General features: G+C 38.3%; 3 protein-coding genes and 1 long non-coding RNA gene across 4 annotated transcripts in view; all 4 read right to left on the bottom strand.

Moving 5' to 3' along the window:
• Positions 1-37,481: 37,481 nt before the first annotated feature.
• LOC104418361 lies at positions 37,482-39,232 on the bottom strand. The gene is made up of 3 exons (XR_720648.3): positions 39,165-39,232; positions 37,876-37,947; positions 37,482-37,709 (listed from the first exon to the last, which is right to left on the bottom strand). It is a non-coding gene; the product is annotated as an uncharacterized LOC104418361 (long non-coding RNA).
• A 283-nt stretch (positions 39,233-39,515) lies between these two features.
• On the bottom strand, positions 39,516-44,345 carry LOC120288194 (organellar oligopeptidase A, chloroplastic/mitochondrial-like). Its single transcript, XM_039301677.1, has 3 exons — positions 44,128-44,345; positions 42,775-42,920; positions 39,516-40,154 (listed from the first exon to the last, which is right to left on the bottom strand). Exons 1-3 carry the CDS (start codon positions 44,257-44,259, stop codon positions 40,022-40,024), a joined length of 411 nt encoding a protein of 136 aa, XP_039157611.1. The 5' UTR covers positions 44,260-44,345; the 3' UTR covers positions 39,516-40,021.
• A 13,467-nt stretch (positions 44,346-57,812) lies between these two features.
• LOC120288411 (organellar oligopeptidase A, chloroplastic/mitochondrial-like) lies at positions 57,813-59,176 on the bottom strand. Its single transcript, XM_039302374.1, has 4 exons — positions 59,036-59,176; positions 58,416-58,537; positions 57,945-58,052; positions 57,813-57,860 (listed from the first exon to the last, which is right to left on the bottom strand). The coding sequence occupies exons 1-4, from the start codon at positions 59,118-59,120 to the stop codon at positions 57,813-57,815; spliced, it is 363 nt and encodes a 120-aa protein (XP_039158308.1). The 5' UTR covers positions 59,121-59,176.
• Positions 59,177-68,083: 8,907 nt separating this feature from the next.
• The window catches only part of LOC120288193 (probable cytosolic oligopeptidase A), a 3,776-nt gene continuing 2,812 nt past the window's right edge, over positions 68,084-69,047 (bottom strand). The window contains exon 4 of the mRNA XM_039301676.1: positions 68,084-68,320. Coding sequence (XP_039157610.1) covers positions 68,226-68,320 — 95 coding nt within the window. The 3' untranslated portion in view covers positions 68,084-68,225. The remainder of the gene's footprint in view (positions 68,321-69,047) is intronic.

Raw genomic sequence — 69,047 nt, 5'->3', positions numbered from 1 at the left:
GAGTCTAGCGAAATGACTCAAGAAGAGATAACCAAGAGACAAGCTCTTGATGCAAAAGCAATTTATTCTTTATATTGTGCATTATCACATGCTGAATATAACATAATATCTTTTTATGTTACAGCTAAAGAAGTGTAGGATAGATTACACATCACTTATGAAGGAACTGATCGAGTGAAAGAAACCAGAATCAATATTCTGCTCGGTCAATACGAAGCTTTCAAAATGAAATCAGGAGAATCTATCATTGACATGTTTAGTCGTTTACGTAAATCGTGAATGGTCTTGAAAATCAAGGTCAATCAATTTCTGATCACATGAAAGTAAACAAGTTACTCATGTGGACTATCCAAGGATTGAAATCACATAAAGACCTCAATAAGGGAGACACAAAGAATTATGCCACTTTCTGTCAATGAATTGGTTGGGACTCTTCAGTCTTACGAAGTGGAACGAATCAATAAAGATGAAGATCCTAAAGGTAAGAAATCCATTGCATTAAAATCTAATGATGATTCTGATGTCACATTCTCAAGACGATATGGATGATGAGGAGCTTGCTCTCATGATAAGAAGATTCAAAGCTAAACGAAAGGGAAGAAAATTCAATCCAAAGAAACAAAACTTTTCAAAAGCAACAGAGTAAGTCCGTTGAGGATGATGAATCCAATAGAGATGTAGTCTATTTTGAATGTAAGAAAAAGGGGCACATCAAACCCAACTGTCCCCTTTTAAGAAAAAAGAAAGGAAAAGCTGAGAAATATCGAAAGGCACTCAAAGTAGAAACTTGGAGTGATACAGAATGTGAAGAAAGTGATGATGATTATGCCAATATTTGTCTCATGGCACAATTAGATTCAGATTCAAATTTCGAGACAGACTCAGATTCAGACAGTGAATTTGAGGTAAGTAATTTGAAAATCCCTACTAAAGTTTCTAAATACGTTGATGAATTGCGTCTTAGTCTCAAAACTTCTCTTAAAAGGATTTCCGAACTTAAAAGAGAAAATTTTGAACTAAAACAACAGGAAAATATTTTGAAAGAAAATGTCAAAAGTTTAGACAAAAGTGTTACTACCTTGAAAGAAAATGAAGACAATCTTTCAAAAGAAAATGCATTCTTGAAAAATGACATCTCAAATATTTCTAAAAGATTTTCTATAGGATCTGAGAAACTTAAAAAAATTCTTTTAGCACAAAGACTTTACTTCAACAAATCAGGTTTAGGAATGACTGCTGAAACCATTCATCTAATTGATTTTCCTAAAGTAAAGGAAAGAATTAAGCAAAAACCTATAAGAGATGCTTACAAAAATCATTTCCAAAAAGTTTTTGTAAAACCAGTAGGTCGCAGTGCTCAGATCATTTTGAGAAAGAATGTCCTATGGTTTGGAAACCTGTTAAGAAGGTATGGGCAAAGACCGTATATAATACTAACACCAATGGACCCAAGAAAATATAGGTACCAAAGAAATCTTGAGTCTCTTTTCTAAATGCAGGTCACTATCAAGAAAAAGGTTAAATGGTACTTGGATAGTGGATGCTCAAGGCATATGATATGAGATTCAAATTGCTTCATAGAGCTTGTTCAAGTTAATCGTGGAAAAGTTTCATTTGGAGGAAACATCAAAGGAATAATTGTGGGATTCGGAACTGTAAAGATTGGAAGCCTCACGATTAATAATGTTTCTTTAGTGGAAGGACTCAACTACAACTTGCTAAGTATTAGTCAGCTGTGCGACACCGTTTTCAAAATCAATTTTCAAGAGAGAATATATTCAAGAACCAGTAAAGACTCCTCTTAGTCTTTCACGGGTTGAAGACATGGAAATATCTACCTCTTGGATGTCAAACCAGATGAAACCCAATGTCTAATCTCAATTCAAGAAGAAGCAATCTTATAGCACAGAAAACTTGGGCACATCAACATGAAGCAAATAGCCAAAATTTCAGCAAAGAAGCTTGTTCGTGGTCTACCCAATCTGTCATACCAAAAGGCTGATCTATGCACACCATGCGTATTGGGAAAACAGGTAAGAAACTCATTCAAACCAATAAATCAAGTTTTCACTAATCGTGAACTGCAGCTTCTGCATATGGATCTCTTTGGTCCAACAAGAACTCAAAGCATTGGAGGTAAGAAATACTGTTTAGTGATTGTGGATGATTACTCATGATTCACTTGGGTATATTTCCTAGCAAGTAAGTCCGAAACTCTCTCTTATTTTACAAAGTTTGCTAAAAAGGTCCAAAATGAGAAAGGGTATGTTATTTCAAGAATACGGACATATCATGGAGGTGAGTTTTTTTAAGGCCTATTCTGGAGAAAACTCCCTATGAGTTATTCAAAGGAAAGAAGCCCATTGTTTCATATTTTCATGTGTTTGGATGTAAATGTTTTATATTGAAAAATGCAAATGATCGAGTTGGTAAGTTTGAAGGAAAATCAGATGAAGGTATTTTCCTTAGATATTCTATCACAAGCAAAGCTTACAAAGTATTCAACAAAAAGACTCAATCTGTGGAGGATGAATGTTAAATTTCAAGACTCCATGCAAAATGAATCGACTCAACTTGAAGAATCTGAACCTGCTCCGGTCTTGACAAAGTCTAAATCTCCGAAGCAGCTCAAACTTTAGAAGACCAAGAACAAATGATCGTCGAAGATTCAAATGAGGAAAAAGATCAACACGACAAATCAACCATCAACTGGAAGCATAAGTCCAGTCATCCCAAAGATCTCATTATTGGTGATATTAATGATGGAATTTACACAAGATCCAAAAGGCGCAAAGAGTCTAGTGCTTTGGCTCTTATTTCGAGATAGAACCCAACAAAGCATAGAAGAAGCTTTATTTGATGAAAGCTGTATTGAAGCTATGCAAGAAGAACTCAGGCAATTCAGCATTAATGATGTTTGGGAATTGACTCCTAAACCGAAAGGTAAATCTATCATTGGAGCTAAATGGGTTTTCAGGAACAAGATGAACGAGAAATGAAAAGTCGTAAGAAACAAAGCAAGACTCGTGGCCAATGGGTATACGCAAGAAGAAGGGATAGACTATGATGAAACTTACGCACCAAAAGAGTAGCAAGGTTAGAAGCAATTAGATTATAACTTGCTTTTGCTTGTCATAAGAATTTTAGGTTATTCCAAATGGACGTCAAAAATGCTTTCCTAAATGGATTTATCCAAGAGGAAGTCTATGTGGAACAACCACCTGGTTTTGAAGACCCAAGGAAACCAGACTCTGTATTCAGACTGAAAAAGGCTTTATATGGTTTAAAGCAAGCACCTCGAGCTTGGTACGACAGACTAAGTAAGTTTTTAATTTAAAATGGCTTTGTCAAAGGTAAAGTAGATACTACATTGTTTATCAAAAGAGAAATCAAAATTTTTCTACTTGTTCAAATTTATGTTGATGATATTATTTTTGGATCATTTAATGAAAGTATGTGCAAGAAATTCTCTAAGTCTATGCATGATGAATTTGAAATGAGCATGATGGGTGAACTAACCTTCTTTCTCGGGCTTCAAGTGAAACAACTAAAGGAAGGAATTTTTGTCCACCAAGAAAAATATGCCAACGATCTTATCAAAAAGTTTGGGCTGGAGAATTGCAAAAAGATCGATATACCAATGTCAAGCTCCTTGAAGCCGGACAAAGATGAAGGAGGAAAGAAAGTTGACCAGAAACTATATAGGAGTATTATTGGTTCCCTTCTTTATCTTACTGCTTCTAGACCTGATATTTTGTTTAGTGTTTGCATTTGTGTCAGATTTCAATCAGACTCTAAAGAATCTCATCTAAGTGCTGCAAAGCGTATTATCAAATACATTGCCTTAACTTCAAATTTGGGTCTCTGGTATCCTAAAGAAGGAGACTTTACTCTTCTTGGATACTTAGACGCAGACTTAGCTGGATGCAGAGTTGATAGAAAGAGCACCTCGGGCACCTGTCAACTACCTGGAAGCAGGACAATGTCTTGATTTTCAAGGAAGCAAAATACAGTAGCTCTTTCTATGGCAGAAGCAGAATATATAGCTCTTGGAAGTTGTTGTTCACAAATTCTGTGGATAAAACAACAGCTGAGAGACTTTGGAATTGAAGATTCATGCACTGAAATCAAATGTGACAACACCAGCGCAATCAATTTCACCAAGAATCCGATTCTTCATTCAAGAGCAAAACATATAGAGATTCGACATCATTTCATTAGAGATCATGTTCAAAATGGAGTAGTTTCGATTCAGTTTATCGACTCAAAGAATCAACTGGCGGATATATTTACAAAGCCTTTGGAGAAAAATCAATTTGAAGTTATTCATTCCATACTCAATATCTTAAGGTTTGAGGAAGTTCAGACTTAGCATTGAAAGTCTAAAGGCTCTCAGTCTCGAACAATCAAGATTCTCAACTGTAAGTTATTTCTATTTATTTCTCGGATCAAATCTCGAAAAGGTACAATCATCTATCCGTAATTGATTATTGCTATTTTTAATTTCCGTGATTATTGCAAATCTACCTTTTCGAAAAAGAAGTTATTTTTGAAATGACAGTTATCCAAAAGGCAATTATTTTTAAAAAAATGTATTTTTATATTTCTCTTTTTTTACGACGGTTCGTATGCCTCCTTTGACCGTCTTATATACCGTCGATTCCTCTTCATTTTACTCACAAAAACCCTAAGAGAGCACCGATCTTCCACTACTGTCTTCTTCTCTTGTTTAATCCTCGAAAAAGTTTTGATCTTTCTTGGGAAACAAGTTTGGAATCTCTCAAAGACTGTGAAAGATGTCGTTTCAAAGGAAGTCTTCGAGGATCGCGAACAGGGAACCGCAGCAAATGCGTGAGGGGCCTACGCACTTTGATCTCACCAAAGAAGAAGAATCTCCTAGACAACAGTAGGGCCCACAACATTCTCAGCAACGTCCATCTCCTCCATCTAAACCTCAGGATGTTGCATATCAAGAAGAGGAAGAAATCATCGAAGACGCAGAACCCGTAAGAACTCATAAGCCTTCTTTTACTTAAAAGCTTTACCGTGCTTTGAAGAGGAGCGGGTACGCCATTGAACTACATTGATGAGTTTCTTAAGGACAAAGGGTATAGAAATGGAACTTTCTTCTTACGTACCATGGAACGTTTGGGAATTGCCCCTGCGGGGTCGGCAGAAGAAGCCTTTGCTAATATCCCAAGTGATCCACGGGTTGGAGGATCTAATCAACCAGATGGAAATGATGATGACAAGTTGTACAGTCAGTTTAAACCTAGAATGGGCGTTGCAGTGAAAATCCGAAGCAAAAGGACGGATTTATTTCGATCGGAGGAACACAAGCAACGTACTCTAAGTTGCTGAAGCGTGGGGGTGATAAACCCTAGAAGTGTGGACTTTGATTTTCTGGACTCTGTGAATGTCAATCTACGGGAAAAATTCAGTCTTCTTCAACTCGAACAGTTTTGTTCTGAATCTACAGAAGCGTATGCTAAACTTACTGCTTATTTCTATTCGAATCTTAATTTTTTGGATGTAAATAGATTCTCTTTTAGTGTTCGAGATCAGGACTATGTGGTGGACACGAATATGTTGGCTGATGTGATTGGGGTTGAAAGAGGGAGATATCAACCTATCAATGTGTCTATTGCTCGTGCAACGTTGGAGCTTGTTCATGATAGAAGAACGGAAGGAAAGATTTCTTATGTGAGAATGAATGCGTCCAACATTTTGCTTCACAAGATAGTGATTAACTGTCTTAGACCAAAATCAACTTCAAAGACCGACGTTTCAAACTCGAAAGCAAAGTTGATGTACGCCATCAATGCTGGTAAGAAATTCTCTCTTCCACACGCTATTATGTTCCACATGTATAGGGCAGTGGTGAAGGACAAGGGTCAACTTCCTTATCAAGCTCTTGCAACCAAGTTGTTTAGACATTTGAACGTTCAGCCTCCCCGGATTTTTTGTATTCGAACGTGCTATCAAATGATGGTAGGACTGCGAATGGTCTCAAAAATGTGTCTGAAGGAACTTGCCAAGGCTATGGAACAGTTCAAGGAGAAAACCCCCGTCAAGACTCATTTAGTCTCTTCTGTGGCAAAGCGAAAAGGGAAGGAGCCCATGGTTGCTCCATCCAAGAAAAGAAGAGTACTCATCGTTGAGGATGAAGAGGATGAGGATGATATCACCATTTCTGCAATGGTATTGAAGAACCTGAGTCGTTTTGTTCCAGAATCAACGAAGAGACAAGAAAAAGACATGGATGAGACAGAACAGAGGACTGAAGATTTGGAAGCAGAGGAGAAAGAAGCAGAGGAGAGAGATGCTGAGGAGGAAAGAATTGAGGAAGAAGAAGAAGAGGAGAGAGGAGATCAAGTGGAAGCAGAGCATGAGGAACACTTTTCTCCACCTGTAGGCATGAAAACAGGGGGAGATCCTGAGAAAAGAGGAACGTTCTCATTTCCTGCCACTAGTGAAGGAGTAAGTCGTTCTCCAGCAGATCCAGAGGACATTTATGCAGCTCAATTTCTTGAAGAAGGACATGAAGTGTCATCACCCAATTTGCGTGATCGTGCTGAAATGCCATCATTTGCCAATACTCCATTTGATCGTGCAGAAGCAAGTACTCAGATCGACAATTCGGCAGCCTTTCGCAGAATTCTTGATGTTCTTTTGGAGATGAGAGGCTAGATTTATGCTCTGGGATGCGAAGTACAGAACTTGCAAAATGTAGGTCAAACCTCTTCAGTTTCTTTGCTTGATCAAATTCATGCCCTTGCTCTTCAAGTTCAAGCAAATGCCAAGGGTGAAGATGTGGCGCAGCTGAAGGAGGACTTGAAAAAGCTGGAAGGGATTGTCCAGTCAATGGGAGATTTCCAGCTTGTTCGTGTTCCCAAGCAATCTTAAAGTCATTCTCTTTTCATCTCTGCCTTTTTAATGATGATAAAGAGGAGGAGAGATGTGGTGTATATTTGATTTGAACTTTGAACTTTGAACTTTTGTGTTGATTGACTTGACTTTTGTGTTTGGTTGTTTGGATTTGGACTGGATTTGGATTTGATTGTTTGAACATTTGCTTATCTTAAGTACTATTGATATTTCATGGCTTTGTTCATTTACAAGACTAATCTACTTTCTATGGATGTAGATTCTAGTGTTATTACTAAGCCATTTATCTTTGTGAGATATCCATACTTGCTTGAGTAATGTTTTGCAGGTCAAAGTTATCCAAATCTGTAGGAAAGTTTTGTCACCATCAAAAAGGGGGAGATTGTTGGAGAAAACTTTCTTGAGTGTTTGAGTAATGTTTTGCAGGTCAAAGTTATCCAAATCTGCAGGAAAGTTTTGTCACCATCAAAAAGGGGGAGATTGTTAGAGAAAACTTTCTTAAGTGTTTTGAAGCTGACAAAACGTTTCCATCAGTCTAGTATGAAGATTTGAAGACTCTTTCATCAAAGTCTGAATACCTCCGGATTGCTAGACTCAAGACTCAAAGTCTATTATCATTGATAGTTTTCTAGACCGTCGAAGAATGCTTATCCAGAACTAGATGTTTTGGTAAGGATTTGACTTTATCGACTAGAGAAGATCTCCTGGCTGGATGTAGCATGTCGGAATCCATTATTAAAATCAAGATTGATTCAGGGATTTTGGATCCATTGATTGGTGAAGTATACTTGGAAGGTTCTATTTATGGAAACATAGATCCTGATTATATGGGCAAGCAGGATTGATGGGCTATCAACATGTTCCTTAAATAGCTCGAAGATCTTCCTAATTGATTATGTCCAACGGGTAGATTGGAAGAATTCCTTTGGTAAGTGCCAACGGGTATGATGGCATAAATGAGTATATAAGGAAGACGTTCCAGTTGTTCGAGTGTGTGCGCGATAGAAGAATTCCAAAGTCTGAAGTTCCTTGTTCTTAGTCAATTAAATTGTTGAGTAAAATCCTGTACACAAAAAAGAGTATATTTTTGAGAGACCTTGAGGAAGTGTAGTAGAGTCTCTACACTGTTGAATCAAGGAACAACTTCATCGTAACAACTCTTTTGTTCATAGTGGAATCCAGCCGGTGGGCTGTCAGTGTGGAAGAGTGAACGTAGGCTTGGATTAAGTCGAACCACTATAATCTTTGTGTTCATATTCTCTTCCCTACGCTCTTTTACTTTGATCGTAATTCATTTTGTTTACAAGAGACGAATTTCCTTTCTATTGTCAAATAGTGCTGCACGCTTATCTCAAGAAATTGTTTTTACACCTATTCACCCTCCTCTAGGTGCTCATACTAGCTTTCACATGGACAAAGTAAGAGAGGCAATAGATGGATAGCTCCTTGATCTTTTTCAAGCTCGTCTTGGGAAGTGGCATTGTTGACACTTTCTTCATAATCGGTAATATCACTAGCAATACCAGCATCTGTAGCTCATTCTTTCCTTACAATTTCTTTAGTTATCTGCAAAGCTGCCAACTTTCAAGCTCGTCCTGGGAAGTGGCATTGTTGACACTTTCTTCATAATCAGTATCATCACTAGCAATACCAACATCTGTAGCTCCTTCTTCCTTTACAATTTCTTTATTATCTATAAAGTTGCCGACTTAGTTGTCAAAAAGTTCATTGGCTTTTTGTGTGACATCCGGATTTTTGGGTTCTAATTTCGATTAGATAAATTGGCCATTTTTGTTCGCTTGAAGCCGGGATTAATTCTGGTTGTGAAATTGAGAAGGAAGAGGGATTCTTGGATGAGGAAAATAATCAATTTGATAAGTGAGACATCAATTGATTTTATGAGAGTCATTAGAGAGAAATTCAAGAGGGAAATTGGATGCAGAAATGCAAGTAGGAATCGAATACTCTAATATGAAATTCTTTTGGGAATCTATGAGCTTATTCAAAAGAAAATGAAATAAGAATTTTCTATTTAAGGAAATTCTTTTCTTTTTGAATTTATTCCCATTTCTTTTTCCCCATTTGGCCAAACACCTTTTTCCCACAAGCTCTCTTTTCTTTCTTTCTTTCTTTCTTTTTCTTTTTCTCTCTCTCCCCTCTCTTTTTCCCCCTCATGCGAAATGCCCCCTCCTTTCCACCGAATACACGACTGTCCTCCAACTTGGCTTCCTCCCCTTTTTGCTTTTGACTTTTCAAACCCACTCTCTCTCTCTCTTATCCTTATCTTGATCTCTCTCACTCTCTCGGTACCCTCCCCCATCTGCTCGACACTCTCTCTCTTCCTCTCCCTCTCGGCTTGTTCGAAGACAGCAGAAACAGAGATAGTAGCTTGCCGTTGCAACCAGTAGCCAAATCGGAGCTGCCATTGCCGTTGCAGCCACCATGGAGCCAAGGCCGTCGTTGCCAACTCACACCGCACATCGTCGCAGCTCCGCGGTCGCCCTCACGCCCTCTCTCGTCATCCCCTTTGTCTCGCTGTCCGAAGTCCCGATCTGGATGAACACTGAGCAGCCAGCGCCGCATGCAACACCGCCACCCTCCATTGTTCGTCGCCGCTCCACACGCCTTGGCCGCCCTCTCGCCTAGCTTGCTGTTCTAGAGCTGCTGTCCAGCTCCGTTTTGGCTAGCACATGCCATAGTGCGGCCACCTTCGGCCACCGTACGCTGCCACCTTGACCCACCGGAGTCCCTTCGCCCTCCGCCGGCCTTGCCTCACCGTCTCGGCCTCGAATCCGGCCCCAACCAGCAGTGAACCGAGAGGAAGAAAATGGGTATGGCAGCAACTTCGTGGCCCGTTTTGGCCGTCTTCCCGAGCCCAGATGCTCGGCCCGCTTTGAGGAAAGTCGATCCTCGCGTCGACCTCGTCGTTTTAAGTGAGTTTTACTCACTAATGCCTTCTTAGTTTGCTAATTATACTTAAAGGTTGATTAGTGTTAGTTAAGTGTAATTAGGTTGTTAGATTAGAATTGATTAGTGATTATTAGTTAATTGCATTGCATATTAGTTGTTTGGTTAGTGTACTTAGATAGAGAATTGCCTATAGTATTTATTGGATGCTTCGTGGGATTTTTCCCGACCCTTATCGAGTGTTAATTAGGCAATTCGGGCATAATTGAAATTTTAGGAATTAAATATTAATTTTCGAAATTAATTATTTAATTATTTATTTTCTGGAAATTCAACTGGATGGCTAGTGACCGGGACTTTATGCTGATGAACGTGGTGCAGTCAATTTATTTAATTGAGCTTTATATTGTGCTAAATTGAATTTATTGAATTTATTTATTTAATTTTGAAATTAATTATTTAAATAATTATTTTTCCGGAAATTCAACTGGGATGGCCGGTGACCGAAATTTCATGCGATCATCGTGGTGCCGTCTGTTTATTTAATTGAGCTTCAATCGTGCCAAATTGACTTAATTATGAAATTTTAGGATATATTCCTATTGGGTTGATTTTGATTATTTGGTTGAGGAACTCAATAATGAAGTGCAATATTGTTAGTCATGGGAAAGTGGTCGAGTGGGACCGTAAAGCCATTGAATATTGAAAGTGGTCGAGTGGGACGGTAAAACTATTGAATATTGAAAGTGGTCGAGTGGGACCGTAAAGCCATTGAATCTTGAAAGGGTCGAGTGGGACTGTAAAGCCATTGAATCTTGAAAGGGTCGAGTGGGACCGGAAAGCCATTGATCATTGAAAGTGCCGGGTGGGGTCATAAAGCCACTAAATCTAAGAAAGTTGCTTGGTGGAGCTGCGATTACCACCTATAAATAAGTTGTGTCTTAAGGACCGTGATTCATAATTGGGAATTGAGTTGGAATAGTTGGAATGATCGGAAATGGTCTGGTTACTATGTAATCGATTAAGTTGATTGATCTTTGCTTTGATCCGATGTTGAGAATTGATTGATTGAATGGGAATGACCGTGAGTGGTCTTGTTGGCATGTGATCGACTAAGTCGATTTGATCAATGCTTCGATCTGTGATGTAATTGCTTGGGTGCCTATTTGATATGTGCTAATATGCAGGTGGAATCTGAGGCCAAGGTAAGTCCTCTGACTCATGTTATGTATAGGCAGCCCTAAGGTGTATTAGCTTACTAATCGGGTCTTAGGGGGTAGAACTTGCTGAGACGTTGTCTCAGTGGTTATTGAATAACCATTTCAGGACCTGGATGAGGAGCCTAAGGAGGAGGAATTTGACGAGGAGATCTCTGTTGAGGAACCCGAAGAGGAGTACGTGGAGGAGAACACCGAGGATGATTCAGAGTAGGATCCTGATGAGGATTGAGACTCCACTCCTATTTGATGACCTTTGCCGTATGATCTGTTTGAGTAGAAACCAACCTTTTTAGCATGGCTGATATATGTACATGTATGACAGAGTTGTATATATGTACATAAGGGTGTGGTTTTCAGGTCCAGGTTTCTAGTCCTACTGGTATATCCCATAGCTTTATTGTCTGGGGATTTTTATAACTGCTTCCGCATGTGCTATTAAAAAGGAAAGGGTCGGTGATATGTAGTCCTGGGGATATCGCATTTTAAAATCGACCAAGGTAAGTGATGTGCGCGTGCCTGAGGATCGGGGTGTGACATTTTGCTTGACTGTGTTACACCCTAAACCCCGAGCTCATTATCAATTAATTACGAAGTCCCAGGATATATTGCTAACCGATTCTTTTTATTCTTTCAATTAAATGCAAGTGGAACATATTATAAACACCCAATCAATCAACAAAGAGGGATAGTAAGAGCATCTCAAACTTTTCCAAAAAGCATTTCTTATATTTGTAAACTTGTTAACCCCAGGAAATTTAATAATAAAAAACCCTTACAATGGTATCTTCTAACCAACCAACAAAACCAATAGGGAATCAAGGATTAACCCAAACTTCACTAATGTCAAGCTAATCTCTTGTCTCTAAAGGGACCCCAAAACGATCAGGGTGCTTTATCACTACGGTTTGGAAATGATCATCAACAATGGAGTAAGATATAAATATCAGGGAGTTGAGATTTATAGCTTAAGCCTCCATTAGGACACTAATTCATCTCAGAAGCAGCCTACGCATACACGTTATATGAACTTACCTCATCTTGGCATACCTCTATACATTAGTACATCATACATGCCAATACTAATACAACAAGCATAATCATTAATCAAAACATATAACTTTCATGCACCAAGCATCCACACGATTCCCGATTATAAGGTAAAACCTGTTTTGGCACGTCCCATACCGTGCCTCACTGTTTTACCCTATAATTAGGATGTGTTCCAATTGGTATGACGCTTTCGGGCACGGCCGGCACATGAGTTGGAGGTCTTTTAGTATGATCGGGCATCGTCTCATCCCATCAGGCACGACATCATCTAGTTACCCTGCCTAGATGGCATTTCATAGAGAAGCATCAGCCTAGCTTCAATTGCGACTCGGCATCCGAATCCATACCGGGCATCTGATAAACATTGAGCATCGTCCTTAAACTCTTGTTGGGTGACAAATTCAATTAAATGACCACACAAGCATGCCAATACTCAAGCAAGTTTTATTTGACGTCAATTAGCCCATTGTGTAAGAATTCTTGCTAAAAAACAAATCTCAGAAAAATCTTTGCACTTAAAAATCCAGTAAAATAATTGCACGTAGTCACGTACTTGAAATCAACCCGCCAAATTTTGCACATATTCATTTTGAAACTCCATTTCCCCATTTAACATGTAAAACATGGCTTCCAAACATGACACTTTAAAGTTTGCTTTTTTCTTACTAATAAAGCCTTCTTTGAAAATAACATTTAAAATACATGATTTTGGAAATTAATTAGGCTAAACGTGATTAATTAGGCTAAGTGCAATTAATTAGGCTAAACTCGATTAATTAACCTAACTATAATTAATTACAAATTAATCGACCATAATTGAAATAATTACGATTAATTAAAAAATTACAATTAAATAAACAAATTATGATTAATCAAATAAATCACAATTAATTAAACTAAGCTCAATTAATTAATCTAACCATGATTAATTAATCTAATTGTAATTACTTAAATTAATCACACTTAAATTTAATCTAAACAATCTTTAATCGCTATTAAGGTTAAACTAAAATTAACTAACACTAATCGTCATTATCCTTAACTAACATACCCCCTAAACGTAATTAACACCCTAATCCACGATTAGGAAGTTAACTCATGGGTTGGCGATGGTGAGCTCATGGTTACGGTGGTGACATGGCATCGAGAACGTGATGCTCATAACTTGAAGGAGTCTCGACAACAAGGCAATGGCGGCTCCTCAAGCTTGTGGCTTGCTTGCTTGAGGGTTCGGTGGTGGTTTGGCGGTGGTTTGAGGTGATGAGGATGGCGGCAGTGGCTTGGTGATCAGTACGGCATTGAGCCACTAATGATGGTGGCGACAAGAATGGTGGTTTGGTTGTGGGGGGCTCGGCTTGGGTGGTGGCTTACGGCGGTGAGGATGGGTAGTGAATGACGGTGGTCTAGCAGCCAAAGGATGGTAGTTCGAAGGGTGGTGGTGGTTCAGTGAATGGATGGCACGAAGGGACAGCAAGGGGGACAACTCTCCCCTCTTACAAAAATTTTGTCTTCGAAATTTGAACTATTACAACTCTTCAACAAAAAGGTGAGGCTATTGATGCCTCATCGACTCTTTGCTTTTCCATGTGGCTCCATCCATTCCGTGGTGTTACCAAACCACTTTAACCAAGGGAATTGTCTTGTTACACAACACTTGCTCCTTACAATCCACAATCCAAACTGGCATTTCCATGTACGACGCCCTATCGTCCACGTCTATTTCCTTGAAATTCAGCACATGGGTCAGATCAGGTTCATACTTCCTCGACATGGACACGTGGAAGATGTCATGCACTTGAGCAAGTCTTTGTGGCAATGCGAGACAATAGGCCAAAGTTCCAATCCGCTCCAAAATCTTAAAGGGACTAATGTACCTTGGGCTTAACTTCCCTTTCTTGCCAAAACACGAAGTACCTCACATCAGTGACGCCTTAAGAAAAACATGCTCGCCTACTTGAAACTCTAAGGGCCTATGCCGTTTATCTGCATAAATCTTTTGATGGCTTTGGGCGGTCTTAAGCCTTTCTCGAATGACCTTGATAATGTCCACTGATTGCTAAACCAACTTAGGGCCCGTAATCTTGCATTCACCAACTTCATCCCACTAGATAGGAGTTCTGCACGCCCTGCCGTACAACACTTCAAATGGTGCTATCTTGATGCTTTGCTAATAGCTGTTGTTGTAGATGAACTCAACTAGATGAAACTTCCTCCCAAAGACCCTTTGAAATCCAACACGCAAGTTTTGTGGCATCCCGAATTTTGACCCCATCCCGAATATATGAAATGGGGATTTCGCTGGCGCGCCTATGGTCTCTTTTCTCCGAGTTGATCACTTACAAGTTAACTAATCTATTGGGTGAAGCCGTTAAGGGATATAACTGCGGTAAAATCTCTAAAAGCTACCCCATAGGTCGGATCGGACTAAAGTCGCGTTTGATCGATTTTAACCACGAAATTGAATTCGGTTTCGGAAATCGGATGTTCAAGCATATCACAATTCATTTATAGGATGTCGTCTTGTCTTTCGGAGTAATTTCATTGAGTTTGAGATTTTACGAAAAACCGAGTCAGACGTTGCGGAAAAATAGCAATTGAAAAAAATTTGGACTTCCAAGCCGAGCTTTTGAGTGTTAGGGACTTGTAGAAAATGGAATGAGATTTTACTTCATTGAAATTGGACTTCGATTTGGAAAATTCATGAAGAAATTGAGGCCAAGAAAGTGAAATTCGGAGATAGGCATGGGGTGCAACATTTGTCATCAAATTGGAATTTTTGTGGATTAATTTACAAGATTTAATTATAGGAGACAAGGAAATAATTATGTGGACTTGTGGGGTCAAGCTATGATGATTTTGGATAAATATCTTGACTTTTCTTCCCCCGTTCACCGGCTTCTTGAGCACGCCATCCTTGCCGACTTCTCCTTCGCTACTTCTCTGTCTCAATTTCTCATTCGACAAAATCGGCAGCTCATTCTTTTCTTTTGGCCACCGAAAGAACCCATCATCCCACTAACTTCTGCAGCTTCATCTCTTTCTCGATTTTCCCATGAAGAAGCGCCAGCACACGGTCAACACCAGCGCATTCTTCTTCCTTTGTTGACTCCGCAAACCTGCTGCACCCACTACTTCGTGTCCCCTCTTCAGCCGCACGAGATCGATGCCAGCAGCTGCTTCTCCATTTTGCTGCCCCAACGTCGTTGGTCCTCTTCAACCGAAGTCTTTGTTGACTCCTTGCCGCGACACCACCCACGAATCAACCACCACCGAAGTTCTCGTCTCTTTGCTCAGCCCACGATCTCTCTTCAATTTGTTGACCGAATCGCATCCATGAAGCCTTGAAGACGAAGTTGGTTCTTCGTCCGTGCCTCTCGCACGAAGACGTCAGCAGCTCGCAAGAAGCAAGCCCGTGGATTCCAACATTTTTAGCCCAGCAGTTGCGCCCATCTCCAACAGAATTTGAAGCCCTCGGATCCAGCAATTCGGCCCAAGTGAAGTTCAGTCCAGCAGCCCAGTTTTTGAGGCCCGCTTCAGCTTGGTCCATTTAAGTTGTAGCCCATTTTCAGTCTTGAGGTTCAGCCCAGCATCATTTGTATTTCAGCGAGGCCCAGCAAGTTCAGCCCATCTTGGGCCCGTGAAGCAAGTCGGCCCAAGTTCGGCCCAAGCCCAGCAATTTGCTGTGGGCTTGCAAGGCCTTTGGGCCCGGCCCGAGTGATCATCGATGTCGCCGAAAATTCGGATTTCGGCCGCCGTCGCATCGCCATCGCGGTGTTCCGGTCTTCGCTTTGCCAAGTGAGTAATCTCACTAATCCTTACTTAGTAGACTAATGATGCTTAAGGGTTGATTAGATTTAATTAAGTGCAATTAGGTGGTTAGATTAGACTGGATTAGTGATTATTAGTTAATTGCATTGCATATTAGTTAGGTGGTTAGTGTACTTAGATAGAGAACTGCCTATACTATTTATTGAATACATTTTAGGATTTGTCCCGACCCTTATCAGGCTTCAATTAGGCATTACGGGCCTAAATTGGATTTTTAGTATTTAATTATTAATTTTCGAAATTAATTAATTATTTAATTATTTACCGGAAATTAGGTTGGGATAGTTGACGACCAGAATTTCGTGCTGATTGCAGTGATGCTCTATGTTTATTTAATTGAGTACCTGATTGTGCAAATTCAGTGCAAATAGTAGTTGTGGGTATTTATTTCAGAAATTGAATAACCTTGGTAATTGAGTGGAAAATTACCGGGCATCGGTCTACAACGTCAAAAATCTATTTTTGTACTGCTGAAAGGAGTGGGTGAATAAAAATGAAATTATTGTATTTTGGCTAAGACTGATCGTGTGCTCACACATGTGTACTTTTATCAAATATGATGAAAATGGTAAAATTGATTGTGTCTTCAGAATATAAAAATACTATAACGGCTCGATAATTCGTATGTCATCTGGAGAATGGATGTTATACTATTATAACTCGATGACTCTCATGTCATTTTGAGAAAGAATTGCTTGTATACCGGTTCGATGGCCCTATAGGTCATCTTGGAGAATGGACAGTATGAAATGTCGGCTCGGTGGTTCTATAGATCACCTTGGAGAATGGATGACATGCCATAACGGCTCGGTGACTCAACATGTTATCTTGGAGAATGTACGTTATGATGAATATGCTCGGTGACTCTATATGTCATCTCAGAGAATGAACATTATAATATACTAGCTCGGTAACTCAATAGGTTATCTTGGAGAATGAATAGTATGTTATAGTGACTCGGTGACTTAGTGTGTCATCTCAGAGACTAAATTGTATAATATACTGGCTTGGTAACCCGATGGGTTATTTTAGAGAATGGATAGTATTGATTGAAATGACCAAGAATGGTCCGTTTGATATGTAATAGACTAGGTCGATTGATCGAGATATCGATCTGTGTTGTGACTGCTTGGGTGTCTATTGAACTGTGCTAATATGCAAGTAGAATCTAAGGCCAAGGTAAGTCCTTTGACTCGTGCGTGCATAGGTAGCCCGGTTAGCGTATCGGTTTCCTAATCGAGTCTTAGTGGGGTAGAACTTGCTGAGACGTAGTCTCATCCCAGTTGTGGGACATCATTTCAAGCCCGTAGATGAGCCTGTGAAGAAGGAACCAGAAGAGGACGATGAGCCGATAAAAGATGAAGAGCTTCAAGGATGTGAGCTTAGTGAAGAAGACTCAGAAGAGGATCAGGATGATCCTGAGTAAGACCCGGATGAGGACTGAGATCCCATCCTCTTTTGTGAATCATGTCAAAACGTGAATAGTGTGACCAGAATGTTATGAATAGTCTTGTGAATAGACTTTGAGTTATGCCATGTATAAAGGTTTGGTTGTGGATTTCAATATGAAAAATATGACATTGCTTTTCTATCCCATGGTGTTGTTGTCTGGGGATTTATAACTGTTTCCGCATGTGCTATTAAGAATGAAAAGGTCGGTGATATGTAGTCCTGAGATATCGCATTATAAAATCGACCAAATAGAAGGATGTGTGCGTGCTTGAGGATCGGGGCGTGACAAGTTTGCAGCATATCCTTGAGCATTTGAATAGTCCTTTCAGATTGGCCATCTATTTGTGTGTGATAACTTGTGATGTACCACAGCGTCATTCCCAAGACAGTTTGTAAACTTTTTCGAAAAGCTTCTGTAAACTTTGGATCTCAATTTGATGTGATCATCACTGGCACTCCATGAAGATGAATTACTTGTTGCATTTACAATTTATCATGTCTGTCTAATGCAAAGCCCTTTCGTACAGCGATAAACCGAGCAGATTTCGTCAACCTATCGACCACAACCCAAATGGTATTGTTACCTTGCTGACTCTTCAGCAATCCCATCACAAAATCCATTGTGATATATTCTCATTTCCATTCAAAAATCTCCAGGGGTTGCAAAAGTCCATCAGGTTTGCAATATTGTGTCTTTACTTATTGGCATGTCAAACACTTGGCAACATGCTTAGCGATATCTACCTTTGTATCATTCCACCTATAGTACTGGCGTAGATTTTGATGCATCTTTGTGTTGCTTGGATGAATACTATAACTGTTATGATGGGCTTTTGACAAAATTTCCTCCTTAAGCTCTACATCGTTGGGCATGCACAATCGCTCATGAAACTTCAATAATCCGTCCTTCGTAACTTGGAAATCATCTTTCCTCTTGTCTGCATCCTCTAGCAGAACTTTCTAGATTTCAAGGTTTATCGATTGCAGCGTCTTAATCTTCACCTGCACTTTTGGTTCAATTCTGAGAGTAGCCATGAGACTTGAAAGATGGCATACCTCAAACTTGAAATCCGAATCTCAGACTCCTTTTAGCAGAATATCGCAATCATGGTCCTTAAGAAGCTCTATCCAACGACGCTACCTCATGTGCACAATCGATGACTTCTGACTTAGTGCACCCACAATCTTATTGGCCTTTTGAGGATGATATAGAATATCGCAATCATAGTCCTTAAGAAGCTCCATCCAACGATGCTACCTCATGTTTAGTTCCTCTTGAGAAAACAAATACTTAAGGCTTTGATGGTCCGTATAAATCTAGAGCCGTTCTTCACACAAGTAATACCTCCAAATCTTCAGGGTAAAGATGATCGCTACTAGTTCCAAATCATGCGTCGGATAATTCAACTCATGAGGTCTCAGCTAACAAGACGTGTATGCAACCACTCTTCCATGTTGCATCAAAACGTAGCCTAATCCTTTATATGAAGCATCGCTATAACTCTCATATCCTCTAGGATTAGATGGAATTGTCAATACAGGTGCGATAGTCAGCTTATGCTTAAGCTCTTGGAAACTACGCTCATATTTATCCGTCTATTCAAACATTTCGTCTTTCTTAGCATCAAAGGCATGGCTATCATGAAGAATATTTTCACGAATCGTCCATAATAGCCTGCCAATCCCAAGAAACTCTAAATCTTGATCACTGTCATTGGTCTCGGCCGCTTCATAACTACTTCAATCTTGCTTACGTCCATGGAAATCCCTTCACCAGAAATCAATTGTCCTAAGAAAGTTACGCGAGTTAGCCAAAACTCGTACTTACTGAACTTGGCATATAGCTCATGTTCTTGGAGGGTCCGAAGTACCATCCTCAAGTGTTGTTCATGCTCCTTTAGACTCTTCACATATACCAAGATGTCATTGATGAATACAATTACGAACTAGTCCAAAAATTCCTTGAACACTCAATTAATCAGATATATCCTCGTAGTGACCATAACGCGTATGAAACATTGTTTTTGATATATCCTCCTTCTTAATCCTTGATTAATGGTAACCTATCCTTAAGTCAATATTGGAAAATACTGAAGCTCTCTATAGTTGATTAAATAAGTCATCAATCCTTGGAAATGGATACTTGTTCTTGATCGTCATTTGATTGAGTTGCTGATAGTTGATGCAAAGACGCAGTGAACCATTCTTCTTCTTTACAAATCAAACTAGCGCTCCCTAAGGTCATACACTAGGACGAATAAATCCTTTCTCAAACAACTCTTGCATCTGTGCCTTTAGCTCATTTAACTTTGACAATGCCATACAGTAAGGAGCCTTAGAAATTGGCTCCGTTCCAAGGGCACTCAATCACGAATTTGATCTTCCTATCAAGGGGTAAACCAAGCAACACCTCAAGAAAGACATCCAAAAATTCTAGCACCATGGCGATGTCTTCCATCCTTGGCTCCTCAATTGACGTATTATTCACGGTTGCCAAATAACCCTGGCAACCCACGTCCAATAACCGAGTTGCCTCAAGCGACGAAATAAAAGTAATCTAGGGTCCCCCTTGATTTCTAACAAACTCGAAACTACCACCTGCCAACGGGTTAAACCGAATTGCTTTATGATAATAGTTTATGGTAGCTCATTTCTTGGTGAGTCAATCCCTACCAATAATCACATCAAAATCAAACATTGCCAGTACAATTAAATCTATTTTTTTCGTCTCGATTATTAATCACTAACTTGCAACTAGGACACCCTACTACCGACAATGCTTTATCCTTTAATGGTGTAGATATACTAACGACCGCTTCCAGCAGTTTCGGACTTAACTCCATTAACTTAACAAAATGTTCAGTAATAAAAGAATGTGTAGCTCCAGGATCAAACAAAGTATAAGTAGCACAGCCGTTCAATAATACCATACATGTAAGCATGTTCTGCGTGTTCTTCGCCTCCCTTTGAGTGATAGCATACACCATTCCTTGCACCTGAGGCCTACTCAAAATGCCATGTTGTGCGTTCTATGACGCACTCCCTACAAACTGCCCTATCTGCGGTAGTGGCGCCTAAACTCCCATGGGCCTGCATGGACAATTCTTCACATGGTGGCTATGTTGGCCACATCCATAGCAAGCTCCCAATCTAGCAAAACGTAGGGGTTGATCCATGTGTCCTTCCATAGAAACAGCACACACCATTTGCATTGGGTGCTAGCTTTCCTATAACGCCCTCTTGATTAGGAGGAATGTGATATTTTCCTCTTGTTATCGGCCTCTTCTTGAACCGATTATTGTCTCTATTTGTTGCAAACCACAACCCAAATGTGGCTGCTCATTCAATTAGGTTCCTCCCAATCAATTAAGCCATCTCATACAGTTCATCATAGTCCTTGAGATTCAACAGCACCAGTGAGTCCTTAATCTTTGATTTTAGGCCATCTCTAAACCTTTTCGCTCTATTTACCGGGTCCTCGATCAACCTCAATACGTACTTTGACAGCTCGGCAAACTTCCCCTCGTGCTGATCTACAGCCATCTAGTTCTGGCGGAGGCACTGGAATTCTACCATCTTTTGTTCTCGAGTGCAATCCGAGAAATACTTACATAAAAGGCTTTCATGAAAGCATCTCACTATGGGGTCTTTACCCTCGGGAAACACACTTCCTTCAGTGGCCTCCCACCATGTGCTGGTGTTACCCTGCAGCTAATATACGACTAAGGTCACATTGTCCTCCTCTGAGCATCATAGTAATGCAAAAGCCTTCTCCAACTCTTGGACCCAAAGGGTTGTAGCCTCGAGGTCACTTGCTATAGTAAACTTTGGCGACTTCAACCTTCGAAACTACTCCACTAGCTTATGCATAAGCCGCTCACCATTCCCATTCTTAGGTGGGACTTCAGCAAGTGCAGCAGCGTCAATAGCAGCATTACTAGCAGCAGTGTCGGTGGCGATAATAGCTGTAGCTTGATTCTAAGCTTGCTACCCAACCATGTTCCCCAAGTTCTCTAGGGCTTGTAGGATCTCGTCAATCTTGGGATCAACTAGTGCCCTCCCTTTAACACCCGCTTACGCCGATGCTCTCCCTCTAGCACCAGCTTGTCTCAGTGCCCTTCCTCTGGCAACAACTTGAGTCGATGCTCTTCCCCTACTGCTTGTCAAAGCAGTTATGGCCCTTCTCCGATGGGCCCTTTGCTTAGGATCACTCATCTCGCAGGATCTTTACAGAAACTTGTTTTTCCAATTCCAATGAGGAATGAGAAATCTGAGCAATCCGCACAAAACAATCAATCAATTACAAGCATAAGTATAAGGAAATTTTTTTTCCTAGCTAACTATTCTAAAATCCATCGCACATTATCACTCCAGACATTGACTGGGCTATGATACCACTTCAGAGGGGGATATCACACCCCAAACCCCAAGCGTACAAACATCCCTCAACAGTTGATTAAAATTGCGACTTCTAGGATGTGTTGTTGACCCACTCATTTTATCTTTTGATTAAAAGCATGCGGATACACTTAATATAAACACCCAATCAATTAACAAACAATAGGGATAGTAAAAACACAACCAACATTCCCAAAATAGCCCTTTCATTTCTAAATTGTTAACCCTAGGAAGTTTAATAATTACAAGCCCATTCCAAAGAGCGACTTCCTATTGACTAACTCAAAAACTTACTGGGATCAGGGTTAACATAGCTTCTCTAGTGCAAGGCCAAACAAAAGTGACGCCAAGCACACCTATGTCTTGGCCCAAATTGCACATGATGATGTCCCATGTTACGAGCTTGAAAATAATCAACAACAATGGGATGAGATAAAATCTCAACGAATCAACTTCCTAAACATCGATTATGAAGTTAATTCGCTTTGGAGGCCACCTAAACACGCAATGGCTTACAATCTTACCTTACCTTGGCACATCCTTACATGTTAGTACATCACATATGCCAAGCATCCACACGAGTCCTGATTATAAGATAAAATTCATTTTGGCACATCCCATAGACCCCATAATCGGGCACAATGCATCATAATTAGGGCCTGTTTGTTTTCATTTCTTTTTTTCTGTTTAAAAACAGTTTTTTTTTTTTTTGTTCCTAGGAACAAAAAGGAACAAAAACGCGTTTGTCTGCGTTTTTGTTCCAAATCTATTTTTTGTTTCCGAAACACATGGAACGAAACAAGAAACAACAAAAATTTGTTTCTTGTTTAAGAACAAAATTTAAGAACACTTTTGGTCGCCGAGGCCATGGCCGAGTCGGCGGCGGCCAAAAGAAGAAAAAAAAAAAAGGAAAAGAAAAAGAAAAAAATGAAAAGAAAAAAGAAAAAAGGAAAAGAAAAATAAAATAAGAAAAATAAATAAGAAAATAAAAATTAAAAATTAAAAATTAAAAATTAAAAAATTAAAAGAAATAAAAAATTATACAAATTTACCAAACGTGTTTCTATTCTTTTTATATTTCGGAATAGATTTACCAAACGCGTTTTTTTATTTACACATGTTTCGATTATTACGACCCATTGGGCTACGGGCCAACACACATGTTGGCAATCTTTCAGCATAACCAGGCATCATCCTTCCCTATTGGGCATGTCATCATTTAGAACCCCCGCCTAAATGGCATTCCATAAACGAGCATTAGTTCGGCCTCAACAGCGATTCGGCATCCGGACCCCCGCCGAGCATCCAATAATCATTGGGCATCGTCTCCAAACTCTTGTTGGGTAAGGAGTTCAATTAAGTGACCACACAAGCATCCAAACACTCAAGCCAATTCTTATCTATAGTCAATTAGCCCAGTGTAAAAGAGTTCGTGTTCAAATGCCCAACTTTGGCAAATTTTCATATCAAAATTTTTGTAAAATATTCGAACATGGTCACGTATTTAAAATCAACCTATTAAATTTTGCTCACTTTCATTTTAAAACCCCATCGTTTTATTTAGCACGTAAAATTCAGTGTCCAGACCCGACACGTCACAATTTTTTACTTTCTTGCCCATAAAATCTTCTTTGAAAATAGTAATCAAAGCATACACATTAAACAGCCAATAACACGGCATAACAAAGCTTAAATAATCGGAATTATGCATAAGTCCATCCAACAAAACAAGCATAAAATTCTTCTTTATTGCTAATATGTCATTAATTAAATTAATTGCGATTAATTAAGCTATTCACGATTAATTAGGATAAGCACGATTAATTAACTTAACTATAACTAATAAAAAAACTAATCACCTTTAATTAAAATAATCATAATTAATTAAACAAATTATGATTAAATAAAAATAAATCATGATTAATTAAACTAAACTTGATTAATTAATCTAGCTATGATTAATTAATCTAATCGTACTTACTTAAACTAATCACACTTAAATATAATCTAAACCATCCTTAATCACAATTAAGGCTAAACTAAAATTAATTAATACTAATCGTCATTATCCCTAAACTAATATATCTCCTAAATGTAATTAACACCATAATACACGATCAGGATGTTAATTCACAGGTTTCAGCGATGGTGACAAAAACACAAGGTTCACAACTCAAACGAAAACTTGATGGCGGCGGCGGCTCCTCAAACCCACGGCCAAAAGGCCTCGGGTTGGTAGTGGTGGTGGCAGCTTGAGGTGAGAACGATGGTGACGATGATGGTGTCGCGGCCAAGCTTGACGGATGGGCGGCTCGAGCGGTGATGACTTAGGAGCTCAACAATGGAGATGGGGGTTCGACAATGGTGGAGGTAGTGTAGGCAGTGGTGATGAGGGTAGTGGTGGTGAGGTGGTGGAAAATGAAAGAAGAAAAGAAGAAGAGAAGAATGAGAAGAAGAAATGAAGGTGAAAAAGCTTGAGGGAAAATGAAGCAAGGGAGGAGGAGGAAAGAAATGAGGGGTGGTGGTTTTGCTGGGGAAGGGAAATGGCATGAGGGGAGAAGAGAGAAAGAGAGAGGAAAAAGAAAAGAAAAGAAAAGAAAAAGGAGGGGACATGGGCAGAAGATTGTGGCGGGAGGGGGAAGAGAAAGAGAGAGAAGAAAAAGAAAAGAAAAGGGAGAGGGAGGAATTCGGTAGAAGGAGGGGGAAACGTGAAGGGGAGAGAGAGAGGGAGAGAAAGAAAATAATTTTTTTTTTTAGGATTTTCAAAAAATAAAAAAAACAACCCATCATCTCTCCTTACCAATTCCCCTTAAAACCCTATTTGCCTTACAAATTGTCCCCAAAATATCTTCTTAATTTTATTTTTCTTTTAAACTAAATTCTTGGCCCATAATTCACCATTTTACCATTAGATTCAAATTTCCTTTTTCCAGTCCCCAAATTTTCATTCGATAATTCATTTTTTGAAAATTTCGAGCATGCCGATAATTCAACAAAGGATGAGGCGGCATCCAATAACTTAATCTCTAAAACCCTTGAAAGTTTGATACCCGGAATTGAATTAAATTTCATGATTAAAAATCAAGCAGATATGACTTTGGTACAACATATTCTATCAGGTGGCTTTTAGGGGTTCTTGTACAATTGACCCGTGGTCGATAATTTTTTATTAACGTTTATGCGTCTTCGAATCATGGAGGACCCTCGATTGCCATGTAATCACGAGGATTCAATTATGTGCCTTGAGTATAAGATCAATAGAAAAATCGGTTTATCTTCGTTCGATGGGAATATCGTAATTGTGTGAAATCACCCACAAAACGATTACGTACTTCCGTCGAATCGATTTATATCCATTTGCTAATTGATTTATAAGAGCGTAATATTGACCCTTGTTGATCTTTATGATTGAGTGGTCTATCCTTGATTAAATTCTTTGGTCTTTTCATGTTTTAATCATTTACGGCCTCACCCAATAGATTAGTTAACTCGTGAATGATCAGTTCAAAGTAAAATAACCATAAGTGCATTGATGAAATAACCACTTCATATATTTCGAAACATGACCAAATTTTAGGATATCACAGGAAGAGTGTGGGAGAGAAGAGAGAGAGAGAAGGGATAGATATTCTAGGACTTTTCTTCTAAAAACCATCATTTCTTCACATAAACTCTTCCTTAATTTCCTCTTTACCTAGTATTTTGTCCCCCTCACTTTCCTTTTTTTTTCCTTTTTCTTTAAAGGCTAGATTTTGGCCAAAATTCACAAATTTGCCACTAGCTTGGTTCCCTTTCCGGTTTTCAAATTTTTCGTCCGATAATTCATTTTCTGAAAATTTCAAACTTGCCGATAATTCGATGGATAATGAGATGACATCCAATAATTTTAATTTTGAAATTCTCGAAAGTTCAATACTCAAAATTGAATTAAATTTCATGGTTAAAAATCGATTGAACACGACTTTAGTACGACCTAAACTATTGGATGGCTTTTTCTCGCGTGGTCGACCCGTAGTCGATAATTTTTTATCCACGTTTGTATCTCTTTGAATTATGGACGACCCTCGGTTGTCATGTAATCATGAGGGTTCAATTATGTACTCTATGTGCAATATCAATAGAAAATTGATTTATCGTCGTTTGACGCGAATATCGTAATCATGTCAAATCACCCGCAAACCGACTATATACTTTTGTCGAATTGATTTTTATCTATTTGCTAATTGACTTATAACAATGTAGTATTGACCATTGTTGATCCTTATGATCGAGCAATTGATTTATGATCAAATTCTCTGGTCTTTCGCATTTTAGCCTTTTATGATCTCGCCCAACAGATAAGTTAACTCATAAATGATTAGTTTAGAGTAAATTAACTATCAGTGTATTGATGAAATAACAATTTCATATATTTCGAACAAGGCCAAACTTTGGGATATCACACTGTGCAAGCTCATCATTGTCATCATCAGCACTTAGAAAATTTTTGAGAGCAAAAGCTTTATCTCATCATCATTAGGTTGAGCTACTTCCTAATCTAATCTAACGATTGTGTCATCATCTATGTCATCAGCATTTTGTTGAACTGCATCTGCACCTCTCTCCTCCTTGTCCTGTCTATCCTGTTGCCTTTCATCCCTAACCTCGGCACTAGCTTAATTTCCCATTTCTCCTATTTGGGTGCTCTCTTTGTCATCATCTTTGTCCTCATCATCACTATTGTACTCAACGTACACTTTTTGCTTATTCGCAATGAAGATAATAGTACATGACCTCCCTAAAACCATTATCATAAGCTTTTTCAAACCATCTTTCAAGTCCTTCCTTGGAACACAATAAAGCAACTTATGTACTTTGCATGGAAAATAATACAGTATATCCCTAATAAATCAAATATAAAATGTCTTATTTACATCGACAAAGATAGTGCATTCAGTTCTACCTTCATACTACCACTCGTCCTCTCAAATCACAAACTCCCCACCTTAGCAAACAATGACAACAACATAATCTCGATACATGTTTGCAATCAAGGAAAAAAAAACGATTAACTTTTGGGACCATAACAATAAAAGGACAACAATTGCACATGGAGGTCCCCACAGCAACCATTTCGATTAAACAAATTGAAGTCCCCACAGCACCATCTTCACTATTTCATGTATAAGACCCCATGACATCCTAGCAAGCCCTAAATTTCCCGTCCCAGGGATTGTATGTGCATTCATAGTAGCAAAGCATCATAGTAGCGCATTCATAATATCACATCCGGGCCCTTCAATCGCCTTTTCACATCATGGTAGCACATCCAAACACTTCAATCATCCCCTAACCCTATTTTTCCATCCAAGCTCCACGTTTCCTGTCTAAGCCCCAATACCTAATTGGGTGACGCCCTCATCGCGTCAGTGGCATGGAAGGTTTCGATGTGCTTCTTGAACTGCCACAAAACCTCGAAGGGTTCCCAACTCGCTTCATTCTCGGGAAGGCCCTTCCATAGGACGAGGTATTCTTTCTTTGGCGCACAATATCCCTTTTGTATGATCTGGTAAGCCATGATGCATTCAACATCCCGATAATAGAAGGTCTTTGCTCCAAGTGGTGCTTGTTGTGATGTGCCCCGATTCGAATCATCCTTGTCTGCATGGAAAGGCTTCAGCATGCTCACATGGAACACAAGGTGTACCTTAAGCTTGGACGGTAAGTCCAACTTGTATGCCACCTTTTCGATCCGCTGCAATACTCGGAAGGGGCCCTCATAGCAACGAATCAGCCCTTTGTGCATGTCACGGTATCAAAAGACGAGGTGCAATTTGGCCAACACCAAGTCCCCCACCTGAAATTCTACATGTCGTCACTTTTTGTCGGCCCACTTTTTCGTGCACTTCGAGGCTCTATTCAGGCACGCCCACACCAAGTCAGCATGTTCATCTCATTCCTTGGCGAGCTTGTATGTGGATAGACTGCTTCCTCAGTACCCCGAGGCGATCGCGCTCGGCGTGAGCGGCTGTTGCCTAGTCATGATCTCAAATAGGCTTTGGTTTGTGGACTCACTCTGCTGCAAGTTGTATGAGAATTGGACCACGTTGATCAGTCGTGCCCAATTCACTTGCGTGTTGCTCATGTAGTGTTGGAGATAGATTTCTAGCAAAGCATTCACCCGCTCCATCTGTCCGTCGATTTGGGGATGCATGCTAGTGGAAAAGTTGAGATTCATCCCTCACAACTTAAAGAGCTTGGTCCAAAACCGCTTGGTGAATCGCGATCACTCACGATCGTGTGTGGAATAGCCCAATATTTGACGACGTGCTTGAGGAATAGCTTGGCTGCTTCCTCGGTTGGGTAATCTTTAGTGACCGGCACGAACGTCACATACTTGGAAAATCGATCCACCACGACCATGAGGGTCCGACACCCTTCGGACTTCGGCAAGTTCATGATGAAATCCATCGAGACAGTCTCCCATGGACGTTTTGGGATAGGCAACGGCTCAAGGAGCCCCGCGAGTGACCATTGCTCAATCTTATCTTGTTGGCAAATAAGACATGTTCGCACATAGGCCTCAACATCATCCCACATATGCGGCCAATAATATTGATCCTCGACGAGTGCCATAATGCGATGGATTCTCGAATGACCCGCCCATTTAGAGTCGTGGTACTAGTGTAGGATTTCTTTCCGAAGCTTTATGTGGAGCAGCACATAGAGTTGCCGTCCTTTGGTGTAAAAGAGATCATCCTCGAGCCAAAATCGCCTTGTCTTGCCCTCTTGAGCATATCAAAGGAGGGCTTGGGCCGTTTGGTCGTGCTTTAGCCCCTCCTTGATACGATCTATCCATGGACAGTCGAGCCGACTTATCACATTGGCTAATTCCAACTTCCTACTTAAGGCGTCATCACAAAATTGGACTTTTTGGGCTTGTATTCCAGCACATAATCAAACTCGACTAGGAAGTCTTGCCACCAAACTTGTTTCAGGCTGAGCTTCTTTTGAGTTTGGAAGTAGCTCGTGACCATGTTGTCGGTTCTCACGATGAACCGCGATCCCAAGAGATAGTGCCTCCACATGCGAAGGCAAGTGCACCACCGTGGACATCTCCTTCTCTTGGATCGTGTATCGTCACTCGGTATCATCCAATTTCCGAGACTTGAAGGCAACTGGATACCCTTTCTGCATCAAGACACCACCGATAGCAAAATCAAAAGCATCGATCTCTACCTCATACGGTTTGGTGTAGTTAGGCAACACAAGCACCGGCTCTTCAGTCATGGCCCGCTTCAATCGATCAAACACCTCTTGACACTGATCCGTCCACTCCCACGGTATTTCCTTCTTTAGCATGTCTGTGAGTGGCAAGGTGAGACTCGAATATCCCTAGATGAAGCACCAATAATAGTTGGTGAGCCCGAGAAAGGATCTCAGCTCCGTCACCTTGGTCGGTGGCTCCTAATTGACAATGGCACAGATCTTGGCTGTGTCCATCCACACTCGTCCGCTCCCAACAATGTGCCGAAGGAAAGGGATTTCTCTTTGTGCGAAGGCACATTTCTCACATTTCACATATAAATTGTTTTCCCGAAGGGTCCGAAAAACTCAATTCAAATGCTCAATGTGTTCCTCGAGCATCTGGCTATATACAATGATATCATCAAGGTAAACCACAATGAACCGATCAAGGAATGGATGTAGCTACTTATTCATGAGAGTGCAAAACATAACCAGCGCGTTGGTCAAGCCAAAAGGCATAACAAGGAACTCTTAAGATCCATAGCAGGTCACACGTGGTTTTCGGCTCATCCCCTTCGGTAATCCGAACCTAGCAGTATCCCAATCGGAGATCAAGCTTGGAGAACCATCAAGCTTCTCCAAGCTGATCGAACAAGTCGACAATAAGGGGAATCGGGTACTTGTTCTTGATGATGAGCTTGTGACATCCTGAATTTTTGACGCATCTCGATAAAATGAATGGGCTTTTCATCGACACACATATGGTTATTTTTTTCTGAGCTAATCATTCACGAGGTAACTAACATATTGGGTGAAGCCATTAAGGGATACAATTGCGATAAAATCTCTAAAAATTACCCGGTAGGTTGGATTGTACTAAAATCGCGACTGATTGATTTTAACCACGAAATTGAACTCGATTTTGAAAATCGAACATTCGAGCGTGTCACAATTTATTTTTAGGACCTTGTCTCATCTTTTGAAGAAATTATGTCGAGTCGGAAATTTTGCGGAAAAATCATATTCATCAAATTGGAAAAATGGAAGAAATTCATATGGACACCTTAGTTGGCAATTTTGGCTACCCATTTGAACTAGTTTGTGAAGGAAATTGTGGGAATTGATATGGGCAACCTCCTTAGCAATTTTGGCCATCAAATTGAAGTTGTTTGGTGGGGAATTGAAGAAGAAAATCAAGAAATTCGTAGGGCTGCTGGACTGTTGTTATTTGGCCTTCAAATTAGCTTGTTTGGGAAGCTTTGAGAGGGAAAAATGCCCATTGGTTGCTACCAAGACTATTGGGGCTGAAGACTTTGAGGCACAAAGCACTCAAGTGGAAGTTATTTCAAGAACAAGGGGATTGGCTGCATGATGGACTTCTTGGCCCCCTTGTCCCCTCCTCTCTCTCCCTTCTTCTTCTTCTATTTCCCCCATGCGCAGCCCCCTCCAATAAAAGCAACTTCACCCTTCTTCTTCCTCTTTAGTTCATCTTCTTCATCTCCATTTTCTTACTACAAAACAGAACCAGCCATCCAACAACCCTTGCACCGTCCAGACCAGCCGCCCGCGAGCCGTCCCCCATGACCAGCATCCTCGAGCTGCCAGCTACTTGTCGTCCATCTAGCCCCTCGCCTCTCGTCTATGTCTCTGTTGTCCCCAAGTAGCCAGCTGCTCGATCGCCGCGCCTTTTACCTGTCCAAGCCAGCCGTGCCGTTCCAACCGTGCCATTCCCACGTCTAGCTTGCCACCTCAACCTCGGGATCCATTCTCCAAAAAGTAGAACCAAAACAACCAACTTTAGATGTGAGCTTATTGGCCTTTTTCAGCCTCATCCGGGCCTCCTTTAGAGTTGCCGTAAACATGGGATCTCACCGTCATCGTGCTACCATTGCTGTGAACCCATTTTTCGCTAATCTGGTGAGTTAACTCCATAATCCTTGAGATGAATTAGCTTAGTTAAATTAGTTGTAATTAGCTTAGTTAAATTAGTATTAAATGAGATTAACCCTAAGATGGATTAGTGTTAATCTAGTTTGATTAGATTAGTCTTAAGATGAATTAATATTGATCTAATTGGTTGGATTAGTACTAATGAGGGTGGTTTGGCTTAATTTAGTGGATTTCCCTCAAATCTGGTTACTAGACGCTCGCCGTTTGCCATTTTTGTGGATCAAAATGCAATATGATTCTGAGGTTGCTTCCCTCTTGGAAAAATGTTCTAGACATCTTTAGCTATAACATATATTTTACTCAATATTTTATAGATTTAAAAGAATGAGATGTCAGATTCATCATTTGCAAAACATAATCTCGGATTATGCTAGAAATAATGACCTTTTGATGTTCAAAGGATTTTTATTAACTCTTAAAGTTCAATTTTCAAAAGAGTTCATTCACAAAAGTTGTTTTTCGCATCTTGTAGTTTAACATATTCAAATTTTAGATCAAACGGACAAGATTTGAATCTCGAACCAAACTGATTTTGGAAAGTAGAATTTTTGGATGCGGACACAGTTTTTTGTAATAGTTTGAGCAAATTGCAGCTCTTAATCTAGAAAGATTTGGGTCAGGGTGTCTCATAAAAAATGTTCGTTTAAGTGTCCTTTAAAACATATTCAAATTTGAATTTTTTCTGAATTTGGTTGATTATGTTTCTGGAATTAAATTTGGAGGCGCATGAGTGGCCCGGTTTCTGCCAATTAGGGCGGTAGTGGTTTTGTGGTGTTCTTAGTATGTAGCTTACGAGATAATGTATATTTGGTGATGTAGTAGACTTTTGGTATGCTTAGAGCTTATGCTTGATAATATGTAAAATTGATTAATTAATTGTGTAATTGGGTGCTTGGCTGTTGTTATGGATTATTACTACAAAAATTAGATTTTGGTATTTAAATTGAAAAATACCGGGTGTCGGTTTTTAACGCCAATTTTTTTATATAATATATAAAATCATGGAATTTTGAAATGGGGGGGGTACCATGCTTACTGATTCGATTTGAATGTGTGACCACTCACAATTATTTTACTAGGAATTTTTAATATGAAGAAAATTGGCCAAGTCCATTATTTGAAATTGAGAATTTGAGAGTAAAGCACGGTGTTCTTGGCCAAGTTTGGATATGCGCATGATTACTAAGTGGAAACCGTCCTGAGGCGTTTACGCGGGACGAAGCTCCTGTGTGGGGTGCCGTCTAGGCGGAGGATTCTAGATGATGCCGTTCGCGAAGGGGTTTTGGAACGAAGCTCCTGTGTGGGGTGCCGTCTAGTTGGAAGATGATAGACGATGCCGTTCACAAATAGATTTCAAAATGAAGCTCCTTAGTGGGATGCCGTGACCAATGGGTCATAAATAATTGGACCACGCTTGAGTAATTGAGATAGTTGCATTTGATTATGGAACGAAATTATGTGCAATGGAATGAGACATGTCATAACGATTTGGCATTATAATTAGGACCCCTGTAATTATTCGATGAGTGATATGAGGTGTTCCAACTATTGAATGCTTTTACTGTATGCATATAATATATGAGATGTACTAATGTCCAGAGAGATGTTGAGGCAAGGTAAGTCCTATATGGTGCATGTTTAGGCTGCCTCTAGATGAATTCTCGTCCTAATCAAGGTTTAGGGTGTAGACTTGCTGAGATTTATCTCACTCCGTCGTGGTTTAACTTTTTCAAGTCCTTAGATAAAGGTTCGCCACGTTTGTTTTGGGGTTCCCGTAGAAGGTAGACTTTAAGCACTCCTATTTCCCTATTCCTGGGACCAACCTAACCTGTGAGTTAGTTGAGTCCACCATCTGGGTCGATGATGGCCTACCTCATTGGGTACCCCATCGCTTTAAAGTAGGGTTCAAGGCCTGACAGAGCTTGTTCAACACCTGGTAGTCGATGCACATGCGAAAGGATCTGTTATGTTTCTTTTAGAACAAGATCAGGGCATCAAATGGGGCTTTGGATGGCTGAACGTACCCAGCATCAAGTAGCTCTTTGAGCTGTTTCCTTAGCTCTTCTAGCTCGAACGGGGCCATGCGAAAGGGTGCCATGGCCAACGGTCGAGCATCGGGCATGAGCTCGATCTAGTGGTCCACTTCTCTCCAAGGGGGCAACTTCTTAGGCAGCTCGAGCAGCATCATATCTTGGAAAGCGTCGAGGACTCGGGCCACCTCTCTTGGTACCTCATTTTCATCTACGCCGTCCTCCTTCAACGTCACCAAGAAGGTCACCTCACCCTTTCGTAACCCTTTTGACAACTGCATGGCTGATAGCATCTTCTTATTGTGTCCCGACTCGTGATAAATCGGGACCATGCATTGGCACCGCTTATCTAGGATACATATGCAATCCGTGAATGGCATAATGACCGCATTGATCCGGTCGAGGAACCCTAAACCCAACACGAAATCATAGTCATCAAGGCGGATTACCTCAACGTCCTCCCAACTGGTCCATGGATTGAGGTGAAACTCTACGCCCCTAGCCATGCTGTTGGTCAGGACTTTCTTGGAATTCACCATTTTGAGCCAATCGGCATCGCATGCTTCGACTGAAAGATTCAACTTCTTCGCAGCCTCTTCGGATATGAAGATATCAGATGCCCCAGTGTCCACGAGCATGCTCATCGTGACACGACCAATCTTCATGTCCACGAACATCATCCCTTTAGATTCTTTGGCCTTCTTGGCCTTGATTGACCCAAGGATCTGCAATGATGCCAACCGCGCCTCCTCTCGCGACTTATCCTCCTTGCACAAGGCTGCCAATTTGTCTCTTTTCGGGCAATCACAAGCCATATGGGGACCATCATAAAAGAAGCACTTGTAGGTGCGTACCTTGTGATGGTATCCTCCGTGGCTCGACTCGGGTTGAGTCCTGGGAGGGACCGCTAGCGGTTTGCCTCTGTTCAAACAATGGTATTGGCTCTAATCTCCCCCGCTAGTGGCTTTTTCTCTTGACTGAGAGTTGGGCTAGAATTATCACATCTCGTCCTACTAACGAGACATCCCGTTGGCGTGGAGGCATCTCGTTCTTATAACAAGGTATACCATTGGCAAGGGGGCATTGTCACCGAATATACCAATCGACGGCGTAAATTAGTCCATCGTGAGTCCATGTATCAAGCATCACAATCCGGTTCTTATCTTCGCTTTTAGTTCAAGGGCCCAAAGGCGTGCCATGCATAAGTATATGAAATGACTTACCCAAATTGAGAAGTTAAGCATGCCTAGCACGAATCAAGGATCGCGACTTGATCCGACACGTTTGAGCACTGATTTAGTACCCAACTTGGCTCGGGAACGACATACCTTGATATCGCACAGAGACCATGATAGGACCGGCCCGTCGTGACATGTTCATTGACCTAGTATCAGACTTGGCTTGAGAGAAAAACACCTCAATACCAGACCGAGACCATGAAAGGATTGGCCTGTTGTGACATGTTCACCGACCTAGTATCAGACTTGGCTCAAGAGCGAAACACCTCAATACCAGACCGAGACCATGAAAGGACTGGCTTGTCGTGACATGTTCATTGACCTAGTACCAAAGTTGGCTCGAGAACAATATGCCTTGATATCACACCAAGACTAAGAAAGGGCCGATCCATCGTAATCCCACGTACGTCCAGGATGACAAAACCCTTTTTTTAGAGCTTTAGGCATGAACTAGAACGTGCACTTGTGAAAGCGGTTAGAAATAGTTTTGTAAAAAAATAGCAAGCTTTCAAAGAACGCTTTCTGAATAGGTTTGTATCAAACAAAAACCAAAGCATATCAAATGAACACACAAACTGGCTTCTTCCAAAGCAATTCAAGCCAAAGCACAAGTCAAAGCTCATCAAACAAGGATCAAACTCAATCAAGGAACAAGGTCTAAACTAATCAAAGCAAACACAACCGAACCTCAAGCAAGAACATAGTCATAATGTTAATCAATGACTCACTACATGCTTGGATTAGCGTAACACAACACCCTAACCAGATATTAGTAAGTTCTACTTACACACTTCAAGGAACGGCCTAAGTGACCGAGCAACGTACATGCGAGTAAATGGGCAAGAGGGGCGCAGCTACGAGAAAGAAGGAGAGGGTGGCGATGAGGGTGAGGTCGAGAGAGTGAAGAAGGAAGAGGAGGTGGTGTGTTGTGGGAATGGGGGAGGGATGTCTTTCTCCTATTCATAGGCAATCCTAATTTTTTCTCCAAGCCTTAAAAGTCAAGATTTCCTCTCTGAGTCAAGAAGCATTAAATGCAAGGTAACTTGATCACCAAATCTCAAGGTAGGATAAGGCTTTAGCTTGGTAGCTTAAGACACCTCAACATGACATTTAAGGACTTAAGTCCAAGCTTGAGCGTGACTCACACCTCCTGAGTAAGAAAAATAGTTTTGAGCAATTTCCGAAATTAGTGTTTTTACCTTATCAAATGGAATAAAAAAATTATGGCATTTTAATATGTTGTAGAGAATGCCTTTATTAACATTTTTCATGGGGAAGTCAAGTCAAATTCGTGCTGTGCAAAGAGCAAAAAATCATTGAACACAACCCAAAAATTCATCCATCGAGCATATTCAACAATCGGAGAGAGAGACTCATTTTGACATCCAAATCTTCATAAAAATCTTTGAAATTTTTATATGTTGTGGAAATGGATGCCATTTAAAACTTTCATGAATGAAGCATGGTTAAATTTGGAAGGAAATTTTTTATAAAAATTCGAGAATACAACCTGGTCACCATTTTTACTACACGGGATAGGTTCCAAACGGTGAATGATTGGGCCTTCGTCTCTAACATTTCACCTCAGAAAAATATGAAAGTTAAGTATGTTTTATATCAATATGTTTAGAACAACTTTTATGAAAGAAGTTTCTTTAAATTTGCACCACAAAAATCTGTGTAAAAATAGCAAATAGTGGAGGTCCAGTAACTTCAAAAATCAAATGTAGCAATCTTCGTTGGAAAAGGAGACGTTCCACTTGATCAAGAAGCATTTATTGTCGGGCATCCTTATTTCCCAAGTTTCCAACTAGTTCCTAAGTTAGCTTGAACACTTCATCTCGGCATTTAATAACTATAAGCCAAATGTATTCAATTCACTCTTAACTTATCCAAAAAGGCTTGACTTGCTTGCTCTTTCTTCAAATGGTTGTGTAGTCCCTTTCTTGGCCTTCAAGATCTCCTAATTAGGCTTAGGTATCCTCCTCATTAATGAGCCAAAGTCCAAGTTTCAAAATTGTCTTCCAAAGCAAGAGCCTTTCATGCCAAGTGTCCACCCTTAGTCAATGTACACTAATTAACTACAAGCCAAAGGCATTGAATGCACCTTAGGAAAATATCTAAGTTTTGAAGGCCTTGTCATTGGGTAGGGATTAATTGAGTTTGATTGCAATCGACAGCCTTATTTGTCCCAAGGTTCATGCTTAAGCCATGCCCAAACAAAGCCAAACGAAACCCAGCTTGATTGGCCAAACCAAGTTCGAAATCCCTTTCATCGAGAAAAGTGGTCGTAGTTGGGTTTGTTGGCTAGGTCCAATCAATCGATGGGTCAGCTCTCGTTGGGCTTGTCGGCCAATATTGTAGTTGGTCTTATGACTAGTCCAAGGTTGTGCACCACAAGTCCTAATCAATCCAAAATTGAACTACATTGAGTTTATTTAATCCATGATTGATTATCGATTGTCATGTACTCATGTGGAATTGATCGATTCGTATCAACTCATGATCGCATGGGATCGGTTCATGGTCGTCCATGACCGACATAACGACTGGTCGGAATCACCCACAATTGGTGCGATGACCGGACGGAGTTGAGCCATGACCGTCCATCAATCCATGATAGTACGTGATCGTCCCATGACCGATCTTTATGATCGAATAACCTTTCCATGGTCGAATACTTTATAACTGAACCTTGGGTTACCAATCCTTGAATGGCCAATTGACTCATGACTGGCCTTCGGGTTGGCTCATGACCAAGTCTCACCTTTGACATACTAGGCTTTGGCTTACTAGTTGAGGCCAAAATAGGGGTTGAAATCGAGGATGTTACATCCATGACATACCAGCCATTGTCAATCTCCAGAGTAATTTTCTTCCAATCAAGCCGTTGGATAAAATCTATTAAAGGAATCTTGTGTCCCGTTGAAATTAGGAATAGAATTTCCACTTGATTCTAGTCACCCATATAATGAGAATCTTAATTTCCATAAGTAGATGTTTTCTGAAAAAAAAAAATTATCTTCAAGATGTTGTAGAGTAAATTCCTAATAAATTTATCCTAAATCCGTGTTGCAAAATCGACAAGTCTAAATCTGTTTTCTTCCTCGTTCTAGATGCAATCTCGTTCTAGACTACGTCAGAGTGGGAACTGCTTCTGGGGAAGAGTAGACTATGGTAAAAGTCTCTGATAGAATCTCAAAAGCAACTTTAAATGTAATTTATTCTTGAGAAAACTATGCTAGGAGTTTTCTCAACAACTACAGTGTATTCAAATTCAAAGTACAGCCCGCTTTACCAGCAACTGCAAGCCTTCTGCTATCTACAACAGTTTCTCCATGGTTTTCATGCGACCACCTTAACTAAAAACTAGAGATAGCGTTCATGCATAAACTGATCCTAATTGTGGAATTCTCCCAATAGCCCATTAGGAGTTGGCATTACGCTGCAACTGGAAAAAGGTTGTTACGCTTGAGTAATGCATCGGGTGAAGGCTCATGTCCTCGAAATTCAATGAAGACCTGGGTATAGCAAAATTGCCACAGTAAGGACTTCTAGTAATAATTACTGAACCGAGAGTAGCCAAATAGAGGAGAAAGCTAAATAAAGATCATAAATAACATTAAACAAGAAAAATGTGAGCTACATATTATAAGAGTAGATGATGCAAAATCACAATTTCCGAACCTGTAATGGAGCTTTTCCACCTCCAAGAGCAAGAACAGTCTCTCGAAACCTTTTCCCTGTTTCTTTGACAGCCTGTCGACCACACTCAGCAGATCATGATAAAAACCAGCAATTAATTCCAACACTACTAGCAATATTGAAGAAGGGGCTTCATAATTGATATTACTAGACAAGACAACAAGATTGCCCATGCAAAATCCTTTCTGAAATGTTGTTGGGCGACAGGACATCATGCTGGACGTAACATTGTCTGATAAGAGTGAATAATGCAGAGAAGAAAATTGTGACACGTCTAGAAGTTTTTCTATACGTTGTGTGATGGCCTTACTATGTGCTATCAGTGGTCCAATGGACCTCCGTATAAGACTTGGGCTTCCCAATGGGAATTAAAACCTACGAGAATTTTCAGGTCGATGACATTATACCTATGAACGGGAAAAAGAACTGAACAAGAAGAAAAAAGACCGAACCAGTATGGTTCTTGGAGCTCTGCATCTTGCACTGGGGAAAAGAAACGAATGAAGCAGACTTGGACAAATATAAAGGTGCACCTATCCCTCTTGGGGAGCTTTCAGATAACACAGAGAGCAAAACTCAGATAACAATGACAGAGAAACCTATTTTTGAGATATTGGTGGTGCAACAGGGACCTCAAACTCAAGACATGTAGAAATAATAATTAAAAAATAAAAAATATTAAAAAATTGTCCATGTTGTCCAATGGCACTCAAATAATCAATTTTACTCTGATGTGACACTCAAATAAGTGAAAAAAAGTTTTGGCACTCAAGTGAGTGAAAAAAGAAGAAGAAAAAGTCATAGCACTCCTGCTGTTCTTCAGCCCAAGGCCATGCTAATGCATACAAAAGGGATCACATTGGCTTGCATTGAAGTGAAGAATGGTATAAGCCTTTCAGCAGGGTATGGAAATGGGATTTGGAGCCTAACAATTCATGGAAAGAATTTTAAGGCATTGTAGTGCTACAGTAGTGGGAAGAATGCAAATAGGCGATCTCACATGTATGGGACCTGCCTGACGCATAGTCATTAGAGAGCAATGAGCATAAGTCCTTTGGCATATACGGTATTACTCTTCCATTCTTTGCTCAGACGTTCACTGGGATTACTCACCACTTGTCTACTGAAGGAAGAAAAAGCAATCTCGCACGTTTATTACTTTCACTACTGCACACATGTATAAACCTAAAGAATGGCAAACAGAAGGACCTAGGAGCTTTTGAAGCAACATTGTTTTTATTTCAAATATGTGCACAACTTCTTGAACATACCTTCTTGTCATTTAAACCTGCAACCTCAAATGCAGAGAAAGCATCTGCAGATAGTACCTCTGCCCACTGAAAACCAATACATTCACAATTAGAACCACACACATGATGGAAATAAATCAATCTCAAGCATGGAGATAGGTAAACCAGTACTCAGAACTAATGCCACTACAAGAAAAGGGGCGAATTCTATTCAGAGAAACTGTTTCATCATCTATTAGAAATTAACCATAAAGGATCTGAAACTTTTTTTTTTTTTTTTTGACATAACCCACAAAGAAGAATATCATATAGCTGAATACAAGTGAAAAGCAACAGATTCATTGCCATGAGCCACCAGGAACATATTTTGTATGAAGCTGCAGATCTACACTTGCATATCTTACCTGAGAATTTTCCCAGACAAGGACATTAATAACCAAGTTATTCCTAAATATACATCAGTATGATTCTTGAAGGATTAGAAAAATAATTTGATCTGCATCATTTCAAATTATGAACAGTAAAACAGCAACCTAGAAACCATTCTTGCACTAAGGTTAAATAAACAAGTAAAGTTTTCTCTGCCTCACTGTCATGTAGACATGAACTGATCCCCAATCTGTTTTATCTTTCAAACTTGTGTATTAGATAGCCATAAACATGATGGACGAAGGTGGAACTCAATAAACAAGAGGTGCAGCATTCAGCTCTTAATAAATGTAGCACCATGAGGACAAAGTACAGGTGAGACAGTTCCCCCACGGACAAGGGCAATAACTCCTAGAATAGCTTTCTTCTCTTTGGAAGCTATGTGAAACAGTCCTAACTTTAACAGGCGTCACAAAAGTAAGAAGAACAAGCAATTATTTCATATTTAGTTAATGTGAAGTAACCTGGCGAAGGCTTAAGGAGCCTGCACGAAAAGTCTTAGCTGCAAGGAGCTTTCTGTATACATCTTCAGGCAGACTCTCACCAGTTTCATAGTGCTTTGCGATTCCCATCAAAGTTTCCCTGCGATTCAAGGGTAATTTAATGGCCAAGGATGTCTCCACAAGGACAAAAAGACACTGCAATCATGGTTCAGCTAGAAATATGCGTGCGCTTCACTCCGGAAAGGTATTTTCAATTAGCGGGCTTCATTATAATTGTTCATAGGTTATTAATCACAATAAGGAATTACTGTAAAATATGATTATGTTAAATTTTTACAGTTGAGTTTGCAAGCTTTGCACGTCAACTTGAATGACAACTTGTTTATTATGACTAAGCTAATGTGAAGAACATGGTGTTTGTCTCAATATTTGTCCTCAAAATCATAAAAATAACAAATTGATGTTAACGGAAAATAACTTGTTTGAGGAAACAAAATAGTAAAAGATAATGTTGAAGCTTATAAAAGAAATATTCTGTACCGAGATGAGGCCTTCCCACGTTTCTAAGAAAGAATTGGTTTTATTGTAATTACTAAGTTGAAAATGTTCATTTTATCAATTTCTTCGTTATGCTTAATGTGTATAATATTCACCAACATAGAGAAATAAATTAAGTAAATAAATTTTTAATCCATATCCATAAGGATACAAACGTTCCGACGCTTTCAACATCAATGATAAGAGAAAAGAGCCTTAACAACAATGAAAAAAAAAAATAAGTTAGGACATTCACTCTTTACGAACTTTACAATATCAATAAGATATTAATAGGCAAACGAAATAAAGGACAATATCAAAAGTTTTAAGAGAGTGCAAATCCGTTAGATTAATATATATCACAACTTTATAAACTATGCACATATCAAAATAGTAAAAAGTAAGGAAAAGACTTACGAATAATGAAATGATAATCAATAAAATGTAATACTAAAATCATAAGAAATTGGATCTATTCATGCATTGTGAAAATTAATAAATCAAAAGGTCTAAATGATAAGAAAAAATTAATTAGGTGGGTATGTATCTTAAAAAAAGTAAAGATGAAATATAATGAAATGGGTACATATTGAAGAGGAAGAATGATAAAGTACTGAGAAGGTGGAGTTGGTAAGTAAAGCCCACTTGTACTCATTGTCTACCCTCCCAGGCAAAGGTGAAGTCATACTAAAAGAAGGAATCCCTAAGTCATCATCTGCCGTTATCCACAACACAGAAGGGAATTGTTGGAAATGGAATTTCCTAGAGTTGGTAAACTTCTAGAATTCTCTAGAATTCCCTAGATGAATTTTCTAGAAGAAAGAAGAAAACATTTTCTAGAAGAAAGAGGAAAATGTCCAACATGTAAGAGAAGTCTCTAGAATTGTCTACAAGCTCATGTGTCTAGAAGTTTCATCTTATGTTAGAGAAGTCTAGAGACTTCCTCTACCAACTTTGGCAGCTATATAAAGGAGCAAGTGCTCCATATTTTGGGAAGGGATCTAACCATAAAAACCACACATCATGCTCTCTCACCAACACCTCTTTCAACTATTGTAAAATTATTTTCATAAACTAGTGAAACTATCGTTGTCCCAAAAACCTTCTCAAAATATGTCATCCCTTGTCCATCCTCTATCAAATATAAACTATACCATACTTCCGCGCATATTTATATTCTAACATGCTATCAGAGTCAGGCATATCGGATGGTTATTGACGTTTGTCCTCACCATCCTCAACTAAAAAGGCCAGAGCCCGAGCGAGAGCCAACAGAGCCAGAGCCAGAATCAAAGGCCAAAGCCCGAGTGAGAGCCAAGAGAGCCAGAATTGGAGCCAGAGCCCGAACCAAAGCCGGAGCCAGAGCCAGAGCCTACGAGAGCCAGAGCCCGAGCCCGAGCTAACAATTACAACTAAGAGCATTTTGATGCCCCGAGACATATGGGACATCGTTGAAGAAAAGTCATTATGTACGCGACAAAAGGATACAAGGGATCATGGAATGAAGACGGACTAAAAGACATGGGACAGACTATAATATCTGAAGTATCCTGAAATCAAGGGGGAGTGTTGGAAATGGTGATCCATTTTCTAGAATTTCCTAGAGTTGGTAAACTTCTAGAATTCTCTAGAATTCCTAGATGAATTTTCTAGAAGAAAGAAGAAAACATTTTATAGAAGAAAGAGGAAAATGTCCAACATGTAAGAGAAGTCTCTAGAATTATCTACAAGCTCATGTGTCTAGAAGTTTCATCTTATGTTAGAGAAGTCTAGAGACTTCCTCCACCAACTTTGGCAGCTATATAAAGGAGCAAGTGCTCCATGTTTTGGGAAGTGAGCTAACCATAAAAACCACACATCATGCTTCCTCACCAACACCTCCTTCAACTATTGTAAAATTATTTTCATAAACTAGTGAAACTATCGTTGTCCCATAAACCTTCTCAAAATATGTCATCCCTTGTCCATCCTTTATCAAATATAAACTATACCATGCTTCCGCGCACATTTAAATTTCTAACAGGAATGTTCTCAGTACCTCGCTTTAGCTGTAGAGAGAGTACAATGGAATTGCAACCAAAGCATTACATAACGCCACATGAAGCAATCATCTGTTGTCATTGACAGCATAGGCATAACCTTTTCATCTATATGTGAAGTGCAAAAACATCCAACAATGATGGCACATCAAATTGTTCTATAGTGGTTTGAGACAAAATTACCTGTGGTAACACCAGTTCTCCATAAACTGAGAGGGCAATTCCTTAGCATCCCCCTCTATTCCTTTAGTGCCCGCGACAAGGCCTTCGTCCTGCTTGGTGAGCATGTGTTGAAGTGCATGACCAAATTCATGAAAAATAGTTTGAACCTGCTAGCAATACATATAAGTGGTCAAATGCCAAGTACCACTTAGAGGATAAAGATGTTTCAAGTAGGACAAGTAACCGCTACAGTGACCTCAAGGTCACAAATCTCACCATTCATGTGAGAGACAACGTAACATCCCATAGAGGGTAGAATTCTTTTAGCCAAAGAATGGCTAAATAGATCATATGAAACTTTCATGTTCAATTAACTGCGGTTTAACAAGTACTAGGCGTGAATCAGAAGATTTTAGCATGGGAGCAGGTAAAGCTAAAAGTTGAACAATAGAGCCATCTCCATATGCAGATTGTTAAAAAAAAGTGATCCATATGCTAGGGTACTCCAGAAAAATCGTACAACAAATATTTTCTGGGAAAGTAGTTGAAGTGTGATGAAAAAGGACTCTATATATGCTTGTCGTAGAAGAATCTAAAAGGAAAGGAATATCTCTGCATAACTTGACCGAGATATTGGCCATCAAGTCGGTGGAATTGCTCTATAAATAGAGATCAAAACATTATGTAAAAACCAAATACCCTTCTCCACCACCAACACATGTAAAAGCCATTCTCATAATCTAAAGAAACTATATTCCCATGGCCTAATAGCCTTGAAGTTCTCTTACCCGTGTCTCCTTATTCACTGCCAAATTAATCCAACATATAGATGCACATCAACGAAAAACTAGCAGTGGTATTAGTGCCACGCTTCTGCAAACCAATACAGATATAAGAGGAGAAAAGTGCGTGTCATTATGCATTATACACAGGAAAATATTAGCGGTACTAGGATTCCTTAAGTCCACATCGAAGAATAGATTGACATCACACATATCTAAAGCAAAAATTGCTTGGCATTTACTTCATTATCTTCTACCGTATACTAATCTTCTCTTGCTAACGTGTGTTATTGGACCTATATATTGATTGTTCCAGCACTCTCCCTCCTAGCAGTGTGGAACTAAGATAGATGTCTTTTTAATAGCAGAACTTCAAGCCTAATTTAAACTAGTATTGTCGAGAAGTTACCAAAATAGAATGTTTAAACTAAAAGGACCCTCTTCTACTATCCTTGCTTCTGATGGCAATATATCATTCCCACCAGCTTGCATTAGCTTGAGGCTGCACTAGCTACCCTCCATCTGTTAAGTATTTCAGACCCAAAAAGCAGAAAAGAAGTCAATAACCTGAGCAAGGGAGTTGGAAATTGACCTCTCGGAATGTCATAAGACTTGGGATGTTCCCCACAGGTGGTGTTTGATTGCACACCATGTGAGCAATTGGTAATCTTGCACTTACTCCATCTTGAGACAACACACGACTTCGACCAACAACCTCATCCATCCATGCACCTCCCCTTTTCTCAGATGGTCGAGAATAGGGATCAAAATAGAAGTATGCAATTGCATTTCCTGAAGAATCTTTTACACAGTAGAATTTTGTTAGGGAAATCCCTTATGATATTTTGAAGATGACAAAATAAATCAAAGGCTACTAAAATGTTTAATGGTTAAGTAATAGACCATGCAGATGATAGAACATGTAAAGGATATTGTCAAAGTGTGAAGACGACCAGAAGACTGAACGTAACACATGTCCAAAGTATATTCTGAAGATTTCCAGACCTCTGTGTCAAAGTCTGAAGACTGCCGTGTCAAAGTCTGAAGACTGCAAGACTTTAGTGTCAAAGTCTGTTCTACATCAGAAGTATGCTCACTCTGACAAATTCCAGACTGAACATGAATGATGAACCAGAAGACAGACTCTATGTTGGAGCTGAACTTATTCAGACGGTGTTCAGACCTTAAAACTAAATCTGTTCAGAAGCAGAATATATTCAGACTCAAATTGCAAAGTCTATCGCACTCAGACGCAGATTGTAAAGTCTATTGCTATCAGACTTTACATCCAGACTCAACAGAACGTAACTCAAGCCCAATCATATAACAGCTAGTGATCTGGTTTGGATTCCACATCAAGATTGATTTGATTGATTCAATCTAATTGATTGACAATTGGATCTTGAAGACAAGATTTTTCTATACGAAGAAGCTTTACTTATGGAAACCAAGATTCCATTTGTATCGGCGATCGGAATCAATTTGAGATTTTACCTTTGTCACTCAACGGCTACCAAATCTTCTAGATACAGAGCTGTCCAATTGGTATATTGGAAGACGATCCTCAAGATACTGTCCAACGGCTAGTTTGGAAGTAGAGGAGTATTTAAGGAGATGAAGGACCGATGAGCAAGTAAGAGACGGGACGTAGAATTTATAATTCCAAAGTCTGAGCGACTTTCGATCATATACTTGTCTCTTAAGAGCTTAAACGTTTGTGATCGTGAGAGAAATACCAAGAGAGTGACTTAGTGAGATAGTGTGATCTACTACTAAGTGTTTGCACTCGAAGTTGTAATCTCTTGTTAATTGCATAGTGGAATCCAGCCAAGAAGGCTATTAGCGTGGAAGAGTGGACGTAGGCTTGAATTAAGCCGAACCATTATAAATCTTGTGTTCTTATTCTCTTCCCTAACTCCTTTATTTTACTCGAAGTTTATTTTATTCCGCATATATTTGCGAAGGTTTATTTTATACACCTATTCACCCCCTCTAGGTGTTCATACTAGCACTCTCAATTGGTATCAGAGCCAAGTGCTCGGTTTATAAAAGTGTTTTTACTTTTGAGCTAAAGATTCTTTATGGCTAGTATATTGGCACCATGACTTATGGAAGGGCAAAGCAACATAAGGCCACCATATTTCGATGGAAGAAAATACAAGCAGAATGGCCAGAAATGAACAATAAAAGAATATGATGAGCAAGGAAATTTATGCTTGATGGCACATTCAGAATCCGAGTCTGACTCAAACACAGACTCAGAATCAGAGTCTGACTTAGACACAGACTCAGAATCCGATGAGAAAATCAAGGAAATAAAAGAAAAGAAGAAGTTGGTAAGGAATGTTTTTGGACACATAATTCTCATTATGCTTGAAATTCGATATATCATTGATTGATTCAGATTTTATAATGATCATATTTTGTTTTATTGAAGAAAGAATCGCATGATTTGTTTTTGTGATTCAAATTTAATTTGATACGTGTGATCATTTTTGATACCATGCTTAAAGACAAAAGAATTTATTTGGTTTAATTTTATACTCTCAGATTTAGTCATATTTTGCAAAGTGAAAATCTGTTTTACGCGATATTAATTTATGATGCAAGATATTATTGTGCATAATATTCTTTCTTTGAATACTTTGTTATGATGAATTAAGAAAGAATATTTTATTATGGAGATTTCATATTTTACTCTAACGTCAAGGAAGGATCCAAATTGATGGATACCAAAAAGGAAATGAGTTGATTGCAGGAAATTCTTTAAGGGAAGGATGATTGCGAATCTACGCAAATTTTGGTGCAATCAGAAAATATCTCCTGCGGCAATTGGTAATGATTTTTTTTTCAATGGTATATTGCAAATATATACTTTGGGTAAGAGAATATTTTTTATCATCCCGCCTTGCAAATTTCTACGTGCATTTATCATGATTTTGGATGATTGTTTATTATATTGCGAATATTTTCTGTCATAAATATAAGGTATTGCAATTTTGGCACGTGACAGAAATATATATTTTCCTTTTCCAAAATGCATATCTGAAATTTATGCTCAAGGAAATCTCTTTGATCTCGAAAGATATTATTGCATATTCATGGATATTCTTGCTATATTCTTAGAAGATATATTATATCTAGCAAGTTTGATCCGCAAATCAAAGGAATATATTACGTGACATTTTTGCAAAGTTTATTATCTTTTATATAAGAATTTGCAGGTCACAATAGAATCTTCCATATGGATTTTGGAAAGCTTGATCGGAAAATTGAGAAGATTCTATACTATCTTCTAGAGGTTCAAAAATATCATTCCTTGTGCAAAATTTTGGCAAATTGTTAAGGAAATCCCTTATGTGTCATACGTAAGGTTGAATAGTTCTGAATTTTAATATTTGATAATTTTATATATGCTATTCAATTTATCTATTTGAAGAAAAGGGTATTCACATGGATATTATTACAGCTTATTTGTGAAAAAAGTTTGTTAAGTTGATGCAGGTTGAATTCGAGAAAAGCTTAATTGAAGAAAATAAATATTTGTCTCGAATTTCAAAATGCAAGTGATCGTTGCAGATGTTGTTGCTACAAAGGAAATACTGGAAAAATATTATGCTCAACGTGCACAAGCAACAATTGTTTTCATTCGCAAATATTGTCATGATCACAAGGGGAGAACGTGAATCCAAAAGAAAATGAAAAGATTCATGATCATCTCAAAAAGGCAAAAAATTGAGGGGGTGCTTCGATCAATTATGGAAAAATCTTTTTGGATTGATCGTGATCTTGTTATGAATGAAATGAAAGGTAAATGTGTCAGAATGTGTTCTAAAAAATCAGGTTAGTGCATCTTTTATTACCTTTTGTCATTATGACAAAAGGGTACATGAATTTCATGATGCATCCGTGATTTTTATTGAATATTTTCTGATGTATATGATCGAAGTAAGCTATATTGTATATCTTTAATATTCGACTTGCTTTATAAAAGCTGATCTTTAGAAATTATGCAAGACATATTTGTTATCATTCTCTACGTGAATCCATTATTATCGCTTTTTGATTATGACAAAAAGGGGGAGAATATATGAATATGCATATGTGTTGATTGGTTGATATTATTTATTGCATAATATTGAGCTGCGATTATTTTTCTATATATTGTTATGCTCAATCTATTTGCTATCTTCTGATATCATTTGATTTAAATTAATATCTTTAAAAGCGTGTTTACAAATCTGCATATTCAGGATTGTTTTGTCATCATCAAAAAGGGGGAGATTGTTAGGGAAATCACTTATGATGTTTTGAAGATGACAAAATAAATCAAATGCTACTAACATGTTTAATGGTCAACTAATAGACCATGCAGATGATAGAACATGTAAAGGATATTGTCAAAGTGTGAAGACGACCAGAAGACTGAACGTAACACATGTCCAAAGTATATTCTGAAGATTTCCAGATCTCTGTGTCAAAGTCTGAAGACTGCCGTGTCAAAGTCTGAAGACTGCAAGACTTTAGTGTCAAAGTCTGTTCTACATCAGAAGTCTGCTCACTCTGACAAATTCCAGACTAAACGTGAATGATGAACCAGAAGACAGACTCTATGTTGGAGCTGAACTTATTCAGACGGTGTTCAGACCTTAAAGCTAAATCTGTTCAGAAGCAGAATATGTTCAGACTCATATTGCAAAGTCTATCGCACTTAGACTCAGATTGTAAAGTCTATTGCTATCAGACTTTACATCCAAACTCAACAGAACGTAACTCAAGCCCAATCATATAACGGCTAGTGATCTGGTTTGGATTCCACATCAAGATTGATTTGATTGATTCAATCTAATTGATTGACAATTGGATTTTGAAGACAAGATTTTTCTATACAAAGAAGCTTTACTTATGGAAACCAAGATTCTGTTTGTATCGGCGATCGGAATCAATTTGGGATTTTACCTTTGTCACTCAACGGCTACCAAATCTTCTAGATACAGAGCTGTCCAATTGGTATATTGGAAGACAATCCTCAAGATACTGTCCAACGGCTAGTTTGGAAGTGGAGGAGTATTTAAGGAGATGAAGGACCGATGAGCAAGTAAGAGACGAAGCGTAAAATTTATAATTCCAAAGTCTGAGCGACTTTCAAGCCTACGTCCACTCTCCCACGCTAACAGCCTTCTTGGCTGGATTCCACCATGCAATCAACAAGAGATTACAACTTCGAGTGCAAACACTTAGTAGTAGATCACACTATCTCACTAAGTCACTCTCTTGGTATTTCTCTCACGATCACAAACGTTTAAGCTCTCAAGAGACAAGTATATGATCGCAAGTCGCTCAGACTTTGGAATTATGAATTTTACACTCCGTCTCTTACTTGCTCATCGGTCTTTCATCTCCTTAAATACTCCTCCACTTCCAAAGTAGCCGTTGGACAGTATCTTGAGGATCGTCTTCCAATATACCAGTTGGACAGCTCTGTATCTAGAAGATTTGGTAGCCGTTGAGTGATAAATGTAAAATCCCAAATTGATTCCGATCTCCCATACAAACGGAATCTTGGTTTCCATAAGTAAAGCTTCTTCGTATAGAAAATTCTTGTCTTCAAGATTCAATCATCAATCAAATAGATTGAGTCAATCAAATCAATCTTGATGTGGAATCCAAACCAGATCACTAGCCGTTATATGATTGGGCTTAAGTTACGTTCTGTTGAGTCTGGATGTAAAGTCTGATAGCAATAGACTTTACAATCTGAGTCTGAGTGCAATAGGCTTTGCAATCTGAGTCTGAACATATTCTGCTTCTGAACAGATTTAGCTTTAAGGTCTGAACACCGTTTGAATAAGTTCAGCTCCAACATAGAGTCTGTCTTCTGGTTCATCATTCACGCTCAGTCTGGAATTTGTCAGAGTGAACAGACTTTTGATGTAGAACAGACTTTGACACTAAAGTCTGGCAATCTTCAGACTTTGACACGGCAGTCTTCAGACTTTGACACAAAGGTCTGGAAATCTTCAGAATATACTTTGGACATGTGTTACGTTCAGTCTTCTGGTCGTCTTCACACTTCGACAATATCATTTACATGTTCTATCATCTGTATGGTCTATTACTTAACCATTAAATATGTTAATAGCCTTTGATTTATTTTGTCATATTCAAAACATCATAAGGGATTTCCCTAACAATCTCCCCCTTTTTGATGATGACAAAACAATCCCGAATATGCAGATTTGTAAAGATATTAATTTAAATCAAATGATATCAGAAGATAGCAAATAGATTGAGCATAACAATATATAGAAAAATAATCGCAGCTTAATATTATGCAATAAATAATATCAACCAATCAACACATATGCATATTCATATCTTCGCCCCCTTTTTGTCATAATCAAAAAGCGATAATAATGGATTCACATAGAGAATGATAACAAATATGTCTTGCATAATTTCTAAAGATCAGCTTTTATAAAGCAAGTCGAATATTAAAGATATACAATATAACTCACTTCGATCATATATATCAGCAAATATTCAATAAAAATCACGGATGCATCACGAAATTCACGTACCCTTTTTGTCATAATGACAAAAGGTAATAAAAGATGCACTAACCTGATTTTTTAGAGCACATTCTGACACATTTACCTTTCATTTCATTCATAACAAGATCACGATCAATCCAAAAGATTTTTCCATAATTGATCCAAGCTCCCCTCAATTTGTTGCCTTTTTGAGATGATCACGAATCTTTTCCTTTTCTTTTGGATTCACGTTCTCCCCTTGTGATCATGACAATATTGCGAATGGAAACAATTGTTGCTTGTGCACGTTGAGCATAATATTTTTCCAGTATTTCCTTTGTAGCAACAACATTTGCAACGATCACTTGCATTTTGAAATTCGAGACAAAATTTATTTTCTTCAATTAAGCTTTTCTCGAATTCAACATGCATCAACTTAACAAACTTTTTCCACAAATAAGCTGTAATAATATCCATGTGAATACCCTTTTCTTCAAATAGATAAATTGAATAGCATATATAAAATTATCAAATATTAAAATTCAGAACTATTCAACCTTACGTATGACACATAAGGGATTTCCTCAACAATTTGCAAAAATTTTGCACAAGGAATGATATTTTTGAACCTCTAGAAGATAGTATAGAATCTTCTCAATTTTCTGATCAAGCTTTCCAAAATCCATATAGAAGATTCTATTGTGACCTGCAAATTCTTATATAACAGATAATAAACTTTGCAAAAATGTCACGTAATATCTTCCTTTGATTTGCGGATCAAACTTGCTAGATATAATATATCTTCTAAGAATATAGCAAGAATATCCATGAATATGCAATAATATCTTTTGAGATCAAAGAGATTTCCTTGAGCATAAATTTCAGATATGCATTTTGCAAAAGGAAAATAGATATTTCTGTCACGTGCCAAAATTGCAATACCTTATATTTATGACAGAAAATATTCGCAATATAATAAACAATCATCCAAAATCATGATAAATGCACGTAGAAATTTGCAAGGCGGGATGATAAAAAATATTCTCTTACCCAAGGTATATATTTGCAATATACCATTGAAAAAAAAAAATCATTACCAATTGTCGCAGGAGATATTTTCTGATTGCACCAAAATTTGCGTAGATTTGCAATCATCCTTCCCTTAAAGAATTTCCTGCAATCAACTCATTTCCTTTTTGGTATTCATCAATTTGGATCCTTCCTTGACGTTAGAGTAAAATATGAAATCTCCATAATCAAATATTCTTTCTTAATTCATCATAACAAAGTATTCAAAGAAAGAATATTATGCACAATAATATCTTGCATCATAAATTAATATCACGTAAAATAGATTTTCACTTTGCAAAATATGACTAAATCTGAGAGTATAAAATTAAACCAAATAAATTCTTTTGTCTTTAAGCATGATATCAAAAATGATCACACGTATCAAATTAAATTTCGAATCACAAAAACAAATCATGCGATTCTTTCTTCAATAAAACAAAATATGATCATTATAAAATCTGAATCAATCAATGATATATTGAATTTCAAGCATAATGAGAATTATGTGCCCAAAAAATTCCTTACCAACTTTTTCTTTTCTTTTATTTCCTCGATTTCCTCATCGGATTCTGAGTCTGTGTCTAAGTTAGACTCTGATTCTGAGTCTGTATTTGAGTCAGACTCAGATTCTGAATATGCCATCAAACATAAATTTCCTTGCTCATCATCTTCTTTTATTGTTCTTTTCTGGCCATTCTGCTTGTATTTTCTTCCATCGAAATATGGTGGCCTTGTGTTGCTTTGCCATTCCATAAGTCTTGGTGCCAAGATACTCAAAAGTAAAAACACTATTATAAACCGAGCACTTGGCTCTGATACCAATTGAGAGTACTAGTATGAACACCTAGATGGGGTGAATAGGTGTATAAAATAAACCTTGGCAAATATATGCGGAATAAAATAAACTTCGAATAAAATAAAGGAGTTAAGGAAGAGAATAAGAACACAAAATTTATAGTGGTTCGTCTTAATTCAAGCCTACGTCCACTCTCCCATGCTAACAGCCTTCTTGGATGGATTCCACTATGCAATCAATAAGAGATTACAACTGAAAAGTGCAAACACTTAGTAGTAGATCACACTATCTCACTAAGTCACTCTCTTGGTATTTCTCTCACGATCACAAACGTTTAAGCTCTCAAGAGACAAGTATATGATCGAAAGTCGCTCAGACTTTGGAATTATAAATTCTACGCTCTATCTCTTACTTGCTCATCGGTCATTCATCTCCTTAAATACTCATCCACTTCCAAACTAGCCGTTGGACAGCATCCCGGAGAATCGTCTTCCAATATACCCATTAGACAGTTCTGTATCTAGAAGATTTGGTAGCCGTTGAGTGACAAAGGTAGAATCCCAAATTGATTCCGATCGCCCATACAAACGAAATCTTGGTTTTCGTAAGTAAAGCTTCTTCGTATAGAAAGATCTTGTCTTCAAGATCCAATTGTCAATCAATTAGATTGAATCAATCAAGTCAATCTTGATGTGGAATCCAAACCAGATCATTAGCCGTTATATGATTGGGCTTGAGTTACGTTATGTTGAGTCTGGATGTAAAGTCTGATAGTAATAGACTTTACAATCTGAGTCTGAGTGCGATAGACTTTGCAATCTGAGTCTGAACATATTCTACTTCTGAACATATTTAGCTTTAAGGTCTGTACCCAGTTCAGCTTCAGCATAGAGTTTGTCTTCTGGTTCATCATTCACGTTTAGTCTGGAATTTGTCAGAATGAGCAGACTTTTGATGTAGAACAGACTTTGACACGGCAGTCTGGCAGTCTTCAGACTTTGACACGGCAGTCTTCAGACTTTGACACAGAAGTTTGAAAATCTTCATAATATACTTTGGACATGTGTTACGTTCAGTCTTTTGGTCGTCTTCACACTTTGACAATATTCTTTACATGTTCTATCATCTGCATGGTCTATTACTTAACCATTAAACATGTTAGTAGCCTTTGATTTATTTTGTCATCTTCAAAACATCATAAGGGATTTCCCTAACAATCTCCCCCTTTTTGATGATGACAAAACAATCTTTGAATATGCAGATTTGTAAAGATATTAATTTAAATCAAAAGATATCAGAAGATAGCAAATAGATTGAGCATAACAATATATAGAAAAATAATCACAGCTCAATATTATGCAATAAATAATATCAACCAATCAACACATATGCATATTCATATATTCTCCCCCTTTTTGTCATAATCAGAAAGCGATAATAATGGATTCACGTAGAGAATGATAACAAATATGTCTTGCATAATTTCTAAAGATCAGCTTTTATAAAGCAAGTCGAATATTAAAGATATACAATATAGCTCACTTCGATCATATATATCAGCAAATATTCAATAAAAATCACGGATGCATCATGAAATTCACGTACCCTTTTTTTCATAATGACAAAAGGTAATAAAAGATACACTAACCTGATTTTTTAGAACAAATTCTAACACATTTACCTTTGATTTCATTCATAACAAGATCACGATCAATCCAAAAAGATTTTTCCATAATTAATCAAAGCTCCCCCTCAATTTGTTGCCTTTTTGAGATGATCACGAATCTTTTCCTTTTCTTTTGGATCACGTTCTCCCCCTGTGATCATGACAATATTTGCGAATGGAAACAATTGGATATTCATTTTATTGTGCTTTGACTAAGTGAGAATTTATTTTTCAAAATATCATTGTGCATAATATTCTTTCTTTGAGTACTTTGTTATGATGAATTAAGAAAGAATATTTGATTATGGAGATTTCATATTTACTCTAACGTCAAGGAAGGATCCAAATTAATGGATACCAAAAAGCGAAATGAGTTGATTGCAGGAAATTCGATAAGGCAACAATGATTGCAAATCTATGCAAATTTTGGTGCAATCAGAAAAATATCTCCTACGAAGATTGGTAATGATTTATTTTAACGGTATATTTGAAACATATACCTAGGTAAGAGAAATTTTTTTATCATCCCACCTTGCAAATTTCTACGTGTATTTATCATGATTTTGGATGATTGTTTATAATATTGCAAATATCTTTTGTCATAAATATAAGGTTTGCAATTTTGGCACGTGACAGAAATATCTATTTTCCTTTTGCAAAATGCATATTTGAAATTTATGCTCAAGGAAATCTCTTTGATCTCGAAAGTTATTACTGCATATTCATGGATATTGTTGATATATTCTTAGAAGATATATTATATCTAGCAAGTTTGATCCACAAATCAAATGAAGATATTACGTGACATTCTTGCAAAGATTATTATCTGTTATATAAGAATTTGCAAGTCACAAAAGAATCTTCCATATGGATTTTTGGAAAACTCAATCAAAAAATCATGGAGATTCTATATTATCTTTTGGAAGTTCAAAAATTCTATTCCTTGTGCAAAATTTTTGCTTATTGAGGAAATCCCTTATGCATGGTACAAAAGATTGAATAGTTCTGAATTTTAATATTTTATAATTTTATATATGCTATTCAATTTAATTATTTGAAGAAAATGGCATTATATATTACGTGGATATTATTACAGCTTATTTGTGGAAAAAGTTTGTTAAGTTGATGCAGGTTGAATTCGAGATGAGTTTGGTTAAAGAAAATAAAATTTTTGTCTCGAATTTCAAAATGCAAGTGATCGCTATGATGTTGTTGCTACAAAGGAAATACTGGAAAAATATTCTATTCAACGTGCACAAGCAACAATTGTTTCTATTTGCAAATATTGTCATGATGACAGGGGAGAAAGCAAATCCAAAAGAAAAGGAAAATAATCGTGATCATCTCAAAAAGACAACAAATTGAGGGGGAGCATTGATCAATTATGGAAAAATCATTTTAGATTGATTGTGATCTTATTATGGATGGAAGGAAAGGTAAATGTGTCAGAATTTATTCTAAAAAATCCGGTTAGTGCATCTTTTATTACCTTTTGTCATTAACAAATCTCTTATTGATATTATCATTATGACAAAAAGGGTACATGAATTTTATGATGCATCCGTGATTTTTATTGGATATTTGCTGATATATATGATCGAAGTGAGCTATATTGCATATCTTTAATATTCGATTTACTTTATAAAAGCTGATTTTTGGAAATTGTGATTCATGCAAGATATTTGTTATCATTCTCCACGTGATACTTTTTCCATTATTATCACTTTTTGATTATGACAAAAAGAGAGAGAACATATGAATATGCATATATGCTGATTGGTTGATATTATTGCATAATATTGAGCTGCGACTATTTTTCTATATATTGTTATGCTCAATTTATTTGCTATCTTCTGATATCCTTTGATTTAAATTAATATTTTTAAAAGCATGTTTACAAATCTGCATATTCAGATATTGTTTTGTCATCATCAAAAATGGGGAGATTGTTAGGAAATCCCTTATGATGTTTTGACGATAACAAAATAAATCAAAGGCTACTAACATGTTTAATGGTTGAGTAATAGACCATGCAGATGATAGAACATGTAAAGGATATTGTCAAAGTGTGAAGACGACCAGAAAACTGAACGTAACATGTGCCCAAAGTATATTCTGAAGATTTCTAGACTTCTGTGTCAAAGTCTGAAGACTGCTAGACTTTAGTGTCAAAGTCTGTTCTTCATCAGAAGTCTGCTCACTCTGACAAATTCTAGACTGAACGTGAATGATGAACCAGAAGACAGACTTTATGCTGAAGCTGAACCAGAAGACAGACTCTATGTTGGAGCTGAACTTATTCAGACGGTGTTCAGACCTTAAAGCTAAATCTGTTCAGAAGCAGAATATGTTCGACTCGATTGCAAAGTCTATCGCACTCGCACTCAGATTGTAAAGTCTATGGCTCTCAAACTTTACATCCAGACTCAACAAACGTAACTCAAGCCCAATCATATAACGGCTAGTGATCTGGTTTGGATTCCATATCAAGATTGATTTGATTGACTCAATCTATTTGATTAATGATTGGATCTTGAAGACAAGAATTTTCTATACGAAGAAGCTTTACTTATGGAAACCAAGATTCCGTTTGTATGGGCGATCGGAATCAATTTGGGATTCTACCTTTGTCACTCAACGGCTACCAAATCTTCTAGATACGAGCTGTCCAATGGGTATATTGGAAGACGATTCTCCGGGATGCTGTCCAACGGCTAGTTTGGAAGTGGAGGAGTATTTAAGGAGATGAAGGACCGATGAGCAAGTAAGAGACGGAGCGTAGAATTTATAATTCCAAAGTCTGAGCGACTTTCGATCATATACTTGTCTCTTGAGAGCTTAAACGTTTGTGATCATGAGAGAAATACCAAAATAGTGATTTAGTGAGATAGTGTGATCTACTAAGTGTTTGCACTCGAAGTTGTAATCTCTTGTTGATTGCATAGTGGAATCCAGCCAAGAAAGCTGTTAGCGTGGAAGAGTGGACGTAGGCTTGGATTAAGCCGAACCACTATAAATCTTGTGTTCTTATTCTCTTCCTTAACTCCTTTGTTTGAAGTTTATTTTATTCTGCATATATATGCAAAGATTTATCTTAAACACCTATTCACCCCCCCTCTAGGTGTTCATACTAGCGCTCTCAATTTGGTATCATATTGTCAAAGTGTGAAGACGACCAGAAGACTGAACGTAACACATGTCCAAAGTATATTCTAAAGATTTCTAGACCTCTGTGTCAAAGTCTGAAGACTGCCGTGTCAAAGTCTGAAGATTGCCAGACTTTAGTGTCAAAGTCTGTTCTACATCAGAAGTATGCTTACTCTGACAAATTCCAGACTGAACGTGAATGATGAACCAGAAGACAGACTCTATGTTGGAGCTAAACTTATTCAGACGGTGTTCAGACCTTAAAGCTAAATCTGTTCGAAGCGAGAATATGTTCCCGACTCAGATTGCAAAGTCTATCGCACTCGTACTCAGATTGTAAAGTCTATTTCTATCGACTTTACATCCGGACTCAACGTAACGTAACTCAAGCCCAATCATATAACGGCTAGTGATCTGGTTTGGATTCCACATCAAGATTGATTTGATTGACTCAATCTAATTGATTGACAATTGGATCTTGAAGACAATATTTTTCTATATGAAGAAGCTTTACTTATGGAAACCAAGATTCCGTTTGTATGGGCGATCGGAATCATTGGGATTTTACCTTTGTCACTCAACGGCTACCAAATCTTCTAGATACAGAGCTGTCCAATTGGTATATTGGAAGACGATCTTCAAGATACTGTCCAACGGCTAGTTTGGAAGTGGAGGAGTATTTAAGGAGATGAAGGACCGATGAGCAAGTAAGAGACGGAGTGTAGAATTTATAATTCCAAAGTCTGAGCGACTTTTGATCATATACTTGTCTCTTGAGAGCTTAAACGTTTGTGATCGTGAGAGAAATACCAAGAGAGTGACTTAGTGAGATAGTGTGATCTACTACTAAGTGTTTGCACTCGAAGTTGTAATCTCTTGTTGATTGCATAGTGGAATCCAGCCAAGAAGGTTGTTAGCGTGGGAGAGTGGACGTAGGCTTGAATTAAGCCGAACCACTATAAATCTTGTGTTCTTATTCTCTTCCCTAACTCCTTTATTTTACTCGAAGTTTATTTTATTCCGCATATATTTGCCAAGTTTATTTTATACACCTATTCACCCCCCTAGGTGTTCATACTAGCACTCTCAAATTTAACATCATTGTTCCAGACCTGAAGGACAAATAAACATTTTATTAGAATGCATGTACAAATAGCACAGAAAAGGCAGAAGCACACACCATTAGACTTATTTACCGGTGCTAGTCCATCGGCAGCCCCAATCTCAATTCCAAAAAGTGTACTTGCAAGGTTGAAAAGGCCCTCCATTACTTTTGGCAAAGAGAAATATGGGCGTAGTTCTTCCTGGAAATTGTAAATAGTGAGACCACATGTTCATATTGACATGCATAAATCAGGGTCAAATCATGATGTTCTTAAAATTGTTAGGGAAACAATAATTAGAGAAGGGTGACATCACTTGGCAAGTAGCCTAATAGCATCTAAAAGATGCTACTCCGGCTTCCTATGGACCTTCTCTTCTACTCTCAGTGGCGCCAACCCCAAAATTCCCCAGAAAAGATACCTCATTTTGGCACCACATCCACATGAAAGGGTATGTTTATATATGTACTATGATGTATATTACAGCACGATAGTTCAGGAGCAAGTATCTTTATTAACTTTCCTATCAACAAAACAATTTTCTGTATGAGAGAGAGGTTTAACCTCATTGATGTCATATTTTGATTCACGCAGCCTCTCACTCCAGAAGTCAATGTCCCAATGGCTCATATCATCAGATTCTTTCGCTCCTTGAGTCTTAGCGATATGTTTTAGGTCCTCCATGTCTGAATAATCAAGGCAACACATATCAAGATGTGGATGTTGAGATGAAAGTAAAAGGAAAATCTGTAAAAGCAGCCTACTATTTTGCCGTCGACACAATCAAACTGAATTAAAGGTTCAAGCACCGCCGCCTGCACAACCCCCCCCGGGGGCGGGGCCCCTCTCCATATAAATACATGCAAGGGAACATAATGATGCAAAGTGTGGTGCTTTGAAGCTTGAAATACAGGGAATTTAATGCACACTTTAAGCAGCACAGAGAACAATATTGAGTGTTCATCACAGGAGAACACGAAAGAGAAACATCAGATATGGGGATATTCCTACGATGCATATAAACAAGGGATACTGTGCCTTTCTATCATATTCAATTACACAACTCCCCCCAAGGGTTATTAGGTTTCTCGAAAGAGGGTAAAACAAAAAACTTATAAACCACAAATCAACGTCAATTACAAATTAAAGTTTATGCACTGACAAGACTTTCATCTAGATCATACCTTGAACTGCAGCATCCCATGAAGCACTCCTAAGTTTTTCCAGGAGCTCTTCCGCTTTATCAATGGTAGCCATTTTCGTAGCCATGCTAACCTGATGAGAACCTTCCCTTGTATGTGAAGATGTAGCACAATCTAGTGAATTGTTCATCCGTGCAAATATCCTCCTCCGAGATGATCCGAGTAGAATGGAGAAAAGAGACGTGCAGAAGCATACTCATGAATTTGTTTTGCGAACTTTACATATATGAGATAACAAAAGTAGTTCACACTGGATTTTGCATCAAAATATAATTCCAGAAAATTGCACACTCCCAAACACTTCAGTATCTGCGTGAAACTATTTCCAAATTTACCTATAATATGCCAACAAGCATTTTGTCTACCAGAAACTTACATCTTTTCCCTTGTAAATCATGAACTCCAGTTGGATCTGGTTTATAAATAGTGATTGAAAGTTATCCTCCTAAAGATGACTAAAAGTTTTTTTCTAACAAGCTTCATACTTGTCCATTCAAACTTTATAGAGAAATGAAACGTAAGCTTCAAGAATTCAACCATACCTCTGCATAATTATTATAACCTAGAAGCCTAGCTCTTTCCATTCTAAGCTTCAAGATTTGCTCAATAATTGAAGTGTTGTCCATATCTCCACTAGAGGCCCGAGTAACATAAGCACAGTAGATTTCCTCACGTAAATGTCTGTTTCGAGCATGTCGCATGACAGAGTTATAGCATGGAGCATCCAAGGTGATCACCCAGGGTCCATTTTCCGGAGTTGCATTTTCATGCCCCTTAAAAATGATAGAAATGGTAAAGCAAGAAATATTAAATAGGCTCTTAAATGGAAAGTGTTGAAGACGATATAATAGAATGCACACCAAAAAAACAAAAAACAAAAAACGTATTGTATATTACCTTAGACACCGCCATTTGTGCAGCCAAACCAAGAGCTGTAGTAGGCAATCCTTCAATATCCTTCTCATCAGTAATCAATTTTTCAAATTTCTTTGTGGCATCCAAGACATTCTCATCAAACTTTTTAGATAACTTTTCAAGTTCCTGTAATTAATTAATTAATTAATTAATCAAAAAGCAGTGTTTGTGCTGAAATGTTAAAATAAAAGAATCCACTTTGCTACTTTATCGCACATGAGGAGTAATCTTGACATAGTCAGTGCCACTACAAGGCTTATGTGATGAGATCAATAGCAGATTCTGTTATTTATTTTTGTGATCCCACATTTTTACCCAAATTTTCTCTTAAAGTTGCGTCTCGTTCGATCCACGCTTCGTACCCTTTCGTGACAACCGCCCGTCTTGATGGGAGACGATGTATAAATAGGAACATACGTTCATTTCTGACGGGTGATGACAAGGTCTAACTCAAACTCTCTCATTCAGAATACACCATCAGTACGAGAGTCAATTGGGTAGTAGAGTGTCCCCAATTTTTCTTTGATTTCAGGTTTTTCTGACGAACGCGAACAAGAACAATGGCTGGAGGTTTGTCTTAATTGATCCTGGCTTCCGCATATGAATTATATTGTCTAACATTTGGTATCATAGCATGTTAAAAGCCTCTGCCTTGTTTTGTTAAATTTTGGTGAATTGTCGGTGTATTTTTGGGTGTTTTTCGGACTTTTAGAAGATGAACAGTAACTCGGAATTTTGAGGCCAGCAGAGAAACTCCCAAATTCCGAGCAAATTCCGGCGACCCACTCATTGATTTCGGACCCGCACGGTCGCACCGCCATTAGGAATATTAGCCATGAGTTTTTCCGGTATATCGGTGTTCGCCGGAGGCTAATTGGGCGGCGGAAGTCGCGGTGGTTGAAGGAATTGTGTTTTGGGAAATTTTCGTCTGATTTTGGGGCCAATTTTTGCTCATTTTCGCTGAAACTTGGACCTATGTGGTCGTGCCGGCATGTTATTCAAAACCCATTATTTATTTTTGTCTAAAATGGGCTGCCGGAGAAGAAACGGCCGGCGAAACCACGGCGGAACGGCGAAAAATGGCGAAGAAAAGCTTATGTTCGCGCGAGGAAGAAGGCGCGTGGATCCCACGCACGCACTGCGGTTGCAGGCGCGTGGGATCCACGCGCCACGCGCTCACGCGCATGTGCGCTGAACCGCGCGCGTGCGGACCACGCGCGCTTGCAGTGGGAACGGGCGCGTGCTAGGCACGCGCCCGATGTCTCCTCCGCGCCTCTTTTTACGATTTTGCCTCAAATTTTTTAAATTTTTGCAATCATGCCCTTGGCCAATTTATTTATTTACTGTTCTGCCCTTGATGTATTTATTTATTATGTCATTTCATGCATTTTTTATTAACATTTTGTGCATGAATGTCCAATGGTCCATATATTTAATTAATTAGGGAGTGGCCACAGCATCTTTAATTAATTAAATTATATATTAAGAGCCTCCAGATCATATTTAAAAATGGACATTGATTGTAATTAATTATATTAATATGATGAATTTTATCCCACAGGAATTTTCATTATATTAATATGATTAATTAGGATGAAATATCATATTATTTTTCTTAATTTACCCACAGGAATTAAGAAAAGGCATATAATATGGTAGTTTCTTCATGAAGTAATTATGAATCTATTTAAATTAAAAACTTAGCCCACAAGTAGTTTTTATGTTATGTGATTCATATTGTGACATGTTTACATTGGTAAAACATGATTTATTTATATTTGCCTCAAATTTTGTGACATAAGCATGATTATTTGATATGCGGTTTAGCAACCTGTGAATTTCTCAATTTAAGTTTGATGTTCCTATACTTGAATGGTGAGAACTATAAAGTTTGGAAAGAGTCAGTTCTTCTTCAATTGGGGTGGATGGACATTGACTATGCTATAAGGAAAGACGAACCACCTGCTCCTATTGATTCGAGCACTCCAGCTGAGATAGCTCTTCATAACCAATGGGAGCGGTCCAACCGCGTTTGTGCCATGTTTATAAGAGCTAAGATATCTCCTAGTATTCGTGGTTCAGTTGCTCAGCATAACAATGTTAAGTCTTTATTGGAGGCCATAGATGGGCAATTTGAAAGTTCTGAGAAGGCGCATGCCATGACCCTAATTATGAAGTTTTCATCATTGAAGCTCACTAGTGTTAGAGGTGTGCGTGAGCACATCATGCAAATGAGGAACATTGCAGCTCAGCTTAAGAACCTTGAGGTTGAGATATCTGAATCATTCCTTTTGTATTATATTCTGAACACTCTCCCACAACAGTATGCACCTTTCAAGATCTCTTATAACACACATAAGAATAAATGGTCTATTAATGAACTCATGACCATGTGTGTTCAAGAGGAAGAAAGACTGGTTATGGAATTGGGAGAAAGTGCTCATTTGGCAACACAAGGAAAGAATAAGGGCTATGGCAAGCATAAGGGAAAAGGTAAAATACCTCCCCAAGCTGACATTAAGAAAGAATCCAAATGCTTCTTTTGTAAACGAAGGGGCATATAAGGAAGGATTGTGTCAAATTTAAGGCCTAGCTCGAGAAGAAAGGTAATCCAATCTCTTGTGTTTGTTATGAATCTAATATGACTGATGTAAGTCACAACACTTGGTGGATTGATTCTGAATCTACAATCCATATTTCAAATTCCTTGCAGGGTTTTCAAAACCACCGGAAGCCAGTGGGAAGTGAACAAAGCATCTATTCAGGAAACAAGATGCGTTCGCATGTGGAAGCTATTGGGACATATAGACTAGTTCTCAATAGTGGTTTTGTTTTAGATTTGGAAAAGACCTTTCATGTTCCTAGTTTTTCTAGAAACTTAATTTCAGTTTCAAGACTTGTACCTTTGGGATACTCTTTTAACTTTTCAGATTCAAACTTTTGTTTGTCATTTAAATCTGAAATTGTCGGGAGTGGTACTTTGTCTGATGGTCTTTTTCGAATTAATTTACAAGACAATGCCTATTATGATGCGATGCATGTTCATGATAAAGCTGGTATAAAACGATGTGTTGTGAAAGAACATTCCTCTATGTTGTGGCATCGGAGATTGTGACATATCTCCATAGAAAGAATTAAGCGATTAGTAAATGATGGAGTACTTGGTAATTTAGATTTTACTGATTGTGATACTTGTGTGGACTGCATAAAGGGAAAGCAGACTAACAAGACAAAGAAAGGTGCCAAGAGGAGTACAAAAATATTAGAAATCATACATACGGATATTTGTAGTCCGGATATGGACTCATGTGGTCAGAAATACTTTATCTCTTTTATAGATGATTACTCACGTTACATGTATCTCTATTTGATTCATAATAAGTATGAAGCATTAGATGCCTTTAAGGTATTTAAGGCGGAAGTAGAGAAACAATGCAGTAAACAAATAAAGATCGTGAGATCAGATAGAGGTGGAGAATTCTATGGTAGATACACTGAAGATGGACAAGCACCTGGTCCATTTGCAAAGTTTCTTCAAGAGCATGGGATAGTTGCCCAATATACTATGCCTGGTTCTCCGGACCAAAATGGCGTAGCGGAAAGAAGAAATCGGACCTTATTAGACATGGTGCGTAGTATGCTTAGCAGCTCCAAACTTCCTAAATTCTTATGGACTGAAGCACTTAAGACGGCAGTGTACATATTAAATCGAGTTCTGACCAAGGCTGTCCCAAAGACACCTTTTTAGTTATTTAAAGGTTGGAAACCGAGTTTGCATCATGTGCGCGTTTGGGGATGCCCGTCTGAAGTGAGAGTTTATAATCCACAAGAAAAGAAGTTAGACCTAAGGACCATAAGTGGGTATTTCATTGGATATGCCGAAAGGTCTAAGGGATACAGGTTTTATTGTCCATCTCACACCACTAGGATTGTGGAATCAAGAAACGCTAAATTTCTTGAAAATGACTTGATTAGTGGGAGCGATCGATCGAAGGACCTTGATCCTAAGAAAGATCATACAGATACTCAACATTCCACCTCAAGTTTAAGATTGGTTGTTGCTCATAATGTCCCTTCAGTTCAACCGGCTATTGAACAACCAATCGTTGAAGTTCCACAACCTGCTGATATTGATCTAGTAGATCCAGTTGTTCAGCAATTACCAGAAACTGTTGAACAACCAGTTGAGCAACATGCTCCTCAAGAGAATGTCGATGCAACATTGAGAAGATCTTCTAGAATAAAGAAATCGGCTATTCCTAGTGATTATATTGTGTATTTACAAGAGTCTGACTACAATATTGGAGCTGAGAATGATCCCGAAACGTTTTCACAAGTCATGGATAGTGGTAAATCCAATTTGTGGTACAATGCCATGAAGTAAGAGATAAGTTCAATGGCATCTAACAAAGTCTGGGATTTGGTTGAGTTACCTAATGGTGCGAAGGCCATTGGTTGTAAATGGGTCTTCAAAACTAAGAAAGATTCATTAGGTAACATTGAAAGATATAAAGCTAGACTTGTTGCCAAAGGATTCACTCAAAAGAAATGAATCGATTACACGGAGACCTTTTCTCCTGTATCTAAGAAAGATTCCCTTCGTATTGTTTTGGCATTGGTTGCCCATTTTGATATGGAATTACATCAGATGGATGTGAAAACGGCGTTCCTCAATGGAGAACTAGAGGAGGAGGTTTACATGAAACAACCTGAAGGATTCTCCTCTAGTAAAGGTGAGCATTTGGTGTGCAAGCTTAAGAAATCTATATATGGCTTGAAACAAGCATCCCGCCAATGGTACTTAAGGTTCCATGAAGTCATCTCTTCATTCGGTTTTGTAGAGAATGTCATGGATCAATGTATATACCAGAAGGTTAGTGGGAGCAAAATTTGTTTCCTTGTGCTGTATGTGGATGATATACTACTTGCAACCAATGATAAGGGGTTGCTACATGAAGTGAAACAATTTCTCTCTAAGAGTTTTGACATGAAAGATATGGGTGAGGCATCTTATGTCATTGGCATTAAGATCCATAGAGATAGACCTCGAGGAATTTTAGGATTATCTCAAGAAACCTATATCAATAAGGTCTTAGAGAGATTTCGGATGAAGGATTGTTCACCAAGTATAGCACCCATTGTGAAGGGTGACGGGTTCAATTTGAACCAATGCCCGAAGAATGATCTAGAAAGGGAACAAATGTACAACATTCCATATGCTTCTGTTGTTGGAAGCTTGATGTATGCTCAGGTTTGCACTCGACCTGACATCGCTTTTGCTGTGGGAATGTTGGGAAGATATCGAGTAATCCAGGTTTAGACCACTCGGAGAGCTGCAAAGAAAGTAATGAGATACCTTCAAGGTACCAAAGACTATATGCTTATGTATATACGGACTAACAACCTGGAAGTGGTCGGTTATTCGGATGCGGACTTCGCGGGTTGCGTTGATTCACGAAAATCAACATCTGGATACATTTTCATGTTAGCTGGCGGAGCCGTGTCATGGAGAAGTGCCAAGCAGACTTTAATTGCTACTTCCACTATGGAGGCTGAGTTCGTTTCTTGTTTTGAGGCTACCTCGCATGGTGTATGGTTGAAGAGTTTTATTGCTGGGCTTAGAATTGTTGATTCTATTTCTAGGCCATTAAGAATATATTGTGACAATTCAGCTGTGGTTTTTATGGCTAAAAATGCCAAAAGTGGCAGTCGAAGTAAGCATATCGATATTAAGTATTTAGCCATAAGGGAACGTGTTAAGGAGAATAAAGTGGTCATTGAACACGTTAGCACTGAATTGATGATAGCCGATCCTTTAACTAAAGGCATGCCACTATGGGAATAGGTCCCATCATGTAATTTTTCGTCATATGAACGATTTTTGTTGTATGAAACTCTTATTCAATTGTAATGTTGATTCTCAATTTTTGTGTACACATTTTGTTGTTTATGAGAATAACATTTATCCTTGATTTTGGAATAAACATGGGGTTTATTCACTAAGATATGTTGTCACATATAGGCTTACATTAAAGAAAAAAGATGCATTGTGATACATGGAAGATATTACTCACTCTTAGAGGATATGTCGCCATGATTCATGTGTTTTGTTTCTTTTCTTTAAGCATAAAGTTTTCGTGGAATTAGTTGAATAATTCGTATGATGAAAATGATGGGATCAAGTGAGAGAATGTTATTTATTTTTGTGATCCCACCATTTTGACCCAAATTTTCTCTTAAAGTTGCGTCTGTTCGATCCACGCTTCGTACCCTTTCGTGACAACCGCCCGTCTTGATGGGAGACGATGTATAAATAGGAACGTACGTTCATTTCTGACGGGTGATGACAAGGTCTAACTCAAACTCTCTCATTCAGAATACACCATCAGTACGAGAGTGAATTGGGTAGTAGAGTGTCCCCAATTTTTCTTTGATTTCAGGTTTTTCTGACAAACGCGAACAAGAACAATGGCTGGAGGTTTGTCTTAATTGATCCTGGCTTCCGCATATGAATTATATTGTCTAACAGATTCAAGATTTAAGCAATTTCGATTGCTAAGACATCAGAATTTTCAATTAATATTTTCCAGAACAACATTCCTGCAAATTATAGCAAAAGTGCCTTCATCATCTCACACATCGTGTGCTATTCAATTTGATAAGTCGCAGCAAAATTTAGTTTCTATACAGATGAACAGAAGCAAATTATCCCAAGATAGCAGGGATAAGAAGATATACTAAGAAGTTTCGCACAGGTTATTAATATATTCAACAAAATCATGCAAGATGAAAGTTTTTTTTTTTTTTTTTGGTGACCGAGGAACCGCCGGACTTCGGTGCTATCTTCCAACACAGCGTTGCAGGAGAGAACGAACACCAACGCAGCTGCCCACGGTTGGGTTGCAAGATGAAAGTTGTTCAAGATATATACCAAAAAAAAAAAAAAAAACGTTGACGATTATACATGGCCAAGATGGACATATCAACTCTTTCGAGTTTAATTAAAGTTATTTATTGCTATACTGTGGTTGGTTAAGTATGCTTTCGAATTTGGCTTCGTCGGTTGTGGGCATTCAGTGGGCCAGTGCAAAGACTGCAAGAAGAGCTTGGCGAGGTACATGCTTTAACAGAAAACACACAGATCGATTCTTAATGTAAATGCATTTCTAGACCTGCTAGACTCCTCCTGTACTTAATTTGGTCCATTCAAAAATTAAAAAATTGATTAGTAATCTGTTAGGGTAATACAAGTGTCATTTTTTCAGTTTAAGGATGCCATCTTTAGAGGTTTCCTATTTCAACTAGAAGAAGAACTTTCAGAAAATCTATACATATAGTTGTGATTATTTCTTGTCAACAGAGTTGATGATGAATCGATAATGGCAATTCTTTGCTTTGGGATTGTGTGATGCAATTCTTATCATAGGTGTGATGTTTAAGAAATCTTAGATGTCAAGCATGGTAAGCTTTGGATGTGACGCCTAAAAAATTTACTCATTTTGAGTGATTGTTCATCGGAATTTCTCTAAAGTTCTCTATTGATTGGGCTGGCTACTGAGGGACTTTTTTTTTTTTTTTTTGTGGTCGAAACGGTGGGACTTGTTGTCCCACATCAGTTAGGGCCTGGAAAATCCCCTGCACGAGGCATTTTCGATGCTCACATGACGGTAAAAGAACACATTAGTTAGTCACACAGATGATTTCAACCTCACGCGCCTTTCATTAAACCTCTACCTTGTTCCTCTCAATGACTATATGACTTTGCTCGTTCATGCTGAGCCATTCTTAAATCAAAGCTTTAACACTGTTACATTTTCCTCCTAGTCGGAAAGTTCGTATATCTTCATTTTCTCTCAACATGTTTCAACCTTAAATTCTTCTATAAATATTTTGAATTACTCGTTCTAAACTCATCCTTCAAAGATTTGTCTTTCGTACTCGAGTAAAACCCTTTTCTACACTGTTATTTATTTATCAAAGGAGTGCTGTAAAGGGGTCTAGACGTTAAGATGCTGAGCTTCAAAGAAGATTAAATAAGGTGGGACTAGAAGAGCAGGAAAGAAGCCCAGTTCTATCACCACCTTAGTGTGTCTTCATTGACTAGACGTGGGATCCAGTTGTGAAACTTTGTAAAATCCATGTCCTCTGTGTGTACATCCATGCTTATAAGTCAAGCAGATAGAACATTATATTAAGACGCCAAAAGACACTTCATCACTGCCACAAACTCACAAAATTTCAATTTTATGTGATGTATTCATAAAATGCATCCCACCTGCTTAATTTTGTTAAACTCTTCTCTTCTGCCATCTTCCAGGGCAACCCCATTCAAAACTGCTTCCTTTGTTTGTTCTGCAATGATAGTTTTAAAACAAATGTCAATAGTTTTAAAAACAAATGTCAACCAATCTGATTAGAATGTATAAGCACTCCACTATATATGCATTCTGTGTAATGATACATTTGTTTTGCAACTTATAAGGTGAAAACAACGATGAGATCAACAAAAGGACCATAACATAAATTGAACGTTCAAAACACCTGTTGACACATTAACTTTCGTCTAAGGATTCTCTTGCATTTCATAAAAATTAGCGATCTACTCCACCCACAAGGTTAGAATTTGATCACTAAAAAAAAAAATCAATAGTGCATAATCTTGCGTTTTCATTATTTACCACGTTCATCCGCATTTATAACTTATGCTTAAGAATAAATGTCTAGATCAAACATAGACATTAGGCAAGGTCGTGAATTACTTTTGAATTGGCTGGCGAGTGATCCAGCCCTTAATTTAGCAAAGGAAGTTAAACTCATTTTGATTTCTAAGACTGAGCCCACTAGGAACCCGACCTCTCCCTCTCTCTCTTACCTTAGCCAAAATGGCATGTGAACTTGCCATGCACGGATCACTACATATATTTTTCCTAAAAGTGATTGCATGTACCACTTGAAATAATTAGTTAATAAAAAATATTTTTATTATCGACAACAATTTATATCTGAATATTTTCGCTAACAATATTTTCGCTAACAATGAAAATATTTTTGTTTGTTTAATTTTATAAATGATACAAGT

This window comes from Eucalyptus grandis, chromosome 9, assembly GCF_016545825.1.
Source record: "Eucalyptus grandis isolate ANBG69807.140 chromosome 9, ASM1654582v1, whole genome shotgun sequence".
NCBI classification, from domain to species: Eukaryota; Viridiplantae; Streptophyta; class Magnoliopsida; order Myrtales; family Myrtaceae; genus Eucalyptus; species Eucalyptus grandis.
The sequence above is the reverse complement of the archived record's forward strand: the minus strand, read 5'-3'. Positions and strand labels throughout refer to the sequence as shown.

Bases quoted from the DNA above. Each gene is read 5' to 3' on its own strand.
- LOC120288194 (XM_039301677.1), bottom strand. From the start codon at position 44,259: ATGGATGAGGTTGTTGGTCGAAGTCGTGTGTTGTCTCAAGATGGAGTA. The intron at 42,921-44,127 runs GTCAATTTCCAA...TATTGCTAGCAG, and splicing joins GTCTTATGACATTCCGAGAG to GTTCAAACTATTTTTCATGA. The intron at 40,155-42,774 runs GTAATTTTGTCT...CTTGAATCGCAG, and splicing joins GAGAACTGGTGTTACCACAG to GGAAACTTTGATGGGAATCG.
- LOC120288411 (XM_039302374.1), bottom strand. From the start codon at position 59,120: ATGGCTACGAAAATGGCTACCATTGATAAAGCGGAAGAGCTCCTGGAA. The intron at 58,053-58,415 runs GTTAAACCTCTC...TACAATTTCCAG, and splicing joins CAAAATATGACATCAATGAG to GAAGAACTACGCCCATATTT. The intron at 57,861-57,944 runs GTAAATAAGTCT...TTTGTCCTTCAG, and splicing joins CTGCCGATGGACTAGCACCG to GTCTGGAACAATGATGTTAA.